Source organism: Arachis hypogaea, chromosome 10, assembly GCF_003086295.3.
Source record: "Arachis hypogaea cultivar Tifrunner chromosome 10, arahy.Tifrunner.gnm2.J5K5, whole genome shotgun sequence".
NCBI classification, from domain to species: Eukaryota; Viridiplantae; Streptophyta; class Magnoliopsida; order Fabales; family Fabaceae; genus Arachis; species Arachis hypogaea.
In genome coordinates, this window is record NC_092045.1 from 4640842 (window position 1) to 4712930 (window position 72089).

General features: G+C 30.1%; 3 protein-coding genes and 1 long non-coding RNA gene across 9 annotated transcripts; 1 reads left to right on the forward strand and 3 right to left on the reverse strand.

Annotated features, from left to right (window-relative positions):
• Nucleotides 1–14802: 14802 nt before the first annotated feature.
• LOC112717212 (protein FAR1-RELATED SEQUENCE 5-like) lies at nucleotides 14803–16074 on the reverse strand. The gene is made up of 2 exons (XM_025769308.1): nucleotides 15786–16074; nucleotides 14803–15656 (listed from the first exon to the last, which is right to left on the reverse strand). Exons 1-2 carry the CDS (start codon nucleotides 16072–16074, stop codon nucleotides 14803–14805), a joined length of 1143 nt encoding a protein of 380 aa, XP_025625093.1.
• Nucleotides 16075–16109: 35 nt separating this feature from the next.
• Nucleotides 16110–16571, reverse strand: LOC140175546 (uncharacterized). The gene has a single exon (XM_072204051.1). The coding sequence runs from the start codon at nucleotides 16569–16571 to the stop codon at nucleotides 16110–16112; it is 462 nt and encodes a 153-aa protein (XP_072060152.1).
• A 23345-nt stretch (nucleotides 16572–39916) lies between these two features.
• Nucleotides 39917–51309, forward strand: LOC112714784 (uncharacterized). Of its 4 annotated transcripts, none has more exons than XR_011867040.1 (10): nucleotides 39917–40077; nucleotides 40213–40301; nucleotides 43347–43452; nucleotides 43606–43732; nucleotides 43930–43989; nucleotides 45274–45345; nucleotides 47261–49361; nucleotides 49465–49845; nucleotides 49945–50054; nucleotides 50952–51309. It is a non-coding gene; the product is annotated as an uncharacterized lncRNA (long non-coding RNA). The 4 variants fall into 4 exon arrangements; XR_011867041.1 differs by having other exon boundaries at nucleotides 50656–51000; XR_011867042.1 differs by lacking the exon at nucleotides 43930–43989 and having other exon boundaries at nucleotides 39933–40077.
• On the reverse strand, nucleotides 48879–58930 carry LOC112714782 (MADS-box transcription factor 23). 3 transcript variants are annotated; one of them, XM_072205670.1, is made up of 9 exons: nucleotides 58795–58930; nucleotides 58348–58585; nucleotides 52259–52337; nucleotides 50630–50691; nucleotides 49897–49996; nucleotides 49757–49798; nucleotides 49590–49670; nucleotides 49286–49440; nucleotides 48879–49196 (listed from the first exon to the last, which is right to left on the reverse strand). In XM_072205670.1, the coding sequence occupies exons 2-9, from the start codon at nucleotides 58527–58529 to the stop codon at nucleotides 49181–49183; spliced, it is 717 nt and encodes a 238-aa protein (XP_072061771.1). In that variant the 5' UTR covers nucleotides 58530–58585; nucleotides 58795–58930; the 3' UTR covers nucleotides 48879–49180. The 3 variants fall into 3 exon arrangements, with proteins under 3 accessions (XP_072061771.1, XP_072061770.1, XP_025622236.1); XM_072205669.1 differs by having other exon boundaries at nucleotides 48923–49440; nucleotides 50630–50682; XM_025766451.3 differs by having other exon boundaries at nucleotides 48923–49440.
• Between the last annotated feature and the right edge of the window lie 13159 nt (nucleotides 58931–72089).

Sequence of the window (72089 nt, forward strand, 5' to 3'; positions counted from 1 at the left end):
CGAACTTTAACCTACACGCTGATCAAGGCAAATGGTTAGAAGAGGGAGACGATTGTCGCAAGGAGCAGGATGCCGGAGCTTATGACGGATGGGACCATGTAATAGGCACAACGTAAAGCCAAACTAGGAACATGGGCGGAGTGGGTAACACCGTCGACTGGAATATAGAGGTAATCAACTTGTGGCTTGGTAATCTCACTTTCGATTGTTACTCGTATTCTGATTTTAAATTTGCATAGAACACGCTTTATGGCAGGGATTGTGTTTGGGAAGTTGTTGATGCTATTTCATGGTGCTGTTTGTATTAGGATTTTATTGTTATGAAACATGCAAATTAGCTCAATGTACTTGATTTTGTTATGGTCATTGTTCAATAGAAGTAGTTACTGTGTTTCATTTACCTTGGGTGAGTTTGGATTAATGTGAGGTTCTTCGTTATAGGTGTTGGAGATATTGCGGTTGTTACAAGATCGGTGCTAAAAGTATTAACCATACTGTGTTCTTTGTTGAAGGAAAATTTTTTATACGTTACCAAGGTTATTAGGGTCACAAATTTCCTTGGTTTGTATTCTGTTAATCCGGCTGATGCCCGGAATCGTATGCAGCTACATCCAAGTTAGCATGGAAAGTAAATTTTCTCGTTGTTATACCTCCATATATTGGATTAAATAGTTTTCCAGTTGAGGGTAGATTCAAGGACAGCAGCAGACCTATTTGTTATCCATGCATTTTATAAATGTATTTCCATTTACTTGTTCCCACTTTTGATTGCATTTTAACGATAAAGAAATATCAGATGATATAGGATCTCTCGGGTCTATGAATTTGTATCTCCAGGAAATGCATTGCAACTTAACGCGTTGAGAGAAATAAAAGCTTTCCGGATTTGTTAGGAACCACGAACACACAAGCACTGATTTTGACATCTCACACTTGGAATATTATAATTTCCTTTCATATCTTTATCCTTTCTTCTTGTACTAGTAAACATATCTCGACTATAAGTTCGTTTCATTTTTAATATTCACAGCTTCAACCGCCTGGTAATTGTGCTTATGCCTTCAGGCTGATTGAAATTTCTATAACATGTACTGTGTTAATTTTGGTTTATAGGGTCATTCCATTTTTTACATATCTCGACTATAAGTTCTTTCCATTATTTACGTGTGTTTTTTAATTATGGTTTACATGATATTTTTAATTATATAGCAAGATCTTTGTATAGATTAAAAATGTTATAGATAATTCAATTTTTTTTATTAAGTAAAAAATATCGACAATTAAAAATTTTAAATTTTTTAGTTACATATTGTCTAGAAAGGGAATTGGTTAAGTTTAATAGTTCTAATATGTAACATATATAACTAAAAGTTTAAGGATAATACAAAACTAATAAATTTATAAAGACTAACAACATAATTAAAGCTTAACTAAATTAGATATCGTGGCTAGACTTCAAGGGGTTTAGTGCAAAAGGTTTCATTGATGTTAGATAAAGCAGGTAACTTAAAATCCAATACAATTTACGAACCCTTCTAACGGGTTCAGCCCATGACTCTAGCACGACGACCCATTTTAATTACCAACGGCGGTAACCCGAAATAAAAAGTGCTATACTGCATGCAACATAACAATACCAAAAGGTTGTAGGCAATGAGAGAAGGAATGTTTGGAATCACATTAACACGTCAGGACAACGAAGTTTGTCCTCACCAACGTGTGGGTTCAAAAAAATAAACATCATCTACTATGTTACTTAGATGGTCAGGCTTTGGCTGCTCATGCTGCCGGCTGTTGCATCCTCTAGCCCGCCATCCTTGGCGTCACACCCATCAGTGTCAAAGTAGCTCTTGACTGAGTTATCCCAGAAATAACCTGCCTTCTGACATACCTCCTCCCTCTTAGGGTTCGACTTTGACATAACCAGATCCACAGCCAATCTCATCCGACTTTCATCGTCAACCCTCTATAAACAGTAAAATTAGCAATTGAGTTACTTCTATACGGTTCATGGGTTTAGGGCTTTTCCAAAACATTTTGCATCAAACAATTACTCATAAGTCACAACATCACATACACATACGTAATAGAAACTAGAAAGCAACATGCGGTCGGGTTAGGGGAACACTTATGCATACCTCCAAGTCAAAGAATCCCCATAGATGTGACAGCTCCATCTATTGAGCAACCTAGATGCCATAATCATTGGATATTGGTGCTTGTTGACCTATCACAGGCTCTGAAAATTTGAAATTCGTGACTTGTGGTGGTTTGCTTTTTGGCCTGTCATAGAAAACTTTCCTTCTCGCAGCAATTGTTGGATGTACCTAGCCTGCAATGCCAACTAGACATGATACTCAGGTATAGTAAATTTAAAAAATGCCACCCATCATTATTAAGTAGAACACAAGGGATTGTCACGCGGTGAAACTACCACAAAATACATCTGGTTGATCTAGGCGTCACACATATTTTGAGACTTCAGAAAGTCCAGATAAATCAGGCATTCGTTCTGGATATCAAAGATCATTAGATACCAATGACGATTTAAGTGCATCGATACATGGATCTGCGGAAAAAAATAGTTTAACATTCGGTAGGGACATCTATAAATGAATCAAACAGCAAATCCATTGTCCTCTGGAATACAGAGGTGTACCTTTGTCAGATCATCAGCCTGGCCCATGTAGTGTTACCTGATGAAGGACAATGTCTCCTTGCAGAATGCGACAGGATTCAGAGCCACTTGCTGCATTATCAATATCATCCGTTAGTTTCTATTATGGCACTCGTGCTTACAATATACATAATAGAAGTTGGAGTAGTTATTAAACAGTTGCTAAAACACTGTTTAAACACTTAAACTAGTCTAGCATGGTGAAATTAAAATTAGTGGACAAATGACATTATTCGGGGTTTAGGCGACATACTACAAATGTCGTCGGAAGCCACCAGATGCGCCTATCTGCTCGCTCATCAGTCAGCATAGTAGCCAGCAGAGTCAACACCCACACAAAGCGTCACAGTCGACGTATTTCCAATTGTTAAAACAAAGCTTATCAATATAAACTATTAAACTAAGACAAGTAACAGTGAGCCGACTAAATGTTAGTTCAAACAACTTTACATCATCCATAACTTCCTCTCCCAGTCGCAACGTCCACAAAGCTTGCTTGTCTCCCTAGCAGTGTTCGTTAAGGATCAGCACCTCCTTGCAGGGTTCGACCAAGCAAAATTAGAAGTCGTTGAAAGAAAATTGTAGCAAAGAACAATTGGAAAAAATAGCAGCATAGTAAAGGCGAAGAAGTTGACTGGGACTTCAAGGCAAAACTAGCAATATATGAAATATGAGGAAGGAGTCATAATTAAACTAGCAGATGGGAAGATTGCGACAGATGTACGCAAAAAAGTGATTATTCCATACTTTATTCCTGGGCCGAAGCCCAACATGGCCAAAAAAGTTGAGAGGAAATTTAAAGGTCAAAGCATGGGACGTTTTGCAAAGTGTTTACTCTTTGTTTCATTAATATTTAACAACAATTCAACTATGTTATTATCATATATCAGCTAGGCTATGAGATTCAATTATATTTGAGAAATACATTACAAGAAATTGTTCATTGAAATTATTTATAATGCATGATTTTGCTATTAATTATATAGCTTACAGTTTTCCAAAGGACTTGATGAATCTTTTTATCTTTATGGACTTAGATATTTGAATGGAATGGATCACCCAACATCCTAATTTTTTTGGGATGCAGTAAATGCAGATCGAACCATGGGCCTAAGGCCCAAATTTAATGTTCCCGTTTCTTAACCAACTGGATTATTTGGTGGCCAAAAAATGCATGATTCTTTGACTTTGCCAAAAGCTAAAAAATAAATGGGGTTGGGGGAGCGGTTGTACTAAACTTTAGGGGATTGACCAAAAAACAAAAACTTTGGGGAAGAGCCATGCAGAAAATTAACGATGTTACCAACTAATAACTCCTTCAAGTAATGAGCTAATAAGAAATTCACAATGCTACATGAATGGCTTATTGTGATCCTTCATGAAAGAATCTGGTTAAAAATGTCCAATGAGAAATGAAAATACAAATTTAAGATGCATACGATGATGGAAGTTTCGGTTAAGCACCTTTACAAAACACCAGCACATGCAAGTAACTACTGAAAAAATCAAACTATTAAAGTAAATTGACGAATGAGGCCACGTACTTCATCGAGAGCCTCTGACCGAATACGTACGTAGCGACCGCTAACTCAACAGTCACAAAGTTGACACCGGCGGGGGAACGGAACACAACATCAATACACTGCACAGTTGTCTGGCATGATATTTTATTTCTCCAACTTATAAAGGTCATGTAAACTCCACAAAGGCAGGAACTAAGGAAGGTTATAGTACTTACGTGCGGGAGGTCTCCACCGTAAATGAAGCCCGGTGCACCCACTCGGTAAAAGAGAGGGACTCCCTTATCACCGTGGGCACGAATGGTGTATTGACTGGAATCATTGCCAAAAACAAACTCTAGCCGCCGCTATAAAAAATTTGTGAAATGTGTCCGGAAAACAAAGAAGCATTAGCTCATGATAAAAAAATCTATAGATGTAAAAAACCTTGAGTGGTTGTTGCTTAACAATGCTAGACTGTAATACAGGCCTTGTACCCGTTTTGTAGTCAGAATTTTTTGCATGGTCGAGGTTTATGTTTACAGCATTCATCCCAGCGCCGATCTTGGCTATAATAGCATCGACATCGTTAGTAACAGCCACCGCATCGACATCCTCACAGGCCAGCTTCGGCTTTCGGTGAGACTCCTTCTTTTGCTTCTTTGTGTCGTGCACAACAATACCTTTACTTGAACCATACCTCTCCTGGTGCGCTAGCGGCCTTTCTCGTCCTTTTGCATATTCTGAGCACAGTATCTCCAGTAGGGTTTCATGACCATCAACCGTACGCTTAAGCTTCTTAATCTCCTCTGCCTGAGTCTCAACAATAGATCTAGTTGCTCCATCAGATCCAAGCAAAATCTGGAAACCCAAAGAAAACAAGTTTCTTAAAAAATATAGACACACAGTTGAAAGATACCATCAACTAAAGAGATCCATTTGGAAATGATCGTTATGCAACCCACCTTATGCACTTTGTTGAACACGTCGACAATAGGATCATCCGATGTGGAAAATACCTCCTTAGTCACAGTCGGCATTTGCTTTGCCTCTTCCACACTGGAGTCATCTTTCGAAGTCATATGAGGACTCCCAACATTCAGCAGAGTAACCTTCCCCTTGTTTTTCATGTCTACCTCCAACGACACAGAGTAGAGAAGATTGTGCCAACGTAATTGGCACCAAGTTCACATGGGCCAAATAAAGAGATTGTGGGATGCAGTATGTTGGATATATGCCTTACCTTATATTGAAAAAGTTGAAGTCATGGGCTTATAGATGTAAGGCCCAAGTGTTGTAGGTTCATGAGAAGAAAGGCTTGGGAGTACTACAGAAAATTCACGGTCTCAAAGAAGTATACTTTCGGATTAGACAGCAAAAAGCACTAAAAGAAGTGCATTTTAGAGAGAGAAGGATTGAAATCTTGGATTTTTGCTTCGCACACATTCCGAGGTATTGATTATTTGTTGTTGCTTCCAAAACACCCTTTCCTGTTGAATCACTCTTTCTAACTACAGACTGATTAATTGGATGCAAAAGTCATCCATGAGACCCAACTTGCAGGGCCGACTGAAAACCTATATTTGCATCAGCTTGCCACTACATGTATTGCCATCCCATTATCAATTTTTGGTCCGTTAGTTTTTTTTTTTTGTAAATTAGTCAGCAGAACCACAACCTTATGGCACCGTGATTTTCACCCTCTGAAATTAAGTTTGCTAAATATGGAACGTCATTCTAGCTAAATTCATACACGGATCAAGTAGACATTAACATAATTTAGTTTCGTAAAAATGTTGGGGCTGAAGCAGCATATTAGAAAATACTTATTTCTTTTGAGCAAAAACTTTGAATTAGTGTACCACCATGAAACAGAGTTCCCTGGTTAACATGGAAGAAATTGTTATTAGGCAAAAATTAAGAGACTGCCTTGTGTTCCATTCATTTAGATATTACTTGTGCAACAAGTTGGATACTCGTGCAGTCTAGAAGCAACTTAAATTGTCATAATAACACCTGTATCTAACCCCAAAATAAAAAATGGCATAACATTAACGACTAGATTAAATTTAAGTCATTACACAAATCATGAGCAAAATAGCAGCAATAATATCAGTTTCAATCGGATATTTGCTAGCCACCCAAGTAGTCTAGCCCGAAAGGAAACATTAACAAATACAGCCATATTACTAGTTCTAAATTACACTAACATAGAAATCCCAAAGCCTGGCATACCTCCATCCGAAACATGCATTACATGATCCAGCATGCACCCTATTCCTCTAACATCTCCCCAAACATTTCAACTTGTCTAGAAAGTTCCTCATTTTCTTTTTCTGGTATACGAATTCGCTCAGTCAATCTACCTACTTTGTCAGCCTGATTCAAACGTTCTTTAAGCCGGCCCAAGATACAATAGTTGTAATCATGAATGGTATAACCAGTAGCCCCAAGAATTTTATCAAGCATTGTGAACAAAACTTTTTGACGAGCAACACGTTCCTCATAGCACAAAGGACTATGAGCCACAAGATCTATACCTCTGCTATTGTGAGACAGAACCACCGTGAATCTGAACAGCACACACTCATCATTCGTGTTGATTTCCTGAGGAACAAAAAGGGGAGAACCAATTTGAAAAGATGATCATTCCCGCATCAACATCAACTCCATGTCTTCCACATACACGAAACGATCGTTTGTTCCTGTATCCGTAACTGCACGAGCCAAACCAAGTTATTGTTTCAGAATAATGCACATCTACAACATCACTATTACTCTGCCTTTACAGGAGTGCTACAAGAAAAATACCTATTGAAGATTAAAAATAATATAAATGATGTTCGTGCTCACCACTCACTCCAGTAGGGTTGCTGCCACCACTGCCATCTCCAGAGTCCAAATTGTCAACTGCCATGAGGACGGAAGAAACTTTCTGACACGAAAAGAGTGAACAGAAAGCACCTTCTAACAATCTTGACAGTCTTCTTCTGACCGGTTGAGCATGTGGTGTTGGCCGACGAGCAGGAGGAGATGCGGCACTACGTAGCCAAGCCAAGGCTTCTGATAGATCATGGAAGCCACGATGTTCATTATTCCGGAACCCATTCACCTGATGCTTGCATTCCTCCCATGACCTGTAAATGCCTGGGACACGACCTCTTCGAACGGCATAGAAGGGAAAACGACCAGCTTCGGTCGTCATGACCATTAACATATGCAACTGTGGCTGTTTCTTCGAAGAATACGAGAAAACGAAGAGTGCTGACACCACTATGAAAGTATGGGGAAAGCATTTTATGATTCATGGATATATCCATTAACACCCCTCTCCCACCGGCCCAACCAAAATTCACATGAGTCTGATTCCACATTCACTCTAAACTAATTTTACTCACATAAAAGATGGTAAAAACAACTTTTTTTTAGTTGTTTATTTAGCCACAATTAAAAATATGTTCTACGAAACAAAAATTAGTAAAAAAGATATAAATTATAAATAGGATTGAATCAGCAAGTAAATTAAAATATAAAATTTTAAATTAAAAAAAGGGAAAAATTTTAAAATTTTTAAATAAAAACTCAGCTTGTAAAAATTTATTAAATTCTCAAAATAAAAAAGTATTAAAATGATAATGACATAAAAACAAAAACATAATATTATAAAATTTATAAAAAAATAATAAAAATAAAACAATAGAAACAAAAACAGATAGATAAGTGTTTTTATATTTGTATTGTTTAATTATAGTTAAATAACGAAAAGGTAATTAGAATTAAAAAAAATTAACCTAAAGTTGATCTGCCTATAGAGATCCAAATCATAACGAAACAAATCTCATTCTAAATAATAACAACGACAATATAATACATTGTTATCGTATCACAAAAAACAAATATGTGAAAATCTTTACTTTTACTTGCATTTCATTAAAAACGCGGCTTATTTTTTTAGAGTAATATATAACTATTTGCATTGATTTTTTGGCCTTTTCTGTTTTTCAATAAATATGACTTGTCTCTAATATTCTCAACCAATCACAGCATAAATGTTTGGCTATTATTTTATAATGTAAAGTCATACAATTTTTACCAATTTTTAATGCTTTTAAGTACATGATGCAACTACTACTCAATTGAATAGGAAAATAGGATATTTGCTTTTATTTCTCCCAAATTCTTTTTTTTCCTTAATAAAAAACCAATATAAATGAATCAAAAACTGATTCAAAGAGCATGATAACAAGATGTTACTTTTTTGACACAGTAACAAAAAAAAATTAAGAATCCTCAACTTTATTCATTAGCTAGGTAATCATTATATGTAGTAGATTACATTCCCAACACATTTCAATTTCAAAATAAATATATATATTGTTCACTGTAAACACTCAGGGCCACTGCTAACCTGTCCATATTTTAGTTTCACCATGATTTGTGCAAATAGAAAGCTCCTCAAGTCCTCATTGACTCTTCGGTAACCCACCCTAATCCCCTCTACTTGAACCCACAATATATGCTACATGCATCATTATGACAACACCAAACCTCCCACTAATAACAATAATAATAAGGCAAATTCTATGGTATAGATAGTAACTTAGTAGCTACATGTGTAGATAATCGGTGGCAAGCAGTGGTTATATCAGGTGGCATAAGAAGGAGACAAATTGTGGAGTGTGCCAGAGAGGTTGCAGGAAAAGTTTAATAGAATCACGTGAGGGGAGTCCTAATTAGATTGGATAATAAAATGTTATGATGAGTAATTAATTTTGGCTTATTAGAGGCTCAATCCTTGGCCCTTTTTTCGTTCTTGGACAAAATTGTTTTTTGTGTCATAGGCGTAAAAAAATATAGCATACATTAACATTATTTATACTCAATATTCAAGAAAGCCAAACATCTCTCCAACTATAATTACTCACAAAAAAAATAAAAAGGACCTCGCTGCCTCTACTATACCCCAAGTTTGAGCTTTCATCCAATTAGCATAATCCATGCGCAGAAATTTGATATTGAAACAAGTAATTATGCCACGTCCAAAAAAAAGTAATAATAATAATAATAATAATAATAATAATAATAATAATAATAATAATAATAATAATAATAATACAATTAGTTAGAAATAATTTTAAGCAACATTTAATTAAATATGCATCTCTTATATAAAATAGTTTATAGTTAATGTTTAGTAATATTAATTTAATGAATCATTTTAAATTAAAATAAGAATATACTATAATAGTGAATCAAATAATAAAGTTTGATTTGTTTTGTATTTATTTGGATATCTAAAAACACCAAAATATATAACATTTTCAAAAAAAATGATTCTTCTCTTATAGAATTGCAAATTATATATTTTATTAAATATTATATGAACACATTATTATGCACATAGTATAAGCAAAAGAAAAAAAAATACATAATGGTGAATACATGCTAAAATATTATGAAAATATACTGTTGTTAAGATATAATATATAAATAAAAAATTATGTATGTATGAAAAAAATACTAAATGTGTACGCTTGAACATTATCTTGATGAACTTGGTTACATAATTTAAATTATGAATATTAATTAATTTTTTATAAAAAATTAATTTATAAAAAAATTATTTAAAAATATCTATACACTATATCCAACCAAAAATTTAAAGACGAAGAAGTTATTAAAAAATTGTTATAAAAAAATATTTATTGCTACCAAGTGTCAACATAGACAAAAAATTATAATGATAGACTAATAATTACAGTATCTATGTTGGTAGCCTGAAATTGTTATTATAGCACATGCTCGAATGGAGAAGTTTGGATATAGAATAATAAAGAATCCTTTTAGGCATACCTAAAATTAAAAGGCATATTTATACAAAAAATTGATGATATATTTAATAGAAGATAATTTTGATGTGCATATAGTTGTTTTGCATGTGCGTTTAATTACGTAATGCTACAAGAGGAAAAAACTAATTTTTAAAGTGACCACGTGAATGTCATCTTAAAGAACGGATGTAATTGCATGACTGTATAAAATATTTTGCACTGTAGTTAGTTGAAAATTACACTGATGTTTAACAACAGAAATATACAAAAAATTAGAGATCACAGGCATTCCATTTTGGAAAACCACTCTAAAGAAAACAAAACCCAATGGGTTCATCATGAACTGGTCTGAGTGGCTGAGACTAAGAGCATGCTGATAAATCCGTAATTCTATGATGAATTTTTATCTGAGAAGAGGAAATTTTAACAACTTATGTTGCACTTATTCATTGAGATTGCATGCTTTTGTAAAGTTCCTTCTAATTGTGGTTACTTTTTAAAAAAAAAATACGTTTCATACTTAAAATTGCCAAATTTAATTCACTTTTATTCCATTCGATACATTGATATGTTTGTTTAAGTGATATAAGTTTTAGAAGGTTATGATGGCTTAGGAAGTTAGAGAAAAAACATGTAAATGTGGATGATTTATGACGAAATGAATACTGTAAATTTTCCAAGTCGTGTATACGCTTCATCCTCAATCCGTGCGTACGCATCATAGGCGCATACGCATGACCTCTGGCACATAACTCGCTTGAACGAACACGTTGTTGGCGATTTCACTCTCATTTTAGGTCCGATCAAAATCATTTGTGAAGTATTCGAAGCACGGATCAAGTGGGTTTTGATCCTGTTTTAGGGTTTTTGGGTGTGTTAATTTAACTTCCCTCTAATTTTAGTTTTTGATCCCGTTTTAGTTGAGTAATGTTTATATTATCAGCTCCTACCATCTGAGGTTACCCGGTTTTTATTGTTAGTCTATTGTTTTATTTTTTTACTATTTTTAGCTTAGGAACACGAGCTGAGTTTCTATTTTTCTTTAATACAATTTGAGGTTTTTTATGTTTATTGTTGTTCATTTTAGTTGTTATTATTGCTTTCTTATCTTAGTTAGTTGTAAATTTTATTTTTTCATTTTAGAAACTTGTGTTGGTTAGTTGTTGTTAGGTTTAGGGTCCGCTGTTGGCAAGTTGCAATATTTATATATTGATTCAACTGGGTCAAGGCAACTCTGACAACAGTCTGCATTCTATTGTTGTAGAAGGTCACTGAATGGGTTTCGTTAAAATCGGTAGCAGGCTCCGATAAGAAAATTCCCTCTTTCCATACCTTTTTCCACTTGCCCAGAAGAGATAACACAATTACATGTTCTAAGGCCTGAGACCGTACACAAGATGTTGCTGCAGCAGCCAGCTATTGTTTGCTATTGTGGATTATAGATCCCACTAAAGAGGAAATTACAGATGAAGCGCCGATGAAAATGATAAGCGGTCTTTTGGACAAACGTGTTTGAGAAGATTAAAGTGCGAAACAGTGTCTGGAATGTTGTTTTATATGTGTTCGGTAATTAATTCTGTTGAGCCATGATTTTTTATCCTAATCTCTCTGTTGTGACACTTTTATTGTGATTCTCTATCCTAAACGTGCATTCTTTTAAAGCAAGAAGTATTTAGCAATCGTTTGCTTTCACCTAAATTTTCTTAGGTTTGTCGTTGACCTTATTGTTAACATCCTTGCAAGTGTTAATACATGTAAATATCTTTCATAAAATAGTTTACTTCTATCTAGTTCGTTTTAATTTTAGTTTTGAAGTCACTCATTCTTAGATTAAGCTTATTTTTATAAAGGTGATAATTATAACCTTAGCTAGTTTTTCTTTTCTTAATTGTACAATATCTTTTATGATTGCTTTTGACAAAATAGTTGTAGTATATAGTAGTATAATAAATATAAACTACTTAATAAATTATTAAAAAATGAAAATAGTAGTTATTTTAATATTAGAAGGAAACAAAGGCAAACATGATACAATGAGATTAACAAAATACTTATTCTTCGTGAACTATTTAATTTTAGTAGAGTTAGAAATTTTTAAAAAATTAATTAAAATATGTATTTTAAATATTAATTATAAATGTTTGAATAGTTTTTTATTTTTATCTATATATGAACGGATGAACTGGTTCAATCATTGACATGGTGGTTGGACTAGAGACTCAGTAACCTAGTAACCCATCTAGTTCGAACAGCAGTTCAGTTTTGAAACTATTGTTATTATTAATTTATTGAAAAAATATTAACTTGATATTATAACAGTGAATAATAATTCTGCTTAAATAGAGTGCTAAACAAAATACTATATAAAAATTGTAAAAAAAGTTATAAAAAAGAATAAATATATTTTTGCTAACCTCACATTATTATTTAATAACATATTTTTTATCAAGTTATCCACAAAGACGTGAAGATATTAAACATTTGATATTCTTATTACAAATTTTTAAAACATAAAATTTAAATGAATTATATAAAACGATTTTACTTCTAAAAATAATCTAAAATAAACAGTAATTTATAAATATAAATTAATTAAAATAATAAACTGTATATTTTATGGTGAAATTGTTAGAATGTCAATTATTTATTATTATTATTATTATTATTATTATTATTATTATTATTAGTGGAAGGTTTGGTGTTGTCAATAATGATGCATGTAGCATATATTGTGGGTTTAATTAGAGGGAATTAGGGTGGGTTATCGAAGAGTCAATGAGGAGCTTTCTAATTACACGAATCACGATGAAACTAAAGAATGGACGGGTTAGCAGTAATGATGTGTGTTTACAGTGAACAGTATATATATTTATTTTGAGATTGAAATGTGTTGGGAATGTAATTTACTACATATAATAATTACCTAGCTAATGAATAAAGTTGAGATTTCTTAATTTTTTTGGTTATCGTGTCAAAAAAGTAACATCTTGTTATCATGCCCTTTGAATCAGTTTTTGATTCATTTATATTGGTTTTTTATTAAGAAAAAAAAATTTGGGAGAAATGAAAACAAATATCCTATTTTCCTCTTCAATTGAGTAATAGTTGTATCATGTATCCAAAAGACATTAAAAATTACATGAGGTGTTCACTGTCTAGTATTTTTTGTATGACTTTACATCATAAAATAATAGTCAAACATTTACACTGTGATTGGTTGAGAATATTAGAAACAAGTCACATTTATTGAAAAACAGGAAAGACAAAAAAATCAATGCAAATAGTTATATATTACTCTAAAAAAAATGAGCCGCATTTTTAATGAAATGCAAATAAAAATAAAGACTTTCACATATTTGTAATTTGTGACACGATAACAATGTATTATACTGTAGTTGTTATTATTTGGAATGAGATTTATTTTGTTATGATTTGGATCTCTATAGTCAGATTAACTTTAGATTTTTTTTTAATTCTGATTACCTTTTCGTTATTTAACTATAATTAAACTATACAAACATAAAAACACTTATTTATTTGTTTTTGTTTCTATTATCCCAACCTTATTTACTTATCTATTTTTTATCTCATCTATTGAATAGATTATATATTAAACTTTGAGTCATGACATAGATTAAAAATTAAAAGTGACATCTTTATAAAAAATGTTATATTATTAAAGTTATTATTTTGCGTCTTATGTCAATATTTTAAATTGCTTAAAATTTAAGTTTTTAACAAAAAAATTATTAGAGAATTATTTTATTTTTATTTTTTTATAAATTTTATAATATTATGTTTTTGTTTTTATGTCATTATCATTTTAATACTTTCTTTTTGAGAATTTAATAAATTTTTACGAGTTGAGTTTTTCTGTAAAATTTTTAAAATTTTCCCTTTTTTAATTTAAAAATTTATATTTTAATTTACTTGCTGATTTAATCCTATTTATAATTTATATTATTTTACTAATTTATATTTCGTAGAATATATTTTAAAATATGGCTAAATAAACAACTAAAAAAAGTTATTATTACCATCTTTATGTGAGTAAATTAGTTTAGGGTGAATGTGGAATTAGACTCATGTGGATTTTGGTTGGGCCGGTGGGAGGGGGTGTTAATGGATATATCCATGAATCATGAAATGCTTTCCTCATATTTTTCATAGTGGTGTCAGCCCTCTTCATTTCCTCTGTGTTCTTCGAAGATACAGCCACACTTGCATGTGTTAATGGTCATGACGATCGAAGCTGGTTGTTTTCCCTTCTATGCCGTTCGAAGAGGTCGTGTCCCAGGCATTTACAGGTCATGGGAAGAATGCGAGCATCAGGTGAACGGGTTCCGGAATAATGAACACTGTGGCTTCCATGATCTGTCGGAAGCCTTGGCATGGCTGCGTAATGCAGCATCTCCTCCCGCTCGTCGGCCAACACCACATGCTCAACCGGTGAGAAGAAGACCGTCAAGATTATTAGATGCTTTCTGTTCATTCCCTTCGTGTCAGAAAGTTTCTTCTGTCCTCATGGCAGCTGACAATTTGGACTTTGGAGATGGCAGTGGTGGCAGCAACCCTACTGGAGTGATTGGTGAGCACGAACATCATTTATATTATTTTTAATCTTCAATAGGTATTTTTATTGTAGCACTCCTATAAAGGCAGAGTAATGGTGATGTTGTAGATGTGCATTATTCTGAAATAATAACTTGGTTTGGCTCGTGCAGTTACAGATCCAGGGACAGACGGTCGTTTCGTGTATGTGGAAGGCATGGAGCTGATGTTGATGTGGGCATACTCATTTTTTCAAATTGGTTCTCCCCTTTTTGTTTCTCAGGAAATTAACACGAACGATGAGCCTGTGCTGTTCGGATTCCCGGTGGTTCTGCCTCACAATAGCAGAAGTATAGATCTTGTGGCTCATGGTCCTTTGTGCTATGAGGAACGGGTTGATCGTCAAGAAGTTAACGACCGAGATAAAATCAATCTCCTTCTTGACTTGTGTGAATATGACCTTCGTGTACACCGATGCCGCAAACTGTTCCATGGGATCAAGACATGTCGTCATAATACCGTACATTGAACTGAACTGTGCAACCAACTCATTGTTCCGGTACTCCCGTACTAGTAGCTCCAGATTCTGCACAAGCTCTAGAATAGTGTGCCTAGACGACAAAAAATTTTTTAGATGGGAATTGATGCCCTCACGTCGAGACGTCATGCAAATCCCAGCACAAAACTTGCGACGCAAGTACGCATTTGCCCACATCTTCCTATTTTCATACAGTTGTAATGCCCAATACTTATTGAGCAACCCATACTGTTCAGCAACCTGTGCCCATTTACCCTCAAACTCTTCGACCTCCATGCCGGCATATAACCACTTGGCAAATACATCACGGAACATCTGCTCGTTGGTGTTCGATGTCACATTCTTCTGCAGATGCCATGCACATAACCTATGGGTTGCCCAGGGAAACACTTTCCTAACTTCAGCAATCATTGATTCATCCCCGTCGGTCACGACAATAGAGGGCATATTCCCACACATGACTTCTAACAAGTTCTCCAACATCCACTTGTATGAACTGATTGTCTCATCTAAAACCAAACCAAAACCAAAAATCGTTGTTTGCTTGTGGTTGTTTGAACCTGAGAATATGACAAGGGGTCTGTTGTACTTGTTCTTCTTATACGTCGAATCGAATGCAACGATGTCTTCAAAGTGTTAAAAATCAACCCTGCTAGGACCATCTGCCCAAAATATGTTTGTCAACATACCTTCTTCAGTCAAATTATACCGGGCCATAGACATGGGATCAGCAGCTACCTTGCCTTCCAGGTAGACTATAGCAGCGTTCATGTCTCCATCAACCACCTTTGCACGCTTCGACCGATCAATATAGTTGTATGTGTTTTTCTTGGTAAAACCCAAACAAGAATAACCACCCACAATCCCAGCCATGTACCCCAGTATCTTAGACGTTGGAAACCCATACGCATGCATGCCATCCATGTGGGCCTTTGCGAAACTCGATATCGCCCAGAAACTTCGGATCATGTGAACCATTCCCCTTGGTATCAATTCGTGGTTATGCTCGAGGATTACTTTCCGACCTTCCAAACCGAGCTACCCTTATCAAGGTATACAGACATCAGGGCCTGGCAATTCGTGCGTGTCTCAGGCCTATGGCATATCTTCCTGTCTACTCTGTTGTAGTGTTTTCCATCCCTTAGGCTAGCCCTATTACAGAAGAACCTCCTTCTCACTACAGTCCCATCTTCATCATTTGCATAGTCTCCCTTACGGACCCCAAACCCATTGCATTTTCCTACCCTACAATAAAATTCATATGCACGCTCTTCACTTCGAAACACCTTTTTCATTATATCCTCTGCACTCAACCCAGTCACGTCTTCATATTCACGACCATCTTCATCCGACAACAACTCAACCTTTCTTAACTCATCCTCGTCGACAATGTTGTTGTTTGAAAGGCCTAACTCATTTTCACTTTTATCTGGAGACAAACCGTTTGACTTGCCCATCCCAGCATAGCACTCCATCTATTAAGGTGTAGAAGTTGGTTTTCAAAATAATAACTAATTCTGCTATAAAATTACACACTTTTACCTCTAGCAAGTTCCATGCCATCAACCATATTAAACCAAATCAAAGGCTACTAAGGGCTAGATCTCATTACATGACATCACAATTACCAAAAAATGCATTCAAACTATTTCAAACCCAGACATAATAAAACTTTTGACCACACGGACAAGTTATGCATGGAAACAAGAACAATTTAAACAAAAGAAGACCTTCATTCAACAACTCAGCAACCCAAAAATAGCCTATCTCAATCTCAAATATCACAACAACAACAAAATACCAAATTACCAAAGTAATAATTTGACAACAATAGGTACACACAACAACACCCTAACAAATAAACAACCACAAGACCTGAATAGAAAATTCAGCAATTAGCAAACTGCAACAACCGTAAAAATTTAACAACTTAAAATGGCAGCGGCCAACAAACTTACGAAACTATCAACTTAACAAATTCAAGACCAGAAAATTAATAACCAAATCATCATTCATTCGAAAATTCAAAACACAACATTCCAATGATCATTATTGAATAATTATTGAACAGGTATAATAGAAAATAAGTGTATAATTTTTCCTCCAAACATAGAAACTGAGAATGTATAGTCAAAGATAGCATTCAAAGATCAACCAAAAACAAGAAAACAAGACCATAATACAGCTACATTCAAATTTCAATCTGAGTAGGGTTAGCAGAATCTGAATAGTGCTAGCAGGTTCTAGACCGTCAACCATATATAAACCAAATCAAAGGCTGCTTTGGGCCACATCTCATCAAAAGACATCATAATTACCAAAAAACATCAAAGCTATCTCAAACCCAAACCTAATAAAACTGTAGACCACAAGGACAAGTTATGCATGGAAACAAGAACAATTTAACAAGAATAAGACCTTCATAGAAAAACTCAGCAACCCAGTAATAGCCAACCATAATCTCAAATATCACGATAACAATAATTTACCAATTTAGCAAATTAGTAATTTAAGAAGAAAATGGCAACTCACTTATTTCAAACACAATAATAGGTACACACAACAACAATTTAACAAATAAACAACCACAACACTTGAATAGAGCATCCGGCAATTGAAATTGTAAAACCCTAAAAAATTTTGCAACTTAAAACGGCATTAGCAAACCGATTTAACACACTATCAACTTAACAAATTCATGCAAAGGAAATTAGTAACCAAATCATCATTCAATCAAAAATTTTAACCACAACATTCGAATAATAATTAATCAGATACTTATTGAATAGGTATAATAGAAAGTATGTATATTTTTTCCTCCAAATCCAGAAACTGAGAATGCTTAGTCAAAGATAGCACTCAAATATCAACCGAAAACAAGAAAACAAGACCATAATACAACTATATTCAAATTTCAATCTGAGTAGTGTTAGCAGAATCTAAAAACAAGATGTTCTGAGTGAAGAATGAAAAACACAGAGCGATAATTACAAAAAAGCCCATTACCTACTCTCTGAGCAGTTTTAGCAAAGGGGCAGAAGCACGATCGAGTGGGAGACCATGCAACGAGCAGGACAACGGACCGTAGAAGTGCGGCTGGGTAAGATTAATTCATCCACTAGCAGTGAGCATTAACCTTCGAAGGAATACTGCAACCAGACGACGTCGCCGGTATAGGGCCAAGAAGGAGACCCAACTGGGTGTGGTTCTTCCGGGAACGCCGACGGGATGGAGAGGCAAGTTCCTGACTGCAACGAATGGCTGCGTCAGCTTACTACTTGCGGCAGTACCTCTAAGGTTTTCGTTTTAATTTTGGGGGAAGGAAGGAGATAACAAAAAATGGAGATGGGTACCTAGGGTTAGGAGGGGAGGCTTCTGTGTTTCATGCCTGCCCGTGACTGCGATGGGCGGGTGCGGTGGGTTGCGCCGGTTAGTCTACGGTTACCGTTTCTTTTGACAGAAAGATATGGGAGAACTGAGGAAGGTTGGGACCTGGAAGGAGATGCATTCTGTGTATTCTTCGTGCTTTCTTTCTTTTTCTTTTAGCAGCAAAGTGTTGTCATTTCATGAGAACCATGCTTCCTGGGGTAAGCAATATTTGGGAACTGGGAATGGGTTTGACTCACTAAAATGGCGGATCAACTATTTTTTCTATGGGTCGGGTTTATTTTTTCTTTGCCATAGTGGTTTCAGTGATGTTATTCTCCTTGTTGTATTTTGGTTACCATAGTTGCAGTGATTTCTGAATTTTTGGGTATTTACTGTAAAGGTCTTTGACATAAAAAAACGTTTTTGTCCAAGAACGAAAAAAGGGCTAAGGATTGGCCCCTAATCAGCCAAAATTAATTACTCATCATAACATTTTATTATCCAACCTAATTAGAACTCTCCTCACATGATTCTATTAAACTTTTCCTGTAACCTCTCTGACACACTGCACAATTTGTCTCCTTCTTATACCACATGTCATAACCACAGCTGGCCACCGATTATCTACACATGTAGATACTAAGTTATTATCTATACCATAGAACTTGCCTAATAATAATAATAATAATAATAATAATAATAATAATAATAATAAATAAATAATATTCTTACAATTTTACCATAAAATATATAGTTTATTATTTAAATTAATTTATATTTATAAATTACTATTTATTTTAGATCACTTTTACAAGTAAAATCATTTTATATAATTTATTTAAATTTTATGTTTTTAAAAATTTGTAATAAGAATACCAAATGTTTAATATCTTCACGTCTTCGTGGATAACTCGTTAAAAAATGTTATTAAATAATAATGTGAGGTTATCAAAAATATATTTATTCTTTTTTATACTTTTTTTATAATTTTTATATAGTATTTTGTTTAGTACTCTATTTAAGCAGAATTATTATTCACTGTTATAACATTAAGTTAATATTTTTTCAATTAATTAATAATAACCATAGTTTTAGAACTGAACTGCTGTTTGAACTACTTGGATTACTAGGTTACTGAGTTTTTAGTCCAACCACCAAGTCAATGATTGAACTAGTTCACCCGTTCATATATAGATAAAAAATAAAAAAATACTCAAACATTTATAACTAATATTAAAAATAAATATTTTAATTAATTTTTTAAAATTTCTAAATCTACTAAAATTAAAAAGTACACGAAGAATAAGTATTTTGTTAATTTCACTGTGTCATGTTTGGCTTTGTTTTCTTCTAATATTAAAATAACTACTGTTTTCATTTTTTAATAATTTATTAAGTAGTTTATATTCATTATACTACTATATACTACAACTATTTTGTCAAAAACAATCATAAAAGATATTGTACAATTAAGAAAAGAAAAACTAGCTAAGGTTATAATTATCACCTTTATAAAAATAAGCTTAATATAAGAATGAGTGACTTCAAAACTAAAATTAAAACGAACTAGATAGAAGTAAATTATTTTATGAAAGATATTTATATATATTAACACTTGCAAGGATGTTAACAACAAGGTCAACGACAAACCTAAGGAAATTTAGGTAAAAACAAACGATTGCTAAATACTTCTTGCTTTAGGAGAATGCATGTTTAGGATAGAGAATCACAATAAAAGTGTTACAACATAGAGATTAGGATAAAAAATCACGGCTCAACAGAATTAATTACCGAACACATATAAAACAACATTCCAGACACTATTTCGCACTTTAATCTTCTCAAACATGCTTGTCCAAAAGACTGCTTAGCATTTTCATCGGCATTTCATCAGTAATTCCGTTTTTAGTGGGATATATAATCCACAATAGCAAACAACAGCTGGCTGCTGCAGCAACATCTTACGTACGATCTAAAGCCTTAGAACATGTCATCGTGTTCTCTCCTCTAGGCAACTGAAAAAATAGTATGTAAAGAGAGAATTTCCTTATCAGAGCCTGCTACCAACTTTAACGAAACTCATTTGCTGACCTTCTATAACAATAGAATGCATACTGTTGTCAGAGTTGTCTTGACCCAGTTGACTCAATATATAAACATTGCAACTTACCAACAGTGGACCCTAAACCTAACAACAACTAACCAACACAAGTCTCTAAAATGAAAAAATAAAATTTACAACTAACCAAGATAAGAAATCAATAATAACAACTCAAATGAAGAACAATAAACATATAAAATTTCAAATTGTATTAAAGAAAAATAAAAACTCAACCCGTGTTCCTAAACTAAAAATAGTAAAAAAATAAAACAATAAACTAACAATAAAAATCGGGTAACCTCAGATGGAAGGAGCTGATAATATAAACAATACTCAACCAAAACGGGATCAAAAACTAAAATTATGGGAAAGTTAAATTAACACACCCGAAAACCCTAAATTAGGATAAAAACCCACTTGATCCATGCTTCGAATGCTTTAGAAATGATTTCGTTCGGACCTAAAATGAGATTGAAATCGCAAAAAGTGTTCGTTCAAGCGAGTCACGTGCCAGGGGTCATGCGTATGCACCTATGATGCGTACGCATGACTTGGAGAATTTACAGTATTTATTTCGTCATGAATCATCCGCATTTGCATGTTTTTTCTCTAACTTCCTAAGCCATCATAACCTTCTAAAACTTATATCACTTAAACAAACATATTAATGTATCGAATGGAATAAAAGTGAATTAAATTTGACAATTTTAAGCATGAAATGTATTTTCTTTTTAAAAAATTAGCCACAATTAGAAGGAAATTTACAAAAGCATGCAATCTCAATGAATAAGTGCAACATAATAAGTTGTTAAAATTTCCTCTTCTCAGATAAAAATTCATCATAGAATTACGGATTTATCAGCATGCTCTTAGTCTCAGCCACTCAGGCCAGTTCATGATGAACCAATTGGATTTTGTTTTCTTTAGAGTGGTTTTCCAAAATGAAATGCCCTTGATCTCTAATTTTTCGTATATTTCTGTTGTTAAATGTCAGTTTAATTTTCAACTAACTACAGTGTAAAATATTTTATACAGTCATGCAATCACATTCGTTCTTTTAAATGACATTCATGTGGTCACTTTAAAAAATTAGTTTTTCCTCCTGTAGCATTACGTAATTAATCGCACGTGCAAAACAACTATACGCACATCAAAATTAGCTTCCATTAAATATGTCATCAAAATTTTGTATGAATATGCCTTTTAATTTTAAAAATATTCTTTATTATTCTATATCCAAACTTCTCCATTCGAGCATGTGCTATAATAACAATTTCAAAATTCTTTATTATTCTATATCCAAACTTCTCCATTCAAACATGTACTATAATAACAATTTCAGGCTACAAACATAGATACTGTAATTATTAGTTGATCATTATAATTTTTTATCTACATTAACACTTGGTAGCAATAAATATTGTTTTATAACAATTTTTTAATAACTTCTTTATTTTTAAATTTTTGGTTGGGTACAGTGTATAGATATTAAAAAAAATTATAAATTAAATTTTTATAAAAAATAAATTAATATTCATAATTTAAATTATGTAACCAAATTCATCAAGATAATATTTAGGCGTACACATTTAGTATTTATTCATACATACATAATTTTTTATTTATATTATATCTCAACAACAGTATATTTTGATAATATTTTAGTATGTATTCATCATTATGTATTTTTTTTCTTTTGCTTATACTATATGCATAATAATGTGTTCATATAATATTTAATAAAATATATAATTTGCAATTCTATAAGAGAAGAATCATTTTTTTTTGGACGTGTTATATATTTTGGTGTTTTTAGATATTTAAATAAATACAAAACAAATCAAACTTTATTATTTGATTCAGTATTATAGTATTCTTATTTTAATTTAAAATGATTCATTAAATTAATATTACTAAACATTAACTATAAACTATTTTATATAATAGAGGCAGATTCAATTAAATGTTACTTAAAATTATTTTTAACTAACTGTATTATTATTATTATTATTATTATTATTATTATTATTATTATTATTATTATTATTATTATTATTATTATTATTATTATTATTATTATTATTATTATTATTATTATTATTATTATTATTATTATTAGGAATAAGTACTTTTTTCGTCCTCAAAGTCTGGGGTCAAAATCAAAATCGTCCCCGACTTTTTTTTTTTATTAAAATCATCCTCAACGTTTCAAAACGTTAAAAAATCGTCCTTTTCTATTTTTTTGGACCAAATTACCCTCATCATCATCATTCTCCTCTTCACCTTCACCACCACCACCACCACAAACACAAACACAAACACAAACACAAACACAAACACCACTCCTTCACCCCTCACCTCACCCTCACCCCTCACCCCTCACCCTTCACCCCTCACCTCACCCTCACCCCCTCACCCCTCACTCTCCACCCCTCACTGCCTCCCCCTCACCAACTCCCTCACCTCCTCACCGTAACCCCCCCTCACCCACTCCCTCATCCCTCACCTCACCCCCACCCTTCACTGCCTCCTCCTCACCCCCCACCCCTCACTGCCTCCCCCTCACCCTCACCGTACCCCCTCACCGTAACTCTCCCCCTCACCCCACTCCTTCACCGTAACCCCCCTCCCACCCCTCACCCCACTCGGTCATCATCATCATCATCATCAACAGATTTCATCAATCTAATTTACAGAAGAAGAAGAAAAAGAATAAGAAGAAGCAGAAGGCAGAAAGCAAAAGCAGAAAAGTAGGGACGGCGGGCTGGACACAGAAGCGGCGGCGGGGGCTGGACGCAGGGGCGGCGGGGGCTGGACGCGGGGCGGCGGCGGGTTGGGGGTGATGGAGTGATGGAGTGAGGGTTTGGAGGTGAGTGTAGGAGGAAGGAAAATTTTGGGAGGGGGGGAGGGGAGAGAGATGAAGAAATGGGTGGGGGGAGAGACGAAGAAATGGGTGGGATTTTTTTAATATTATTTTTAATTTTTATTAATAGTTAAGGGTAATTTGGTCCAAAAAAATAAAAAAGGACGATTTTTTAACGTTTTAGAACGTTGAGGATGATTTTAATAAAAAAAAGGTCGGAGACGATTTTGATTTTGACCCCAGATCTTGGAGACGAAAAAAGTACTTATCCCTTATTATTATTATTATTATTATTATTATTATTATTATTATTATTATTATTTATTTATTTTTTTAGACGTGACATAATTACTTGTTTCAATATTAAATTTCTGCATATGGATTATGCTAATTGAATGAAACCCCAAACTTGGAAGGGGTTAGTAGATGCAGCGAGGTCCTTTTTTATTTTTTCTGTGAGTAATCATAATTGGAGTGATGTTTGAATTTCCTGGATATTAAATAAAAATAATGTTAATGTATGCTATATTTTTTGGCCTATGACACAAAAAACTGTTTTTGTCCAAGAATAAAAAAAGGGCCAAGGCTTGGGCCCTAATCAACTAAAATTAATTACTCATTATAACATTTTATTATCAAACTTAATTATGACTCTCCTCACGTGATTCTATTAAACTTTTTCTACAACTCTCTAAAATAGTGAATAACAAGTTTAATTATCCGTGCCATGCACGTGATAAGATTGAAATTATAATTTTAAATTATTTTTAAAATTAATTTAAATTATAATAATTTGATTAATAAAAAAATAATATGTTATGTATTGTTTGATTTTTTTTAATCTAGTGTTAATTAGATTAACTCTAAAATAGTTATTAATCGGTTTTAATAATCTACTTTTTTTCAATAAATCAGACATATATACTGAATGTGATCATAAATATAATATAGTAATAGTCAAATCCACCAACAAATATATTGGCTATTATCACAATATAAAACAAATTAAATATAAAAACTATTATCACTTATAAATCTATAAAATTGCACTGTCTTTGATTCGTGCAAGGGTTTACTTATCAAATAAACTTAAAATATGAACAAAAAATATTTATAAAATGGACCTAGCATTACTTGAAAGAATTATGGAAAATAATCAACTTACCTTATCATCCATGAGAATCATTTCTATGTAGGTCGTCTTGTTCTTGTCAAATTTGGATGGGACTTTCCATAACCTTATAATTCTTGCCTTTATTTTTCAAACGTTTTCATTACATAATCTACCATAGATAATATTGTTAATAGAATCATAGTTAGTAGCCCTTAGGTATGAGAAATAATAAATAAAAGAAGATCTATGTATGAGGTACGAATTTTCTAGATGATAAATAATTGTAATAATTCACTATTAATCCTTATTTATATATATATACACTAATTATACATGATAATAATTAACAAATATTTTCAATGGAGATACTTGCTATAATTAGATGAAATTTATGCCATTATATTTTATTAACCTTTATGATTAATTTAATAGAGATACTTACTCAATATATATATTATCGACATTAATTATATGCCAATATGTTTAGGAAAGAGCCAAAAGAGGAGATATAAATATATATAATATTATTGCTATATAGGAAGCATACATAAATTACTACATTTTTTTATTATATTATACAACTTAAAATTATAGTATCATGTTATTATTAATTCTAGATACTTGCTATAATTATATCAAATTTAATTATGACTCTAAATAAATAAAATAGATAACATTTAATATTATTATTTTTTTTCTTTTTTACATTCAATATTTACTGTAATTATAAAAAATAAAATAATTAATAAAAAAATATGAGCAGAAAATAAAATATATTAATTAAAATTTAATTTGTTATCTAATTAATTTTGTGTCCATACAATATAACTTTACGAAAATGTTATGAATCACAACCTTTTTTATTCTATTAAAAAAATACTATATATAACCTTTAGTAGTACAAAAATAATAAGAATTAATTATTGATATTGATATTAATCATAATTGATTATTGATACCCTAATTTTTAAAAAAAATATATTTTACCTTTTTAAAATATAATGCATGTACCATGTAGACCTTATTATTATTATTATTGTTGTTGTTGTTGTTGTTGTTGTTGTTGTTGTTGTTGTTGTTGTTGTTGTTGTTGTTGTTGTTGTTGTTATCAAATTAAATGGGTCACGATTAATGTTTGCATTAACTATCTCCTAATAAAATTATTGCACTTGAATGAAAATTAGAACTATATCAATTGATATAATTAGAATGATTAAAAATATCGAAGATTGATAAGTAATTTAATTACGCATTAAATATTGATTTGATATAATTATAATGAAGATATTTTCTTAAATTAATATAATCATACATTACTCATGAGCTAATTGTAATATAATTAGAATAAATTTATTTGAGAGAAAAAAAGAATTCATGTGTAATTTTTAAAAATTATAATAAATTTTTTATTTATATATACGTATATATTAATTTTATTAAATAATTCTATATATATATATATATATATATATATATATATATATATATATATATTACAGTAGTTTTTCTTAATATATATACATATACATAAATAATTATATATATATATATACACAAATAAAAAAATATATAAATTATATTTTGTTAAATTCCATGTTATCGGTTATTAAAAATATTTAAATCACATATATTAATTATTTTTTGTTATAATTATTTTGTTTTATATATATAATTATTTTTTATTCAACAATTATGCAATAATTTTTTATTTTTTATATCCATATATATTCCTCAATCTCAATTCTATTATTTTTTTTCTAACAATGATGTTTTAATTTGTTGTTTTCTTTTTTTTCACGTATCTTTCCTTTTTCTTAAATAGTGACGTTTTAATATTTTTTTAATACAATTTTCTTAATAATTACATTACTAATCTAAAATATAAAATGAGAAAAAAAAGATGATACATATATCCAAAAAAGAAAATAAACTTAAAAATTAGAAAAAAATTATATTAAAAAATATAAAAATAATATATTCAAAAAGAATAGTCGTAATATATAAATTGAGTCAAAATTTTAAATTTCTCTAAAACTAATTTAATCAAATATCAATATTAGAAATAAATTACTTAAATAATATTTAATCTATTCTACTCCTTAGACACGTATAGATTAGAGTCATTCCCGTAACGATAACCAACTGAAACAATATCGTAAATTCAAACATTTAGAATTCGTGCAAATTCAAACAATTTCCTTGTTCTTTGAAAACCTTCTGTATCCCTCGTAGAGTTGAATCGCAATTCCTTTTATGGAAAAAAGAGTTATGGATGTGGCTTTGATGTGTTGGGGACCAAAATTCGAAAGTCACTATTTATATCTGAGTGTGACACCCATTAAACACAAAAGCCAAATAAAATAGTATCTCTGGTTTTATTCTCATATAATTCTAAATCAAAAGTAATAATGACTTATTTAATTAAGCATTTATGATAATTAATAAGATGACCATTATATAAGTCATTTAATATAAAATAGCTTAATTTACGATTATAATTAATATATATATTGCGCATGAATAGATTAAAAAATAATAATTTCATAACAAAATAATCATTCAATTTGAATTATAATTAATTGATTGATAGAAATTATAATAAATTGTATGATATTTAAATAATTAACCAAATTAATTAGTTGATATAATTAATTTATTATAATAAATTAAATTTAATGAGTTAAAAGAAACAAATCAAAATACCATCAGAAACATGCCACGACAATTTTATCATTAAGTGCAGAAATTTAATTTTTATATAATAAAATAGATAAAATAGATATTTACAGATTATTATATTAAACACAGACTAAAAAAAATACACTAAACAAAATAAAAGTATCAATGGTAAAATATAACCCAAAAAATCACTTAAATTAAAAAAGAACCTGTGATGAATTATAATAAATCTATATATGAGAAGTAAAAGTAAAATAAATAATTAAAAATAAAGTAAAAATAGCAATTAAAAAAAGTATAATTTTATCATATTATAATTTTAAGTCAACTTCTTAAACACATTATAACATAAACCATCTAAAAAGATATACCAAATTAACAAATATCACATGGATCACAATATACACTCTAAATTGTCACAATATTTCAAATAAAAAGAATATAAATACAAAGAAATCAATGAATATAACTAAAATAAAGAGTAACAAAGAGACACACACAAAAAAATAAAGAGAATCAATAAAGGCATTAACAAATAAATCACATACACGAACAATATATATATTAATTGTAGATCACAAAATATATATATATATATATATATATATATATATATATATATGAATTGAAGTATACATGACAAAATATAATATTACAAATAAAATTATAGTAAGATCATTTAAAAATAATGTAAAGATGACACATCTTTTTTGTTAATCAGAAGCTAAAAGAAAAAAAAGTATGCGCCTAATAAAAAGCAATTAAATAAATAAAAAATTTTAAAAAATAAAAAAAAATAAAATGTATAAATAAAGATAAAAAATAAAAATTAAATAAATTATAAAAATTGTACCTTAAACACGAAAGAAAGAGAAAGAGAGGAAGAGATGGAGGGAGTGAAAGAGAGAGAAAAGAGAGCGAATGAGTAAAAATTATTTGATCTTGTATAAATAGATGATATTGAGAAAAAAATAAACTAATTAAATTAATTCATATATTTCGTTATCACATTTATTATTTATTAAAAAATTTGATATTTACTCCGATCAAATCAAATAATTAATATAATTAACCAAATTAATTCATTGATATAATTAACTATAATTAATCAATTCATATAGATTATAATAAATGGTGAGATTTGAATGTCTAATCAAATTAATCAATTGATATAATTAATTAATTATAACTGATTTGTTTTAACGAATTAAATGAAATAAATAAGAAAACACACCAAGAGTATGCCACATCAATTTTATCATTAAGTGCAAAAATCTGATTTTTATATAATAGAATAAATAGATAATAAAGATATTTTCTTAAATTTGTATAATTATGCATTATTCATTAAATATTAATTACAATATTGTAATATAATTATAATAAAGATATTTTTTAAAATAAATTTATTTAGAGAAATATAAATTGGTTATTAATAACCGGTACTGTTATTATATAATTATCATATTATTATTATTATTATTATTATTATTATTATTATTATAATTAAAAATATTTTTGATTGATAATTGATAAGTAGTTTAATAATGAATTAAATATTAATTTTATATAACTATAATAAAGATATTTTTATAAAATAAACTTCGAAGAGAAAATAGTGCATTCATTTTAGAAAAAAAATGGATTCATGAGGAATCGACATCTCATTTTTATTAGTTGGAGAAAAATCCAGTTTTAGTGTATATAAATATGTATAATATTATTGCTATATATGAAGCAGGTTTATATTGCTATAATTATAGAGATTTACTATAATTATATCAATTTTAATTATGAATGTAAATAAATAAAATAGAAAATAATCAAAACAATTTTTTTTCTTTTCATAGTCAAAATTGACTGTAAATGTAAAAAATAAAATCACTAATGATTAAAAATTTGATTGAGAAATAAAACTCCATAATTTAAATTAAATTTGTTAACTAATTATTCTTATGTCCATATAATAATAATAATAATAATAATAATAATAATAATAATAATAATAATATTATTATTATTATTATTATTATTATTATTATTATTATTATTATTATTATTATTATTATTATTATATATTGATTACAATTGTGAATATATACTGATAAAATTATTACATATAAATGAGAATTAGAATTATATCAATTATATCAATTATATGAATTCGAAATTATTATTATTATTATTATTATTATTATTATTATTATTGCATAATAGGTTATTAGTCACGTGAATTACTACTATGAAGTTATTAATTATGCTTGAAATTGATATAATTGCTATAATTGCCATATACTCTCAATCATATCATATCGATTATATCAATTTAACTATATCAATTATATTCAAATTATTAGTCAATTATTTTAATAAAAGTTCTTGCTATAATTAGGTTATTGCTATATTATTATCTTGTATCAATTGTTATAATTAATTCAATAAAGATATTTACTCAGTATATATGTTATCTATATTAATTATATGCCAATATTTATAAGAATAAGTTAAAAAAAAGTGATATATAAATATATATAATATTATTGTTATATAAAAAATAAATATAAATGGATATAAACTGTATTAAAAAAAATAACGCCTATATATAGGAATAACGAAAAACTCAAGTAATTATTTATTAGTTTTTATGGTTTCTATTACGCTTAGTGAAAATTGAGTGATCTAAAAAATAAATATGGAGGTGACATGCATACATATATTAATATAGAAAGAATATATATTCAGAAGCATTTTTTTATTATATCACTTATTTACTCACAGCCTTAAAGTCTTTAAAAATATACAATTGTATTATCATTCAAAACACAAATTCATCTTTTATTTTCATTAAATATTTAGATTAATTCAGTTAGATGAGTGTTTTAATAAAAAGATAGACTATTATTATTATTATTAAAATAAAAATATCATTAATTGATAATTAGTTTAATAATATATTAAATATTAATTTGATATAATTATAATGAAAATATTTTCTCAAAATAATATAATCATACATTATTCATGAGCTATTTATTATGCAATTAAAGATATTATTATAACATAATATTTACTTACTATATTTCTATTACACTTTATATATATCATCAAAAAATGTATGTTTCATTATTTTTTCTAAATAAAATCTGTTTCTATCGGTAAAGAAATTGTGTTTAGGTCAATGATTTAATATATGTTTAGGTAGAGATTTTTTTCGAATATAATAAAAATACAATTAAAGAAATAAAGGATAAAAATAAACTTAAATATATCTGACACCACTTCATTTTATTAAAATATTTAAAAATAGCACATCCACGAAAAATACTCATAATATATAAATTGAGGCAATAATTTAAAATTCTATAATACTAATTTAATCAAATACTAATATTAAAACAAAATTACTTAAACAATGTTGAATCTATTCTAGTCCTTAGTGCAAATTCAGACCATCCTCGTGTTAAATAAGCTTCATCATCCGCTATCCATGCAATGCGGCAAGGTAATTACTTAAACCCCTCAATGGCATTACATGCATGTAAAAGAAAGCCGGTAATTTCTCAAAAAAATCACAATATGTTATAAAATTATTCTAATAACGAAAAACTTAAAATAAAAAAATTTAAATATATTACGAATCGTTGAAATTCGTGGAAACAATTCCTCAATAAAAAATCGAGCTCCTCCCAAGAAAGCTAACTTTAACCACATTCCATTAGATTGGTCATAATAGGTGAGTAGATCTAACCATCATTCGATAAAGTAGAGATTATTGCCCCTTCTTTGAACGCTTACATTCATGTAGTTGGAACCCGAATCAGTGAAGACAACTCGATGAGGTATTTCATGGATGTGATGCATTGTAAACGATTATGGCAAAAGACAATTGAACTGGAACATTAGACGATAACAATAACTTAGAGTAACAACAATAAATAAATTATCAAAAGAATAATATAATAGAATGAGTATATGAAAAACATTATAAAAAATTATAAATTGTACCTTAAAAGAATCAACTTCAATAAAAAACGAAGAATACATTCTTATTCTATAAAGTAGTAAAAAAATACTAAATATAAAATTATGAGCTGACTCTCAAATTTAGATTCATGTACGACAGGAAAATACTATTTATAGACTTTAGTAAAACAAATATAAATATGTAAATTAATTACTATTAAGGCAATTTTTTATTATATACAGCAATTACGCATTATAATTGATAAGTAGTTTAATAGTGCATTAAATATTGATTTGATATAATTATAATGAAGATATGTTCTTAAATTAGTATAATTATATATTATTCATTAAATATTAAATATAATACAATAATAATATAATTATAATAAATAATTTAGAATAGATGAAAATTTTCATTCATTTTGGAGGGAAAACGAACTCACGAGAGAGCGACACGTCACCCTTATTAGTTGGGGAAAAATCCAGTTTTAGTATATTAAGTAGATTTATCCCTTACTTATATCACTTGTCATAACCACAACTTGCCACCATTTATCTACACATGTAGTCATGTAGATACTAAATTACTATCTTTATCATAGAATTTACCTTATTGTTAACATAGTTATTTAATGTCAAACTTGAAGTATTGAGTTACAATTTAAATTTAATTAAATTTTTTTATGTAATGACAATTTAATCATTTTTATTTTTTGGGTAACCATGTTAACGTTTTTTTCGTGAACAGAACGGGGCTTAAAGCCCAGGAAACAAACACCAGAAATTACAAAATAACTACTAAGCGGGATAAAATAACATCCGACAAAAAAAAAACCCGAGTAGGGGGGGATAAAATAACTCCCTTCGTATATCAGCAAATTGCATGACCAAAAAAATATATCAGCAAATTGGTGTATTATATGTAATAATTGATGAAGATTATCGAAATGAGTGGGAAGAAAAGTCTCGACGAGGAAGAAGAAATATGGAGCAGTGAAAAGCAGCATATGATTCGTGTTCAACGCGCAAAGATTAATTAATTATGGTCCCATGCAACAAGTTGCCCACTTGCAAATTGCAATGACATCGTTGCATAAACACAGTATAAGCAACAGGGTAAAAAAGGTAATATATAGTATTCTGAATCTGTCCTTTGTCACATTATAGCTGATTTTGTGTAATTTCTCCCACACCCAGTCATTTACACGAGAGCCATTCAAATAAAGGTATTTAAAATATTTTTTATTTTTAAATATTTTTTATTATAATTAAAATTTTATATATATAATTAATTAAATTATATTATTTTTATTATAATTAGATCAAAGAAACTGATTCAATCAAAAAATTAATGAATCAAATTTTAAACTTATTTAAATTAATATTTTTTATAAAAAATAATTATAATATTTTTATTATAAAAAATAATTAAAATATTCTTATTATATATATAAAATAAAAATATTTTAATTATTTTTATAATAAAAATATTGTAGTCATTTTCTATAAAAAAATATTAATTTAAATCGGTTTAAAATTTAGTTTATTAATTTTTTAGTCAAATCAATTTATCTAATCTAATTTTAATAAAAATAATACAATTTAATTAATTATATATATTAAATTTTAATTATTAAATTTTTTTTAAAAAGATATTTTAAACATTTTTATCTTACTGGCTCCCATTAAAAACTACTATGTTAATATAAAAAAATGCCAAACCATGAACATATTAATAATTATTTGCGTACTGTTTCAACTATAGAAGCCATTACGAATAAATAATTGCACAAATTTCAACCATTAATAATAATAATAATAATAATAATAATAATAATAATAATAATAATAATAATAATAATAATAATAATAATAATGATGATAATGATATTTGAGAAATAATAAAAAATTAATTTAAATTTATTTTATTTAATATTTATTAATTATTGTTAAAATAATTGTATAATTTTATATATATTTAATTATAGATATTACATTATATGTATGAAATTATAAATATTACATTATGTAAAATAATTTTAAATATTATCTTCCTAATATTGTTGTAATAATACTAAATTATAATTGGTATGTATTTTGCTATACTTTGGGTAAAAATATAATAATTTTATAAATAATTTAAAATTATAAGATGAATTAATGTCTAATTTTCTTTTTTTTAATATTTTTTGTTATATATAATTCATCAAAAGTTTCTTTACTATTTCTAAGACTTGAGCTTAACTTTTTGATTAAATTTAAGCCACTCAAACGATTCACTTTTCATAATTTTATACATATTTAATAAATAAAAAAGTGAATTAATAAACACTAAATACCTATTGATATACTATTATTTTATAATGTTAGTTTACTTTACACCTTTTTATTTTAATATAGAAAGGAGTTTGGTGTAATACTGCGTTATGGAGAATATAGATGTTTTACCTGCATGTGGTGTCAGAGATACTGAAATTAGACGAAAAAATTTGGTGGTAGAAACTCAGATGATCCGATTAGAAGGTACAATTCAGACTGTCCGATTTGTGCGATTTCAGCCACGTGTCGCGCGTTCATTGCCCTCCAGAGCGGTGCCCCCTTATACCAACATGCTTCCTGAAATCTCAACTCATTTTCTCCCAGTCATTCTCATAGAACCACTGAACCCCACCAGCAAACCCTTTCCTCAGCTCTCTTCTTCTTCAGCCTCCAGAATCCCTTGTTTTTCATGCAAACTTAAAGAAAAAATTCATAATGTCAAAAAAACAAAAATATAAAGATGTTAATCGTCCTAAACTTTATATTATACATTATCTCAGTCACCCTGATTATATAAGTTTAGTTTTTAAATTTTTTTATATTTCAGATTTATTATTATTATTGTTAGAAATTTAGAAATATATATATATATATATTTAAATGAAGTAAATATTATATGTTATAAAATTATTATTATTATTATTATTATTATTATTATTATTATTATTATTATTATTATTATTAGAAAGTGAATTTAGGAACATATAGATTAAGAAATATAGATTAAGAAATTGTGATTATTGTTAAAACTTAGGAATTTATTGTTTTATATATATATATTTCTTAATTAGTAATGTGATAGATTAGTAAAAATATATGTTTAGAATTTTTTCTAATAATTTTAGAAATTATAATTAATTATTACGTTTAAGTCATCTAATTTTTGGAAATGGTTTGGAAAATTTTGAGTAAATTAGGTAGAATTTTTTATAATAATTTTTTGTTTGTTGCTAGATTTTTAATTGACATAAATATGTTAGTGTAGTTGAGGGTTTCATGAAGTGAAATTTTATTAGTTAAACAAGAATTGGATTTATTTATTAGTTATTATTAGTAGTAAGGTAGTTTGTTGTTAGTGAATAAATAAATAAATAATTATGTAATTCAATGCTCAGTTGAGAACACAATGAGTAAAATATGTATAATAATAATATCATAATTTTTTATATTTTAAAAATCATTCGAAATAATTTATAGGGTTGCTAATTAAATTTAGCAGTTAAGTTAATTACTCGGGGCTTTAGTAAATTTGATTAGGTAAAATCATTTGTTTGAATTGGATTTAGTAAAATTATATATCATAGCTTTATGATTTCAATTATTATGTCTTGTTTAGTTAATTGTAGAAATTATTTAATAATGATAGTTAATTAATTGGGAGGTTAGGTTAGTCATACATGGTAATTACTAAATTAGCTCATTAACAAAAAATTTAGCATGAGTTTAATAAATTACTTGGCCTAGTTAGATAATTATTATCTTTTAGTAGTAAATTAGTAATAGTTAATGATTTGACTAATAATTTGATATGTTTTTGTAGAGTTCACGGTATTTGACATGTGATCACTCACTTCCTTCAAATCGGTATAATGATAGGGTTGAAGAGCATTTACGGTTTAACGATTTCTTGCATGTTTCCCAAATTAGAGTAGTTTAATGTTAGAAAGCACTGGTAAATGCTCTAGTCGAAAGGTGGCGTCCAGATACACATATCTTTCTCCTTCCTGTTGGTGAATGTGTTGTGACACTGGAAGATGTTACTGTTATTCTTGGTCTTCCAATAGACGATCTTTCAGTCACAAGAATGACTATGAGTAGTTTTAAAACCTTAGAGGCGGAGTGTTTGCAGCAATTTGGGGTTGCATCGAGAAAGTTAGACTGTAGAGCAAACTGCATAAAACTGACGTGGCTTCGAGATCTAAAAGAACGATTACAGTTGGTTGAAGAAACCAGCATGCAGAGGTACGTGAAGTGCCACATTATGTTATTATTTGGTACAGTCTTATTTGGTGACAAGTCTGGAGCATCTGTGCACTGGAAGTTCCTGCCTTTGCTTCGTGATTTTGACAATATCAGACAATACAGTTGGAGATCTGCATGCCTGGCACACCTGTACAGGTCATTATGCAGGGCATCTCATTTTGAATACAAGAAAATCGATGGTCCGCTAACACTTCTGCTAACCTGGGCTTGGATCCGTCTCCCATATCTAGCGTCGGTTCCTCGGGAACCCCGCAATTTTTTCGCTTGCAAACAGGTAACATTATCTTACACTTACATCTCATCTTCATATTTAGAATCCAATTGTGTTAATGAATTAAGTCATATTAGGTGGCGTAACTGGGAGCGTGGAGACCGATGCTTTAGGTATCTTACGTTTGAACACTTTAAGAAGGTGTTGAATGATCTCCAAGAAGGCCCAGTGTGTTGTCATTAAAGAAGTATTTGATTCGGGTTTAGTGTTAATGTTATTTGGGTTGTAATCATCTGTTTTCTTTATTTTTCATAGTTTGTGTGGCTTGCTTATGCTGTTGATTGCATTGATCCGGATATAATTCCTGCAGACATCTACATGCATTCGGTTGTGTGGAGTGCTACGGTGCCGTTAGTGTCTTTTGAAATCATTAAGTGATGTAACCGATAGGTTTAGGCGACAGTTTGGTTTTGTTTAGGAAGTTCCTCATCAGTAACGGAATCTAGACAAGGCACACGGAATGGTCCCGACTGGTCCTAAAAATTTTGACTGAGCCACGGCCACGACTCATTCATTTTGGGTGATGTAGTGGATAAACAGGTATAATCACGTTCTTACTGAGCTTCTCGTGCCTCCACAGCATCCCTTGGATATTTACATGTACTGGTACCGTGCAAGATATGACAACCACTTGAACTTGTCGAATCGTGTGGGTCAAGAGAATGATAAGGGTAATCAAGTTATGGATGATGACAATGAAGAACATGAGCCACAGTCACCGCCACCTCCACCTCCACCTACACAAGACAAGAACAATCGTAATCCTCAAACTCATATGTACCTCAAACACAGTTTATCACATCATATCCAATACATCAGCAGTATTGGGGTACTCCACAGCTTGACTCAGGAGATGGAGCATCTTTTAGCCAGTTCCTTGGGTTCATGGCTACAGAAGTAGGCCAATCACAGTATGGCCATCAGCCTGATATCATGGCTGGTAGGTATTTCTTGGACATGACCAAGCTCTGTTACTACGGGCCACAGCTACATTGATGGATTTGTGTCGGTCAGAGATTAGTCTCACACCATCCCGAGTCACTACATGTTGTCGCAGGTTACTCAGAAAAAAGTGCCACGCATCAGAAGTCTCTCCCTCCACAATAGCAAATGCAATTGAGACGATATTGTTGTTACCATCCTGTGAAACTGCAACCAACAGACAACCTTTATACTTTCCATACAAGTGAGTCCCATTTACTTGGACAACTGGTTTATAATGTCTGAATGCTCTAATACAGGGGTAATAACTCCAGAAGACTCGATGCAACACCCGGATATCAGTAACCAATGTTATCGCATTGAAATGCAGGCATAGTCTCAAAATGGACAACTGTTGATGGCTCCTTATGACACATGGCCTCAATCTATATAGGCAAAGCTTCGTACGATACTTCCCAACCTCCAAATATTTTTTTCACTAACTTTTCCTTAGCCAACCATGCTTTCCGATAGCTGATGGTGTAATTGAATTTTAACTGCACTTCCGTAATAACTGATTTCACCTTTATCGAGGGGTCAGCCTCAACCAACGACTTTATTACTTCTGCAATTGTGTTCGAATTCAGCTTCGAATGATCCTGAGAAATGGTTGCTTTATTGCAAGTGTGACTACCATTATACCTCCTTATAACCCAACGGTACTTTCTGCTGATCATGCTAACCCTGATAACCAATCACAACCTGACCCATACTGCGTACACTTGGCATAAAATGCCAGCGGCTCCAACTCATACACCTGATAATCTACACCTCTTCGGATAGTATAATCTTTCATCGCCTTAATAACAGCTTACCGGGAACTGAATTCCATTCCCACAACAAATTCACCATCTGCGACAACAGAAATTTCTGCCACAATGACAGTCGTAGCATAAATATTTATTACACAAATATTTAATAAGTGCAATTAAAAGTAAATCAATACTCACTACATCAAACTTAATATAATTAATAATATTAAAAATATAAGCACATAAATAAATACTAATTAATAAACACTAATTAATATTTAACTTAATCAATAACTAACTACAAATAATATTATTAACTAAACAAACACACAAATAAATGCTAATTACGTATATTATCACATGTCACGTAACTATTTGGTCACATCGATCAATATAAATTATTATAAAATTCTAATCCTTCGTGTATATATATAGGCAATTACATACGTGCATTCGTATACTCTGAAAATTCCGGAGCATGCATGGCTTTCAAGTCCAAAACTCTCATGAAAGACGGCTCCTCAAACAGATGTTCGTTTGCGAGTGCATTTGCCACGTCAGTCACATTTGGTGTCATAGTGCCGTCACCTTGGTCTTCGTCTTCGTCTGGAACAACAACTTCGTAATTGCTTTCAAACTCTTCCTCACCGTCATTGTTGTAATCTTCCTGTTCAATATTTCGGTCGGCTTTAGACTGTTCGAATTCAACATACACCTCAATGAATGATATCTGAGCGCGACTTTCAATGTACATTGAAAACATCTCTTGTATGCTCGCTTTATCAGTTACATATTTCGTTTGAAATTGAATGAATCCACCAAATACTGGTATGAGACCTGTATAAAATACATGATATTCTCCTAGACAACCCAGATTCTATCTTCTCACAAATCAGACCTTTTAGTTTCTCGAATGAGATTGTGAATGGAATAACAATATCTAACGGATTTTCACAAATAAATTTCACTCCTTCAACTGTTTGTAACAAAATCTGACCGAAATAATATACTTTGAGTAAGACTCTATCATCTATTTTTCTCACTCACATGAATAAACTTCACACTCAAATTATTTTCCTTCGTTCGAAAGAACAGAAAAAAATAGATAGAGGTGCTGAGGGAAGAAGACGATGAATTGAACTGCTCTAATCAGTCCAATACGAGCTACCCACACTTATATAATGTTTAAAAAATATATTATAATCAACTCGGACCCAACAATTATCTTTAACGTATTCAAAAAAATATTTATTAACCAAATTCGGACGGTCTGATTTGATTTTAGAAAAAAAAACTAATCGGACGGTTCGATTAGTCATTCCTAAAATTCAAAATTTTCTTCCCTTATAACTCAGAGCATCCGATTTAATTATCCAATTTTTTTTTACATAAAATTCAGATGGTCCAATTTCTTTTACCAGATGTTAGCAAAAATGGTCCCACATCTATTTATAGCACTCCATATTTTATATCAATGCATAACACACATATGGCTGATATCTAAAATAATGAGGCCCTTATCTTATCCATTTAATAAAAGCCTCTTGTGGATCAAAATATCCAGTGACAAACTTTTATTAAAAAAAAATATAGATAGGGTGCACAAAAAAATTACACTAACTTTTGTATATAATTTTAATCTTAATGTAGCATCACACATAATAATAAAATAATAGAAAAAACTAACATACCACATTATTTTTAATTCCAAAATTAGTGCTTATGAAATATGACTATCTGAAGACTAAAATTAATATAAGACATGATATAATGATCGATGTAAGATGTCCTACCTTTTTCAAATATTAAAATATAATATAAACGAATAAATAATGCATATAATAATGAAAATAATATATCTTAAAATTATTAGTAAAATAAATTAAAAATATGTAAATGGTATCATTTTATTTCATTTCATGATATGATGAGAAGGATGGAATAGCAAAGTGAACATTTTGACTAGTTATAAATACATTTGTTAAGGATATTTAAGATAGAAAATTTTAAAGTTTGTAAGATGATAATTTGGGATTAAATTGTTTGAAAAATTTTAAACCATTTAAAAAAAACAATAACATTGAGTTATATAATTATATATTTTTCTCTTTCTTCTTGTGAAAAAAAAAAGTTATGTTAAATTATTTTATGAAAAAATGTTAGGTGAACAAATTAAACTAATAAAGTCTAATAATTTTTTTTCTTTTTGCATACCTTTTTAACTAATCTTTATTAAAATAACAAATTATTGAATTAACTTAATTAAATTTAATTATCAAAATAATTTAATCATATAACATGATGGTGATTTTATTAAGAAAAATACAATGTATGGTGAGTGCGAATCCAGAACCGACAGCTGTCCAGGGACAAGTTATTCCCTCCGCTTCCTATTTGCTAATAATTTAATGCATTCTAACTTAGATATTTTTTTCTCTCTCTACCACGTTGCCGCTTCCTTACATTCTATTATTGCAATTTGCAACCCCCCTCATCATACCTTTCTTCACACCACACCAAAATTAACGCTGTGCAGCAATTCAATCAATATAATGCTCAACACACACATGAATATTTAACAAAGTAATTAACCATTTATTTCTTGCTTTGTTTCTCTCCTACTTCAACTACACACTCTATCAAGTATCGACCTTCCTAATTTCTTTCTTTTTCTTCTGTCCTCTAAGCTTACGGTTTCATTTGCTTATTCTGAAACAGGTTCATGTAGATGCTGGTATTATATTATACGGAGATCAACGAAGAAAATACTACATACATGGAAAATGATCTCGTTTTTCTTTTCATTAGTAAGTAATAGTCATGATAATTAGTAATTACTCTATATTTACATGTCTCGTTTTTCTTGATAGGGTTTGCTATTGTATGTGTACTGTATGTCCAGGTCTTTCTTTAATTGGCTTCATTTATTATTCTTATATTAATTGATTTTTTTAATTTATTTAGATCGTAGTATCTTAAGAGTAAATCCATATGTTGAGGTCAATATATTTCTATAAATTAAACACTACTATATTTTTAATAACGTTGTTGTGTATTAAGATATAAATGCTTAGAGAGTGTAGCTACTAGCTAGGATCCTCTTCAATTGGGTTTGTTTGGGATCCTCGTCGTTCATTTTAGATATTGTTAGTATTAGTATAGTCACTTAACTAAGCTTCGGTTGTGGGTTTTTGGTTTGCGTTTTCAGTTAAACATACATAAAAGGAAGAGTAACGATAAAGAACCATTGAAAATTATTATTTTTAGTGATTAATTAATTATTATTATTTAAAAATATGAGTTAAAATATATTGTTAGATTACTAAACTAAAAAGAATTGAATTAATGATTAAAAATGATAAATTTGGATCTTTTAAATTTTAAATTTTATTTTAAAGAGTAAAGTTTGACCTCTTACATTTGAATTGTTTTTTCCTCATATTTTCTCTTGGTTCCACTTATAAAATAAATAGTGAGAGATCAAATTTTATTTTTTAAAATGAAATTCAAAATTTAGAGGATTTAAATCAAAAAATGATGCCATTATAAAAAAAGAAGGAAATTTGCTTGTAATTAAAACTAGACGATTTAGTTAAAGAAATAAGCTGTCCAAGTTCATCGTACTTTAGAGGCGATCTAAGCCTGGATCTTGTCGGGTAAAGTACAGGTTTATTTTGTTGACGGACAAAAAAAATTGAGACATGTACTTTTTAATTTTCCCTTTTCTTGGATATATATAGTTATTGATGAATAGTTGTTTATCAACGTTATTAAGGTTGTGTTTCTATTCTCTTCATTCTTAGATATAGAAGTAAAATACATATTGTACAAAAACATTTAGTTATTATCATTATTAAATAAATTAAACCACATAAGTTTTGAGATGTATTATATAAGTAATTTAAAGTAATCCAACAATATATAATAACAAAAGAATTTAAAGTTTAACACATACAATAAAAAGAGAATTGTCCAACAACTAACTTTTACATATTGTACTTCTCTTAAGTTTTACACTTGCGGTTTTGCAAGTTTTTGTCTTATATATTAGAATTTAATTTTTATGTATTTATAATATAAAATAATTTTATACATATATTTAATTATGTATTGTTGTATTAATAAAATAACTATATTTTATACTTAATCACATAAATAATTATTTAAAAAAAAATATATAATTAAATAATTATTGTATAAAATATTTTACATTATTAGTATATCAAAATTAAACTCATATATTTTAAATCACTTAATTATAAAGTTACAATAACACTATACTCTATATACTATACAATGTAGTTATTTTAACATAAAAATAAATTTTAATTTTAGTATACATGCCGTTATTTAATCAAATTTATGTGTATAAATAATTTTTTAAATAATGTTTTATATTGTTTTATTAATGTAGTAATATACTAATATACATGATTAATTCTCTGTATAAAATATTTTTATATTGACAATTGTAGGAAAAAATATAAATATTAAATCAATAAAAATATTAGATTATTTTTCCTTACCTTGATTTTTAAGTTTTACCTTTTTATTTAGCAGATGATGATTTTTAGATTCATTATTTGGTTATATAAGTTAATAAGTTAATTACCTACTACTATATACATAAATATACAACGATTGACATTTTTCACAAAATCTTTATTTACAGATCAAAGGACGATTTTATGATAATTAATACTAATATCCTTAGCACACATATGTCTACATAATTGAGAGTTTAACTAATGATCTCTTATTTGATCTAAATCATCTCTAGCTTGTTAACAGTTTAACTAATGATTTCTCTATTGTTCTATTAATTAGCACATCTTAAAAACAAACTATTTCTAATAAGAAACAAGTTTAATTTTTTTGGTGATTAAACAAGTTTAATTTGATATGCTTGAAATGATTGTATTATATATTTTTTTTCCTTTTATTAAATTGACATTTAGATATTTTATTTGTGTTGATGAAGTCGAACTTGCTAGGTATATTTCTAAAGTACTTGCAAAAGGTTTTCGATGTCAAAAATTAGTAAATATTTAAGAGATATAATAATCACATAAATATAAAATATTAGAGAATAATTTATAAGATATACAAAATTAATAGTAATAATTAACACTTCATTTTATTATTTTACAAACTTTTTCATTTAAAAGATCTAAATTCATATAAAAATATTAGATATTATAAAATTTATAAAACTTGTCATATGACCTCTCTTATTTAGATGTAAAAAATGCTTACTTTTTATAGATATAAGATTAAAAATGACATTAATATTATAATTATTTAGTTATTAAATCAATAATAATAGTAATTAACTTCATCAATTATAAATTTTAAATACGAAATAATTAAAGTCAAATTATAATCATCTTGAATAATAGATGAAGAGGCCATCTTTCCTTTCCAATTTATCCTGTGTCCATATGTTTTTCTTTGGTTTAATTAGTGTGTTGGTTTCTGTATTCGTACTAAATTTTTAATTAAATTTTTATATTTTTTAATTTTATAATTAAGTTATTTATAGTATAAAAAATATTAAAATTAATTGAATATTTTTTTGTAAATTAAAAATATTTATAATTAAAAACTTAATTAAATATTTAACTATATATATTTTAAAAGAAATATTTTATTAGTCTTAATCTTTTTTATATGAAAAAGATATAACTATAAAATTAAAATAATATAAAAATTTAATTAAAAAATATATAAAATAAATTATAAAAATTAATATAGTAAATAAATCTTTTTCTTTTAGTTCAAGCTTAAAAATAATTAAAAAACTTCCAAGTGTACCAAAAAGTAATTGTTAGATGCGTGCCAACCACGTGCAGAAAGTGTTGAGACTTGAGAGCAATGGGGCGATTGGGCGGTGCCCGTCTGGTAGCGCTTGATGAATTGACAAAATTACCCTCTTCATGCGCTCTGATTGGCTAAGAAGTAAGAACCCCTTCCTTCGTCTTAAAAGATATATATTTGGTGCGAGAGTGACGTGGCAAGTTGTGCGCTGCCGGCTGTGGGTGCGTCACTGCTTACTACTCTCTCCTCTTTCCTCCCAAAGCCTAACAAACTACTCCTCTTCACGTTTTCCAGCACGCGAGCGGTTCTCTCTTGACTCTTCACTTCTTCTTCCTCCTCCAGCGTAGCTCCACCTCTCGCTCGTTTTTCACCAGATCGTGGTGATGTTTATCTCAACTTTTCTCATCGCCGCGATCTCTACGTAAGCTATTATTCTTCTTGCCTAACATGCATTGATTCTCGCTAGGTTTTGATTATTTTATTCTTTATCCGCTGGTTGCACTTCGTTTCTGTTTTTATTCATATGAATTCTATGCGGTTTTGCTTTTTTCAATCAACATTTTATGTGAAGCCGCTCATCGAATCGGTAATCTGACTTTAGGTGCCGTTGTTTTGTAGTGATTTGATCTCTCGCTCGCTCTTCCTCGTTTTTCAGATTTTAATTTTCGCTCCTTGAAGGTGATCCAGCTTGATGATGTTATTTTGTAATAATTTTGCCTGCGTGTGTGTCGTGGTGGCATGATTGTCTTTTTCGGCGATATAAATTGTGTTTGTTGAGTTGTTGCTTGAAGTACTGAATTTGAGGTGCTTAGGTTAATGAACACGGTTGGAATAATAAGCAGATGCCGAATCAAATTCGGTAGTTACTTGTTAGAGTGCATGGCTTCGTGAATTTGGTTGGCTTCTGAGCTTTATTCATATGGATTGTGGATTATTTAATTGAATCAGTAGATTTTCATCATGAGCAAAGTCACACAACCCTAAGAGCAGCTGTTCTTTGGTGTATGCATTGCTATTACGAGTTGTAGTCTTTAAGTTTGAATTAATTGATCATTTTGTTAAGTGGTTTTTCAATAATGATATAGAGCATAAGTAAAGTGCAATATCATAACAGTGCAATAGTGCAATTATATAGTTGAGCCATACTCTTGACTCTTGATTATATGCTACTGCTAGTTTAGTTGGTTAAAATCTTAAAATTTATATTCATGTATCCATTTAGTGCATTTTGAGAATTGTTAGGGGAGAGAGGAAAGAAAGAAAAGAGGACCGAGGTTTGAATCACTTATACCTCTAGTACTTCAAACTTTTATTTGATCTTTACTTGTCTAAAAATAGGATCTTCGTCAAACTGCTTACAGCTGTTACTGTCAATCACATTAAAGACTTTATTGCATAGTGGGAAATCTTGATATGTATGGGAAGAAACTTATTCCATTTCTTTATAAATAATCCTTCCACATCCTCAAAATTATGATTTATTGTCTGTAGGGGAAAAAATGAAGGGTGAAAAGGAATCATATTTCCACTCTATTGCATATACGTGTTGGATTTTTTTGGCAAGTATCACCCTTAACGTGCGATAGGATCAATATCCTGTCCTATGGTGCCTTAACTAGGTGCAATGTTACCTTTTATGCCGAATGTGAATATCAAAACTTTAAACAAATTTAGTTGAACCCTTGCTATGAAATATAGCTTCCGTCTAGTGCTTAAGTGATTGCTTTCTGATTCCGATTTTCTTAAGGCTCTGATCTAACTGTAATAGTTCTTTTTATTGCAAAAGAGAAAGTACATTCTAGGGTCTGATTTTTTCTATGCTCATCTACTAGCTCGTGCATCTTTTCATATCTATAATTTTAATATTTAGTTATATTATAATCATTGATAAGAAATTATGATCCCCCTTCTTTTTATTCTACTGCAGAAAAGATTCATTATGAGTTGCATTGTTGTCTTCAGGTTGGCTGGCTGTATGATCACAACAATGGTGAGGATCTTACCTTCACATGTCAGTGGTTTCGTCTATTAATGGTATGACAGTTCTAAACTTTATATAGCAAGAAAGACTGCGTGATCACAACATGGTGAGGATCTTACCTTCACATGCCAGCAGTTTTGTCTATTAATGGCATGACAGTTTCTAAAACTTTATCTATATAGCAAGAAAGGAAGGTTGATGAACCACCATTTGTGATAAGCTCTTGACCAGTTAAACTAAATTGAATTATCTATGTATCAAGAATTAACAAATAGATTATTTGTGGTTTCCAGTCTTAAATGGCTGAAGCTTATAATTGGTAAATTAAATGGATATAAAATGCATATTTTCAGGGTTTTAGATATATTATATTTCATATATACAATTGCATTTGGCGGAAGCATCATTAAAGCTTAAGGGTATGATCGGGAAGGAGTGCCTTAGAGAGATTTGGGATAGCCCCTATCGTAGATAAGATGGTGGAATATCATCTTAGGTAGTTCAGACACATGTAGCAAGAAGACTTGTAGAGGCCTGGTAAGGAAATCAGATCAAATGTATATTCATGGAGTCTTGGAGAATAGGTCTTTGTTTAACCATAAGGTAACTTTATGACCTGGAGGTCAGAGGTTCAAATCTTGGAAATATCCTCTATTTGTGAGAATAAGGCTATCTACATTTTCCCTTTTCAGACTATATGAAGTGGAAGTCTCGTGCACTTGGCTGCCATCTTTCAGTTTGGGATTAAAAGTAAATATGCTTCCAAATGTTGGGTAGATTGCCTGTGTCTCTGGCTATGTAAATTTGTGGTCCAGGGTCAAGATGTAGTTTTCTATCAATGCAACTAAATCCATTTAGAGTATTTAGAGTGATAGGCTTCTCTAATGAAGCTTGTTAGTGTTGGGCAAGAGAATCTGTTCATGCATAGCCTAGCATAGTTTCTTGACCGTTGGCAAAGTCTTTGTGGAGTTGACAATGATTGGGCAGCAAGACTTTCTAGGTACACTGAACTGTTCAATCATGCTCACACTCCAAATTATGTGATGCATCTGTAGACTTGCACAATTCTTTTGCATTTCGTATGTCCTTATAATTTTTGTTGGACAAATTTCACTATTTGAGGAAATCATTACGTTTGATGGCGAGGCACATTCTCATTCTTGCATTTTTGGCTTTCTCAAAATAGCAAATCTTTATCCTCTCCAAAGTAACAAATATCATGAAGTGGATGGAGTAGTATTACTATATGTGGAAAATAGCATATAAATATATATATTTACCTTTCTCAAAACAGAAAATCTTTGCCCTCTACATGTATTTTCTTTTAATTACATTATCTTCTTTTTTTTCTTTCTTTTTCCTTTTGTGCATATTTTATTCTGTCTGATCCTCGAACCGGTACCTATACAACTTAATATTGTACTTTTCCACTTAAGTGTATAAATAAATGTAGTCTTTATGAGAAAGGTGTTTGTAGGATTTGTATCTTGATATACATGCTTTTGGTTGCCTTATTCTATATATAGCCTCAGATCAGCTGTTTATAATTACAATTTTCGCTACAACATTGTCCTTTATAAACATAATAGTGGAGATGGTAGGCAGGAAGTATTGAGGAAAAACAAACTGGTTTTTGAAAACTGTGCTTTATTTAAAGGAAAAACCTGCTGTGTATTGATCAAGTTTCAATGTTTTCCCTGCTCACATTAGCATAACATATAAAGTTCGCTTTATATTGCCTGTCCCCTGTTCACAAGTCCCCAATCTTGAATTTTTCATAAAGTTAGAATTCCATTTACTCTTGGACTTCTGCTTTTTCCTAAATTCTAATGAGGACTTGAAGTTAACTATCCTTTTTCGGTCCCATTGATTAATATCATTTTAAAATGTGTAATCTTAATAGCTTAATGCTGTGAGGGATACTTTCTGTGTTTACTTCCAAAGCTCATACTGTTCTACAATCATCAGGAGGCATAGGAATAATGTGAATATTTGTGTCTACTGTTGAGAGTTTGGCACTGACAAATCAATAATTTGTTTCTGCTCCGTGCGTGAAATGTCAATTGAGGTAATACAAGTAATTATATTAGGAGTTTTTGTAATTGAGGGTTATCGGTTGACAATCTCGGTTGGCGTAACAGGTACGCACAAAATTGTGGGTTGCTCATATTATAAGTTCCTTTTTGGGAATTCTTCTTACATGGTGCCTTATCTTGAGTGTTCCTGCTTGAAGTTTGCTTTTTTGTGGAATAGAGCTTTATAGCTTATCCAGGGTTGATGCATATCATCTTTCCATATTGCTTCTTGCACTCCTGATTCATCTGCAAGAAGAAGTTTTAGGTTATTGATGGCAATTGCATTCAATTTGTGTTGCGAATAATTCATAAACCATGTGGATCCAGTAATTTGTCTTGCCACTTCTCTTCTTAGTTCCGATATGGTTGTATTTAGCCCTTGATTTGATACTCTTGATTCTAAGTGCTAAACCTTTTGAAAAACTTTGATGGAGAACCTCATATGTTGCATGCCTGTGATGCTAAGTGATAAACCTTTAGAAGACATTTCTAATTTTCTGTCTTGTTATAATTTATACTCACTCTGGTGGGAGTTTCCGCACTTGATATGTAGCTATAACATTAGAAGTCAAATAAATTAGGAAGTCTGCAAAACTTTACACAGAAGCTCATATGATGCATGCTTGTAGAATGCCAAATATTTTCTGACTTAAGGTTAAGAAAATTCATTGTGTGCCATGATCCACTGTGTGCATGCACAGTTGTCACCCTTCCCCCACGGTCACAAAAAAAAAAAAAGGAGTAAAAATAAAATAAAAAATAAAATAAAAAATAAAAAGAAAGAAAGAATAACAGAGAAAGATTATGATTATCTTTGTTGCTATCATGATAGTAGTGATTCACCATATGGCTAGTTTGCTTTGCCTCCTGTAATGCAAATGTTCTGGATGAATGTCAGAAATGACAGCTTCTCTGCGACCCACAGCATCATGTGTGGATTGGTGAATTGTTTTTCATCCCTTATTTCTACTTTAGAATCTGCAGCAGAGTAGGTATGTAGTTGTGGCAACTGTTCCTTCTCTTTTTGTAACATCAGTTATCTTGCATCTATATGAGAAATTGTTGATACTCTTCGGTCATGTGTTTTATGCTTGCCCCAGCAAAGGTATATACCTTGCTTTTAAAAGGTGCCTAAAATCTATTTAAATTTGTTTAGAATCAATGGTAAAAAGTCTTCGATAAAAAATGTGAATATATGTTTTTATGTGCTTCTGTCTGAGAGATTTTCCTACTATCTTTTAGACAACTGTGCTGAGTTGATGTTTGTAGTTGAGTCCTTTATTTCTTCAGGAATTCTATTTTTGCATTATGTAATGGGGTTGGTTTATACAAGATTATTGTGTTTGATTCAGGATATTGGCTCCCTCTTTGTAGTTACCAGTACTGCTAAAAATTTGTTCTGAAAAGACATGATTCATACTTATTACTTGATGCGAAAACAAAAACAACTATGGCCTACATAGTTTCTGTTAATGTTTTATATTGCTGATTGAAGGTATAGGCACAGGTGGTGGTGTTTGGAATTCCATTCCATTGATTTTAACAAATGTAGAAATTATATAAAACATTACCAGGCACAGTGGTTGATATCTTTATTGCATAAAATTTACATAGGTAGTCATTGTCTGATCCTTGAAGGCAATGCAAGCTTCTAGATAGATAATTGCATACCAATGTGCTTTGTATTGTTGCATCAAATAAATGTGATTGTTGAAGTACAAGATCTCACTGATAAAAGCTTCATTATAAGTAGTACAAGTTGTTGACAGCAGCTCAGAAATGGTAATCATCCACGATTCTTGAACAGTTTTTGTTATTGCAGCTGCAGTCTGATGCAGAAATTTGGTTTCTAATTTTAACGAAATTATAAAGTAAATGTATAGAAAAGAACTGTGTTATTATTGGTGTGAGGAAATACCCCAGTTTCATTGCTTTGGCAGGTGGTTCAGTGTATTGAGTCTCTGGCTGGCTTAGTTGGAGACTGATAGGTGCAAGTAAGTCATATCCATTTCCGATAGTGTATGGAGGATTGGATGCTGCATTTTCTCCATTTGTACTCCTTGCTTCATAAACCTGACATGAAAATCTTCTTTTTAGGTTTAGCTATAGTGAAGCTGAAGGCGTTAACTTAAAGATAAATAGTACGCCTAAGAAATGCCTGGAATCTGTTTTGGATGAACAACAGATTCATAAATTATGAACAGAGTTTCTTCGTCAGTTACCTTTTTTAGCTCTGCATTTTCTTTTTGCAAGAATTCCATCTTTTTATAGAGTTCTACATTTTCTTGATGAATGAGATTTCCCTACAATGGTGTTAATGGAAGTTTGTCATATTTGGGAAAGCCTAAGTCAAGGCATGTAAAGAGAAAAAATCGGAAATATCTGAAACCTTTTGGTGTAGTTCTTTAATCTCATCTGTGAAAATTTGATCCTACAGGGAAATAATGATGTAAGGTCTTGAACATGCAGTCAAAAAAGGTGAAATTTTAAACTAATTGAAGAGATATTATTTGCACCAACTCATGATACCTTTTTCATGCGAACACCCTTTAAACTCATCTCCAGTTGATTTTCAAGATTTTGTAGTTCTTGAACGCCCAGTCCAGAAAGCTCTTCGCCCATCAGTTTCCTGCTTTTACGAAGAAATATATGAAATGCCTTATCTCGTTTTTGGAAAATTTCATAAGGTTTGGACTCTTGCTAGCTAGAGTTATTGAATTTACTAAGTTTTTGGATTAGCAGTACACATTTCAATATAGTGGTTTTGTTGACAAAGTTTCATAAGATTTTATCTGTTGTGATCGTGCTATTGATTAACATTTTGTTCAAAAGAGTGTTAGAATCTCATCATAGCTAAGAAACAATGTGGAATATTATACTACTTAGTTATTATCAATATGATATTCTTTCAAAATTGCTTCTAATTTATTGTATTTTCCTTAGGGACTAATTGAACCTCCTCCAAATTATTGATTTGTGTGGTTGCTGAGGTATTTGACTTACTAATTAAAAGACTACTAGGGATACTTTCTAATAGGTGCAAAGTTTATGCATGGGGATGCATGGGAGGGAGTAGCGGATAGGAAGCAAGGATGGATATTGTTTTTAATTTTTGTTGAGGTTTAGGAAGGGGTGGGGAAAGGCCGATGATATCAGTAATTGTGTCAATGTTCTAGTGAAGTTTTTATTTGCGGGAGAATGTGGTATAACCTAGATTTTTTCTTGCTTTAAGTGTTATCTATATTATTTAACTGTTTGTTACCTGTGGCATTCTTGCAAGTGCTGCAGTTGTTGCCTCAAGCTTGCAGCTTCTCTCTGCCAAAACTAGCAAGTAGAAATACAGATGTCAAACGTATATTGTACTATTATTACAAAAATGGAATATTTTGAATGCGAGAATTGTTAGGTAGTAAATGTGAGGACTAAAATATGGAGAAGTAACAAAAAGGAGTGCTCTTCAGGCAAAACTAATCTAAGCCTGGGTTGCATGTTGGTCTCTTTTTAGTAGAAATGCAATCTATGGTTTGCTTACTTTGTAATGTAAGTGAATTCTAACTTCCCAAGTATTGGTGTTCACCTTGTAGGAGATTCATTATTGGCTCAATCAGAGTAAAATCTATGATCTACGCTTCTTATGTGTTTTGTCAAGTGGATTCTCTGAACTTGTAACCCCAACCGAGATGTTCTTGTATGGTTATAAGTCTAACACCTCATGGTTAGGCATACAATAAAAGTGAATATTATCAGCTTAATACACTTGCTTGTTTATCGATTCCACCAACTTAATTGTGTGCCTATATAAGGAGTCAAAATGTGTCCATTCATGGATTTCTCATGTAATATATCAAGTCAGTTAACTATGTATTACAATTCAGAAAGTATGTAATTTTCTATGGTAATTACATAAAAACCTACGTGCAGTAATGGTGGTTGGATGCCTAACAGGAGGGTCTCAAAAGTTGTGTTGTGTTTCTTGACCAATCAAAAGAGAACCTGCATTTTCCTTATTGCTGTCATGAGCCATGCTATGAGTACACTATCTGTGTGCGGAGGCTGAGGTTTTGACAGGACTTCGTGTGTGAGGGTTTGTAATACTCACTATATAACCGGGGAGGGCTATTTGTTTGCAAATACAGTAATGCTTGATTTGTGCAGCTAATCATATCTGTTGAGAGGTTCATGCAGGTGGATAAGATAATCCTTGGCATACTAAAGCTCAGACTGAGCATATGCATGTGAGGTGCTACTATCAAATGGCACTAGTATTTAGCTTTATCAAGATAGCAGTGTCATATCAGGTATAGCCGTTTAGGGTCTCTGAAACACTTCCATATGTGGGCATGAGACATGATAATGACTGTCATTCTATTGGGGGACATCAAGGCGATGAATCCATGGTATAACTTAAATGCATGCTGTACTACCTAAGTCATATTTCTACGGTTTAATGTTACCCCCTGCCAATTTGTCATAAAGCTTGTGAGGTTTAGGGTTAAGGAGAGTTTTGCCAAAGGTGGTGGTATGTGGGCATTATTAGTCTCTTTGGTAGCTTTTTGTATCTTCTCCTGCAAAATAACAGTGATATTGCTGTTCGCAAAGTACCTAGGATTTGAGCAAGAATATGTGTGCCAAGAAGTAAACAACTGATATTATTATTTAGTTCAGCTGGTAATTCCTTTTCTTTTCTTTTGTTAAAACAACTCCTTTTCTTTAGCCTCTTCTTTTCCTTCCAATATATGGAATGCGTCTTGAGTTGCCTATTATGTGAAACTTGGAAAGTATTTCAAGTCTAACATATCTAATAAGGAAACAAAGAAGGAAATTAAGTATAGTGAGGAGCAAAAGTTTGAACTGCTGAATGCTACTGGAAGAGAGGTGCGTGTGCCATTACCTTGACTTCCGAAGCTGGATTCATCAGCTGATTATGTTCTTCCTTAAGCTTGTTGTAGCGTTCAATAATTGATTTCATGCTGTCATACACGCGAAGTTCAGTACAAGAGCATATTTGCAACTTTTAAGTGAAAAGGAGAATTTTCAGCAAATATAATCCACACTGAAACAGCAAAGATTATAGTGCAAAATGAACAAAAAGATCACTTATTCACTCGTATAATTGTGTTGACAGTAGTAGTAATTTCACACGCAGTTCTTGTGTTTGTCATACCACTAATGAAGGGAATTGAACAGACATATGACGGTGCCTGTTTAGATATCCATTGTACGGTGAGTTGGTAATGTATTCTTCCTGAACATGACACCCTAATCTAGGCGGAGCAAAATAATTTATATGCTACTGATTCAGTCTAACAAGACTTGGAAGTTCATTGTATTCAAGAATTAATTTACTGGCTTATTATGGGATGCATATATAACATTTAGGATGCCTGATGAATTATTCATGATTTTTCAAGGGATTATTCTATCATAATTTCCTGTTTGCTTTACGGTATTTTTCTCTCTTAAAATTTTGTGAAAGTTGCTAGAAAAGTGATAGCAAAACGATTTTGTTTCTTATTTGTATTATATTTTTCAAAAACCGCTCTTCTCACTGGATGCATTCTTATGTATCAAATGATAATAAGAATAATATATTCTTGACAAATACCACAAGACTAAATATAACCGAGCAAATACACTAAATGTTACGAAGAGAACAAAGATTTGGGACTTGGGCGACCAGACAGATCATATAAAATATCTACAAATAATGGGGCATAGTAGCATATGTATACTACAAGAAAGAGGTTGAGTTCAGAGAAAATATCAGTCGAAAGATCAACCTAACTATCTTTAAAGGCGATTATAACTGGATTAGCAATTTTATCTCGTCTCTAGTAGCATATAAGGGGTACGGGATACTTTCAGAATTCCGAATATATAGATGTTGCTCACGATCGAGCTCTAAGGTTGGAAATATTCGACTCAGTTTAATAAACATGCTTAACTCTCTGGTCTAATTGTCAACTTGAGCTTATCTATTTAGCTTATTCGGCTACTGATTTGTTCGATTAAGAGTAGTTTACTGGTTAGTTTGACTCACTCTTAACCCCTGTTTGCCACACCACGAAGTCAAAAGTTAAACTTCAAACTATATATAGTAGCTCATAAGTTGCGGAATCTTAACAAATGTCAGTGAAAAAATGCTTCATAAACCAAAAAAAAAGTTATTTGTATATATTTATACATATTTTATATATTTTTCTGACTCAAATAATTTACCGTCAAAATAATCCAATCCTTTCATGAACATCACCTATGTATTTTAGTTTACATAGTGACTTACTAGTGATTGATTTATTGTATCCATATAGCATAATTGAATTTGAGTTAGGTGGACAAAATTTTTTAGGGTTGATAAATTAGGATTTTCATAATTGTTTCAACAAGTTATATAGCTCATATAAGTTAATGTTGGTTTGATAAAATTTTTATTTTTAATGAATAGTTTACCAAAGTTAACTTAAAAAAATAATTTTCTAATAGTTATAATAGCTGTGTTTGATAAACCGAACTAAAATTGGTTTTAAATTAAACACAAATAATAATAATTGTATTTGATAAAATAATTTCTAAAATTTAAAATAATCATAATAAATAATTTTTAAAAAATTTTGATCGTAATGGAATTTGACATCAATAATTTAATTAAGGATAAATTTAAATATTTATTTATAAACAAGGTTATATTAGAATTTTAATTTTAAAAATAACAAGCAAATTTTGAAAAGTACCCGCAATTTATTAAAATTACAAATACAAATACATATATTTTTTTTATCAACTACAAACACCTCTTCAAAAAATACAATATAATAAAGTGTTTGGGTTTGATTAGTTCAGATGCACACTCCAATTTTTAGCATAACTTCAAATTGATGTCTTTGTGAGATTAATGTGGAAATTAACCGAGTAAAAAATAGTTTTTGAAGGTACATTTTTTTTGTGTGTCTAAACATGGAAAGAAACAAAGCCTTTGAAAATACATTTACTTATCCAGAATCCTATCTATTCACCATTTCACACAAAGAAAAAATATAATTTTATATAATTTTAAATAAACAAGTTGAGTATTATTACTTTTTAAAGCAACTAATAACTTTCTTGAATTGCTATTTTTATAACTAATTTAATATCCTATTTGGTTTTCATAATATTTGTATCAAATTATATATGAATTCATTTTCTTAATTGACTGTATCATTTATGTTGGTCCAATTCAAAATTGATCTAACTCACTGTCTACTTCTTACTACTATATTGGTACAAGCAATGGTATTTGAATATCAACATGTTGGTTTCAATTTATATATAACATATCCTTGACTGTTGATCTTGTGTGACAATTATGTTTATGGGCTCCATAACGCAAGATCAATGGTTAAAGATACAATATATATAACTTTGAACAGAGAGCTTTAAGTATCACCATTGTTGAACCTAAGCCATCAACATAGCGACTCAACATTCATAGCAACAAGCATTCGGCAAGAAAATCAGAGACAAACAAAACACGATCAGTCCATAAAAGCATCCAAACAAATTGTCGAATGTAAATGCATTAAATAATGTTTCCCTTTAACAGAGGGAAAACAGGAACCTTGTTTTCATTCTAACATTTAACTCTTACTCAAACTTTTAATTTAACCTGTTACAGACTTACAGTGGCCTCTTTAGCCCTAATTATACATATTATTAAAACAAAGGAGGAAATATAAAATTAAAGCGAACTTGATGAGGCAGCATAATCCACCAGATTGTTGACTCAATTCACCACCATACCATATTCTTTCACTGCTTAAGATATGAAAGAATAATGACTTGCATTGCATGCATTAATAATATTTTTTAAGTGCTTATTATTATTTTCTGAATTATGCAAATTGATATCATCAACAATTATGTCGTCTATATCAACACTGGCTAATGAGAAGGTTGGTGACGAATGCAACAACATCCAACAACAACAATAACATGCAACATTAGATGATGGTACCAGTAATTATATGAATTATTAGAGAGTGTCATTATCATATTTCACCTTAAAACCTGTTTAAAGGCGTGTCATGTAATATCGCCAATTCGCCATTAATATTTCTTTTTTCCTTTATCCTTTGATCTCAATAGAATATCTTGTATCTAAACTTTATATTATCATCGATTCAAATAATTCAATTCCACTTAATACAAAAGCTTGCCACAAAAAGTAAGATTAAAAATTTCTTATTAGACAAAAAAAACTTACTACCTTGACATAAATTAGGTGTATCTAGCTCTCTTCTCTTCCTTTTTCCTTTTTTGTTGGGAAAAAAATGATTATTGCAAAAAATGTTTAAATTACTCTGTCAATCTCCATGATTTTACTAAATTTGTAATTAAGTCTCTATAGTTTAAATTTTTTTATTGGATTCTTACACTGTTTTAAATTTTGTAATTAGGCCTGTCATATGCCAAACATTTGACTTAACAAAATATTCTAAAAATGAGAGGACATTTAGGTTTAGGAATTCAGTGCTTTAAGTGTAGGTATTTTCAATTTAAAAAAGAATACTCCCTTAAATTACAAATTTAATACAGTGCTTTAGGATTAGGAATTCAGTGCTTTAATTCTAATATTTTTAGTACAACAAAAATATAATTACGGCATTGAAAATTTTTAAATTATAAAGACTTAATTACAAATTTAATAAAATTATAAGAACATAGAATAATTTACAAATTTTTGAGAATGAGAAAAATAAATTTTCTAAGATGTTTAGATACCAATAAAATTAGTTAATAGAATTTTTCTAAAGAAAAACAATCTAAAAAATTATTATATTCAATCAAACAAAGCTAACTTAACAGATTAAGATCTTTTAAAATGAAAAAATTGATAAAACAATAAAATGAAAAGTTAATCATTATTAAATTAAAATAATAGAATATATATTTTATAAAAGTTACAAATTAAATTTAATAGTAATTAATTCATCACTTTATCGTTTTATTAATTTTCTCACTTTAAAAAATTAAATTCTTTAAGTTTGGTGCTCATTAACTAAGCTATGAATGTTGAGACACTAGCTAATATGTTTTTATCACTCCATTCGAACTAAATATATAAAATCATCTCCAATTCTCATCAACATAAGCCCAATTGATTTCTATTTTTATTTTACTTTTATTTTTAATATCTTCTGTTTTGAAAGTTAAAAAAAATACTAAAAACTAAATCCTAATAAAAAAAATAAAAACAAAAACCAGTCAGACTCTAAATTTTTTATTGTGATTTTATTTCACTAATGTCACTTGTAAAATTTGATATTTAACGTTTTGGTTTATGGTGTATGTAATAGCATGCACCTTTTAGAAAACTATTTAAAAAAAAAAAATACAAGCTTGTTAAAAACTACAACTTTTAAACTATTAGTAAATGTTTGATCCAAACTAATGGTATTAAGTCTTGGGTTTGAATCTCTTGGCTATCCCGGGAGGAAATGATTTTGGATTTGATCAAGAGATATTACCATTAAAATTTGATAAACTTAATATGGATCTTATAAATCCAGGAATCTATGGATCTTATTTGTCTCAATTGTTGATTATTTAGACACATTTACTACTTATTAAGGTAAACATTATATACAGACATAGTTGAGAAAAAAAAAAAAGGACTTCAATTTCTTTTGGTTTCTCACTCTTGAATCCATCACCATGCATTTAAGAGTCTCTATCTTTCTCCTGTTTTTCATATCTGAGATATTTCTTTCTATTTCTACTATGACTGCAAGATAACGAACAATGCAATTATGATTTATTTTTCAGTAAGATTTACATGGTTAGTGAAAATCAATATTAACACTACACCATTTATTAACTCTATAAAATTTAAGTATTTTATTCAAATTGTTGAATTATAATTATCTGTATAAATATTATTTGTACTGATTTTATTTCTAATTTGATATGATCAGTAAGTATATGTGGTCAAACAATTTCTTATTTTTATAAATCTGAACATAGGTGTATTATGTTAATTAAGATGTACATTAACAGTATATCAATGATTTTAGATTAATCTAAAGTTTTATGAAATCATCTACAAAACATGACCTTCTAATCTTATAGATTTTGTTAATAAACATTACACCAAAGCCTATAAAATTGCAATATATGCTAAGATTGCACTCATTATTTACTTATATATGATGATAAAATTGCTATTCTATTATTCAAATTGATTGTTTTAACATCCTATCCAAACAATTATTACCTTCTTTTTTTTGGTATATTAATTGCACTCTTGTTTACAATTTTCAAAAACACCTCATCATCATGGTGTAATTAACTTACTTGAAAGGTTAATTAATTAACCTTAAAGAGTAGTACCAAGAAGGAAGAAAAAGGAGAACATTTCCCAGCATTTTGGAAATTACTATCCTAGATTCCTAGCTTATAAAATAACTCCCTAAGAATCGGTGAGAAGGAAGGTGAAGATGATAATAATAATAATCATCATGTAGAGTTGCACCATGCAAACGCGCATGCATGATTATTATATAATATTAATATTAAGCTGAGATAATTATTATATCAACCTTAGCACTACTATCAAAGAAGAGTCCAGATAAAGGCAAATATGAAAGCAATTAAATTAAACTCATCACAGATACTGAGATACATATTCCTAAATGCAAGTGGCAATATATAAAAATGTTTCATACAGCTAGCACAACTGACTCCCAACCATTAAGTGCAAATATATCTTTAAAACACAATCAATGTGTTCATGTTTAATTAATTATTCACTTTAATTAAAAATAGATATTTTCGCTCAGCAAAAAAATAAAGAAGAAAAGAAAATAAAAAAGAAGAAAAAATTGATAAACTGTAAAATAATTAAGCACACTCAATCACAAATCAAAGAGAAAAAAAAAAGAGACTAAGCAATTATGAATAGTTAATTAATAGTTTTTAATTAATTAATTAATTAATTATTACCTGGTGCTTGCATATTCATAAAGCTTGCTAGTGCTGGAGAACACAATCAATCCAACTTCAGCATCACACAGAATGGACAATTCCTTAGCTTTCTTCAGCAATCCATTTCTTCTTTTCGAAAACGTTACTTGCCGGCTCGTTGAATTGTCGATCCTTCGAATCGCGATCTTTCCTCGCCCCATCGCAATCAATTTTAGGGTTCCTACCTCTTCAAATTAAACACCTCCTTTGATTTGACCTGCTACATCGTGAGTCAACAAATTCATTAACATCTATGAGCTATTTAACTCTCACGGAACTAAGTGGATTAAATCTTTTCGAGATTTTGACGAAAAAAATAATAATCGAATTACATAATACTCCAATTCGCGGAAAAAAGAAAAGGAAAAGTGAATAAACAGCAATAAAATAGTGAACAGTAGTTGAATAAGAACAAAAGTGACTTACTTGAAAATTATAGGAGTGCAGTAATTATTAGTCGCAATAACAAGAAAACGAAGCAAGGAGCTAAAGAAGAAAGAAGACGACTTTTTTTTTCTTCTTTTTTTTGGTGTAAAATGTTCCTCTTAAGAGGAACTATGTGATGCAATTTAATTATGCTTTATATGGAAAGAAAGAAGTAGTTTATTTGGACAGATGTGACACCAATAATCCTCTTATTAGGGAGAAACACAGTGGTTTTGTGAGGGGATTAGTGGTTTTGAAGGTTTAGGTATTCCTTTCCAAGCCCACTCGCCAATTTCCTCACGCGCTACGAAGGTGGCTCAAGGAGCAGAGATGATTGCAAGGGACACGCGTCGAAAGAATAGAGCGCGTGGGGAAGTGTGAAAGGTGGTTAGAGTGTTTCCTAGGACTATAGAAGGGTCCAGGAATCGTGGGGGCCATGTAATGCTGAATAAATGTGTATTCGTGTGACGTATCAGATGGTGCCACGTATTCTATCCAAAACCGAGGGCGCTCTAACTTTTCCTGCTTTTAGGTTTGGCGAAAAGTGTCAAAATGGCACTTCACTCTATTCCCTTTCTATAATTGACAATTCTATCCGTTGAGAGTAACAACACACTATTTTTTCTTGAGTAAATGATCAATAGAATTCCAATTTTTTTTTTATCTCAAATAAGTTTTTAATTAATTAAAAATATAAAAAATATTTTTTATTTTTTAAAATATGAGATATTTAAAATTTGATTTGGTAAAATTTTTTAAAGAGGTGTTTGCATTTTTTAAAAGTTCAAGTTTTTTATTTTGTGTTTGATAAATTAAGAAGATTATGTGCTTGTACTTGCAATTTTTAAAAGATCGAGATACTTTTAAAAGCATTTAAAATATAATTTTTTAAAGTTAACTTATACTTTTTAAAATTTAAAAATCTAATATAACCTCATATGTTAACTAATTTTTAAATTTAATACTTACATTTATGTCTATCATATTATTTTTAAATTTTAAAAGCTATTTTACCAAAGCAATTATTGTTGCTTGTGTTTATTAGAAGTTATTTTTAACTTCATTTACCAAACATAAATATTATCATTTTTAAAAAATTATCTTTTAAAAATTAACTTTTATAAGCTATTTTTAAAAACTAAGCTTTATCAAATTAAGCCTAAATCTTTTTGAAAAATCAATTCGTTTTATATATTTTTGATAGAAAAACTTAAATATCTCCTATTTTAAAAAATCAATAACATTTTTATATTTTTAATTAATTAAAAATTTATGTGTATTTGAATTAAATTTTAAACTCAAATACACTATATCAAGAGATACTAAAATTATCATTAAACAAAAATTTCAGCGGTGATAAGATACTGCTATTTAAATAAGGTTGGAGATCGAAGAATTAGAATAAGGCACAAAAACAAAACATGAATAAAAAAAAGGGGTGAGGGACCAAATGGATTATGGATGTTGCATTTCTTATTTCGTCTGCTTTTTCAAAATGGAAATCCATACTCATTTTTTGAGTAGTGCTTGTTGTTAAAGTAAGTTGATAGTAGGTAAGGATGACATACTTTAACTACAAAATTTTAGGTTTAACCTTTTTTTTATAAATTATATATGATTGATGAAAATTATTTTTTTTAAATAATATGCACTAAACATTTTTTTATATTTTTATTTTATGCAGTAGATATTGATATTAGATTACGAGTTGTGACATAATCTATTTTATATATATAGAAAAAGCTTTCGTTGAATTTTAAATTTCTCGGGAAATAGCTGGATAACAAAGCTACATCTTTAATCGATTTAATTATACCATATGCAGCAATACCATTTTGTGGGTGTCAAAAATATCATGGTTGAAATAATTGATAAGAAACGAATTTGAATCTCATAAAATAAAATTCGATTCTTAGCTTAATGTTGACATAAGAGTTAGTTTGGTTATATAGTAGTGTCTTAATAGGTATAATATATCTATTAAGGTGAAAACTCAGATGTAGTTAACTTCATGCGAAGTTGATAGTTGAGAGCTGTTAGATGATTTGAATAAATTTTCATCTAACGACATGAAGTCGACTGCACGTTTTTACCATCTACTAATCTATTATCTATTTTTTACTTATTAAACATTTATAATATTAATAGATATGTTCAAATAACAAAACATCTGTTTTATGAATATACATAATAAAGAATATTTTAGACAAAAAATTTATGCATTAATTAAATTCAATGACAAATCTAAAAAATTTTAACAATAAAGACAAAATATATATAACATTAACAATAAAATAGCTTTTATAATAATTTAATAACATAATAATAAATTATTATTATTATTATTATTATTATTATTATTATTATTATTATTATTATTATTATTATTATTATTATTATTATTCATGAATTTTTTAAATTTTAGTGGGAAGACTTGGCTTCACGCGTAAACCTTAAACTTTACACCTAAACTTTGATTATATGAATATATGAAGATAAAACATTTTTTGAGAGTTCAAAAAATTAGATTTAGTGAAAGATTGTCAACGAATTTGTAAGAAGTGTAAAAAGATGCCTTTTGAAACTAGCTAATTACGACTGAAAAACTAAAATAGAACGTATCATCAATTCATCATCATATTAAAGGATAATTTTAAAAGAAAGGAAAAAGTAAAAGGCCTTTTCTTACACCCTTATTGATAGTTTTGATTTACATCTTCCAAAAGTTGAAGAAGGTGTAATATACACATGATTCAAAGTTCAAGAGATAAATTGCATTTTTCTTCAAATGAATATATATCTTGACTATGAAAATGTTGCAATTATTGTAATTGCAATTTTAGTCTCTAAAAAAATTCTCCATAAAACATTTTCAGATCATAATTGATATTTCAGTATATATAAGTCCTTATTATGTAATTTGATTTTGGTCAATGCATTGAAATAATGTTTTATTTTAGTTTTTCAGTCGTAATGATAGTGTGATTTAATTAAATCCTTCACAATAAAAATTTAATCTTCTTGAAACTAAATTATTATACTAATTTAGAGATTATTAAGACAAATGGTTTTAAAATATTTGGACCTACGCCAAAATAAACTTTGTATAAGAGCCAAAATCAAATAATTTTATAATTGACATAGAATAATAAATAAATAAATAATATGGAAGTTCAACTAATGAAAATGCTAAAGAAGCTGAAAATATATTAGGATATTTAATTTGCATGATTACTTTGAAGGGCAAACCCATTATTAATTATAAGCAACTAGAGAGTGTAGCAAGTTGCAGAAAATAAATTAAAGGATGTAGCAACAGCAATATGTAATCCAATAAAATGATGGAAAGAAAGAAAGAAAGAATCAAACATCGTACATGTGAAGGACTGGCTACTTCTTGTCTGCCGCTATCACTATATAACCCCAGATTGTATTAATTATTAATTTATTATTTATTCGTTCATATTTAGTAATGTTTCTAAAAAGGGGCAAAAACCTTCCCCAAACTCGCTTTTTAACCCATTACTTCATACTATAGTTAGTATTGCAAGCTGGAAATCGTTGATTGATTGGATCTAAGTTGTGACTTTATTCCATGTTTTCTGATTTAAAAAAATATTTTGAGCTAATAAAAAATTAGAATATTTGTCTAAAATTATCTTATTTTATATTTATTAGTTACTGTGAAATAATTGAGTAATATTAGATATAATAAATCTATAATTATAGTTTACAAAAAATTATAAATATTAAATAAGATCATTTTAAATTATTATTTCTCTAGAATTACTGTTCTCATTTTAGCATCAAAATGCTATATCCTTTAATTTTAGTTGTATTGAAGCAAACCCAAAAGCTAGTTCCAACAAAAAGAAAATAAACAAACAAATAAATAAAAACATAAGCTAATAGATTCAGAAGAGCTTGATATGGATTAAAAATGGTTGACAGATCAGAGAGAAAAGAGGAGAAGACCTCACCGAAGAGAAGAGAAAATAAAAAACAGACAATCATGGCTCACGAAAAATAAGAATAAAATGATTATTTTTTAAAATAAATATTGTCTGATTGATCCAATGCATAAAATGATTTGTTTTTTTAAAAAAGTTTAACTCAATTTTTATTTAGAAAAAAAATTAACCCCCTAATTTCATTATTGAAAAAGTAATTAAATATTAATGCGTAAAATATTTATTCATAACATATTATCTAATATTTAACTTTAAGAAATACTAAAAAGTTATAAAATTTATTATTTTTAGTTATCACTTTTAATTATTAATTTATTTTTTAGTCTAATAATTTAATAATATATTTTTAGTCTATATTTTTAAATATTAATAACTAACTGTCAATAAAAAATAATAAATTTTAACAATTTTTTATTTTTTTTTTATTTTATAATACGTTAACGACTTAAATATTCAACAGATATATGATTTATATTTGGCAATTTTTACTAAAATTTTTACTAAAATTAATTTTGATAAAATAAATATTGTTTGAATAATATTAGTTAAAATTATTTCTAAATAAATAATTAATTAATTACTAAAAAATATAATATTAAATTATAATATTATTTTTTAAATATATTTAATTTTTTTATATTTTTTTAGTATTTTTTGTATAGTATTTTTTTATAATATTCTATTTTAGTATATTAAAATTTTTTATTATTATAAAAAATTAATATTTATTTATTAAATTAAAAATAATATATAAAATAACATATTTTAATACTCTTTTTAACTACTCTTAATAATCTTATTTTTATTATTATTTATAATTAATTTTTTATTTAATTTATCATTTTTAATAGGAACAATAATACATATTATAAAAAATTAAAATAATAAATAGTGCATAAAAATTAGAATAATTGTTTTAATATTTTTAGTATTTTTTATTTAAAAAAATTATTAAAAAATTAATAATAACTGACAACAACCCTAAACGTATGTTGAGTAAACGTAGAAGTTATAATTTCTTACTTCTAGTGAGCGAGCTTTTGAGATGTAAAATCATGATCATTCAGAGAAAAAAAATTGCCAAACACCAAACAATAGCGTTCAAAACATCTAAACACATTTTTATCCTCTTTAACATATTTCACAAATACACCCGTACTCTATTCATGTTTAAAAAACAATTTAAATACTGATAATCAAGGATTATTTATTATTTATCTCTCTATTGCACTATGCACGCTCGTCATCTGTACGATTGTAACATTAAATATGCGAACACTACTATTATGGAATTGGAATAGGAGAATCCACAAATATGTACTCTCTCATCTCAAAAAAATTTGCACCTATAAGACTATATAAACTAAGATGGTAAAAATTGAATCGATCAAATAATTAATTTAATGATCTAATTAAAATTGAACTGATTTAATTAAATATATAATAAAAATATTAAAAATTTAATATATAATTTTAAATATATAAATTTAATATTTTTAAATTAATTTTAATTTAATTATATAATTTAAATATAAGACAAAATTTAATTATAAAATTTAATTACAAAATATAAAACAAAATTTTAAATATAATCATAACACAAAATAAAATTCAATTCAATTATAAATTCTTAATCAATTATATTTAAATTTTGGAATCTTAATCAATTAATCGGTAATATATTCTCATTTCAGAATTCAAACTAATATAAAACCACGTCAACAACAAAAAATAATTGAATCCAATTTTAAATTTAAAATTCATACTAAATTAAATTTGAATCACATCAACATTCAACAAATTAAATAAATAATCTAATTTCAAATTTAGAACAGAAGCTCACTTCAAAATCTTTAAAATTAATTAGAAAAAACATGAAACCAAAAAAATATTGGTTTAAGCAAAAAAATAACTATAACGAATGAGTTTGAAGAGGAACGTTGAGCTTGGACAAAGACACAAACATCGAGAGAGACCCACGATATATCTTATCGGCGGCCAAGAAAAAGAGATTAAAAATTGAGAAAGTGGTGATTAAAATTTCTGGTGAATATTTGTTCTAATACAATTTAATTGCGTTGGTGAAAAAAAGAAAGATTTTTGTCACACATAAATTAAAATTTTAATATATTTATAAAAATAAAAAATTAACAAGTTTTATTAATAATAAATTTAATAAAAAAAATTTAAATATATTAATATATCAATATTTCAATAAATTATAATCGTTAATTTTAGTTATATATATCATATATTTTTTATAATTAAAATAACTATTAAAAATTACTAAAATATCAATGTATTCACACATTTAAAAGTTTTTTTTTTTTTAAGACGTGTCTTTGAAACCCAAAATTTTATATAATTGGATTGATGATGAGAAAGAAAGACGAGAGCTTTTGGAGCTTCTCCTCGTTATTGGCCGGCGCCCACGTGATAAAGATTTGATGTCCAATGAGGATATTTTGTTTCCTTAAACAATCAATGAAACCTGTTATGTTCAGACTTTATTTAAGGAATCAAAATAAATAAAGCATTGGATATAACGTATCCAACTAAGAGCGCCAAGTGTCAATCATCAACAAATGATGGTATCATTAGTCAAACTAACTCATCACATATCCCAATTAATTAACTTATCGTCTTATAATTCTCACAATAAAAATTGCTTCTTTACATGATGGGTTTAGCTAAGCTTTGTTCTTCAAGTATACCATAAATTTATTATTAATAAAAGATTTTTATTTTTTTAATTTATAATATTAACTTATACTTTTAAAGACATATGATAAATAAACTATTACAGTAATGTCAGAGAGATAAAAAAAATCAAATTTATTTTATTTAATATTTATTAATTATTACAACAATTAATAAATATTAAATAAGACAAATTATAATTATTTTTTACTAATTTTTTTTAATTATCAAATATTTTCGAAATTCTTATATAATTAATAATATTGATCTCACATTAAAACTTGATATTGATATTGATGATTATTATATTTATTTTTTTGAAAATGTTTAGTAACCAAAAAATATTAGTAAAAAAAATCAGAATTTGCCTTATTTAGTATTCATTAATTGTTGCTGACAGAGTACTGAGCAACTCATCAAAAAGAGAGGCCAGCTTAAGTACGAAGCATGATAGAATATTAAGTAACTCTTCAAGTAAGATGCAGTTAGAAGATAATTAGATCTCAACCAGAACAGTATGCCAGCTGTGACTAGTCTTCCTATAAGTAGTGGGTTTTGTAACTGTTTTAGTTGAGCTAAGTTCAGTTCAATATTCACACCTCACAATAATAGAAACAACACAATTTCCCTCTTCTCTCTCTCTCTCTCTCTCTCTCTCTCTCTCTCTCTCTCTCTCTCTCTCTCTCTCTCTCTCTCTTGTTCTTGTTCTCTGGGTTCTGTTTCTCGAGTCTTCTGGACTCCCTCTCTTCTCTTAATTCAGCTTAGATTCTGATACCTTTCATGGTATCAGAGCCTTCAGATCCACAATCATGGCTGAGGAACAAGCTGCGCAACCTAATTTCTCTTCTTCCCCAATCTCAATGAAGCTTGATGAAGATAATTTTTTGCAGTGGAAAGATCAAGTCAAATCAACAATCGAAGGACACAACTTGTTGCATCACATCACTGGTGAAGGAATACCAATGAGATTCAAAGAAAACGGAGAAGCGAATCCTGAATTTGCAGTGTGAAAAAGGCAAGACACTTTACTGAAATCGTGGCTGCTGGCATCGATGATCAAACCGTTCACAACCAGAATGGTAGGGTGCATATATGCATATGAGGTATGGAAGAGGTTAGATGATCATTTTACTTCTCAAATCAAGGCAAAAATCATACAATTGAAGAACAAACTTAGCTGTATCAAGATCGGAAATTCGGTGAGTGAGTATGTTCTTGCCCTAAAAGGAACCATAGATGCACTGGCATCAGTTGGAGAACCAATGAGAGAAAGCGATCATGTGAACGCAATCTTAAATGGTTTAACAGAAGACTATGGGCCTCTAATCACTACAGTGGTTGCACGGCCAGGAGGCATCACAGTTGGTGAACTTGAAGCATTACTCTTGACACATGAGAGCATGTTAGAAAGATTCAGAAAACCAGAGGCATTTATCCAAGCTAACATGGCACAAAGCTTTAGAGGAAACTACAGAGGAGGTGACTTTCGAAATCGGGGCAGAAGATCAAGCAGAGGAAGGTTCTCATACAATGATGGTAACAGATCTCCAGGACAATTTCAGAACAATGAAGAATTTGATGGAAGAAACTACAACAATCAATACAATGGAGGGAGCTATCAAAATGGCTACTCAAGACCTGGCTACTACAACAATACAGCAAGAAATGATAATCAAAATTTTGGGCCAAGAAACTATGGCAACAATCCAAGCTACATGCAAAATGGTGAAGCTGGTAATAGAAGGGCAGCAAACAATGACAGACCTGTGTGCCAAGTCTGTGACAAGATTGGCCATATAGCCAAGAACTGCTGGTACAGGTATGATAGGAGCAACAATTTTGGGCCTGGATTTGGTTCACAGGCAGAGATGCAACATTCTCAAAACCTACAAAGCCAACAAACAGCTCAATCCTCCCAGGCACCCTGATGAGCGGATAATTTATACGCTTTTTGGCATTGTTTTTAGTATGTTTTAGTTAGTTTTTAGTATATTTCTATTAGTTTTTAGTTAAAATTCACTTTTCTTGACTTTACTATGAGTTTGTGTGTTTTTCTGTGATTTCAGGTATATTCTGGCTGAAATTGAGGGACCTGAGCAAAAATCTGATTCAGAGGCTGAAAAGGACTGCAGATGCTGTTGGATTCTGACCTCCCTGCACTCGAAGTGGATTTTCTGGAGCTACAGAAGCCTAATTGGCGCGATCTCAACGGCGTTGGAAAGTAGACATCCTGGGCTTTCCAGCAATGGATAATAGTCTATACTTTGCCCAAGATTTGATGGCCCAAACCGGCGTTCCAAATCAGCTCAAGAATGCCCGGCGTTAAATGTCGGAACTGGCACAAGAATGGGAGTTAAACGCCCAAACTGGCACAAAAGCTGGCGTTTAACTCCAAGAGAAGTCTCTACACGAAAATGCTTCAATGCTCAGCCCAAGCACACACCAAGTGGGCCCGGAAGTGAATTTTTATGTCATTTACTCATCCTTGTAAACCCTAGGCTACTAGTTCTCTACAAATAGGACCTTTTGCTATTGTATTTTCATCTTTAGATCTTTGAATCTTTTGATCACGTTTTGGGGGCTGGCCTCTCGGCCATGCCTAGACCTTGTTCTTATGTAATTTCAACGGTGGAGTTTCTACACACCATAGATTAAGGTGTGGAGCTCTGCTGTACCTCGAGTATTAATGCAATTACTATTGTTCTTCTATTCAATTCAGCTTGTTCTTATTCTAAGATATTCATTTGCACCCAAGAACATGATGAATGTGATGATTATGTGACACTCATCATCATTCTCACTTATGAACGAGTGCCTGACAACCACTTCTGTTCTACAAGCAAACAAGGCTTGAATGTTTATCTCTTGGATCCCTTGATCAGAATCTTCGTGGTATAAGCTAGAATTGATGGCGGCATTCAAGAGAATCCGGAAGGTCTAAACCTTGTCTGTGGTATTCTGAGTAGGATTCAATGATTGAATGATTGTGACGAGCTTCAAACTCCTGAAGGCTGGGCGTTAGTGACAAACGCAAAAGGATCAATGGATTCTATTCCAACCTGATTGAGAACCGACAGATGATTAGCCGTGCCGTGACAGGGTGCGTTGAACATTTTCACTGAGAGGATGGGAGGTAGCCACTGACAACAGTGAAACCCTACATACAGCTTGCCATGGAAAGGAGTAAGAAGGATTGGATGAAGACAGTAGGAAAGCAGAGAGACGGAAGGGACAAAGCATCTCCATACGCTTATCTGAAATTCTCACCAATGAATTACATAAGTATCTCTATCTTTATCTTTATGTTTTATTCATAAATCATCCATAACCATTTGAGTCTGCCTGACTGAGATTTACAAGATGACCATAGCTTGCTCCATACCAACAATCTCCGTGGGATCGACCCTTACTCGCGTAAGGTTTATTACTTGGATGACCCAGTGCACTTGCTGGTTAGTTGTGCGAAGTTGTGATAAAGAGTTGAGATTACAATTGTGCGTACCATGTTGATGGCGCCATTGATGATCACAATTTCGTGCACCAAGTTTTTGGCGCCGTTGCCGGGGATTGTTTGAGTTTGGACAACTGACGGTTCATCTTGTTGCTTAGATTAGGTATTTTTCAGAATTTTTAAGAATGAATTCTAGTGTTTCAAGGTGATTTTCTTATCATCAGCAAAGCTGATTGATCTTCATCAATTTAGCTCTTGAATGCAATGTCCTGCTGAAGCTTGGCTAGCCATGTCTAATTCCTTTAGACTGAAGCTTTAGACTAACATTGCATGATTCCTGGAATTCTTATTAAAAATTTTGAATCTTTTATTTTATTCTCCATATAATTTTCGAAAAAAAAACCAAAAAAATTACAAAATCATAAAAACCAAAAAGATTTCTTGTTTGAATCTAGTGTCTCATTTTAAGTTTGGTGTCAATTGCATGTTTCTGTTCTTCTTGCATTTTTCATGTGTCTTCAGTGATCTTCAAGTTGTTCTTGATGATTTACTTGCTCTGATCTTTAAATTCTCTTGTTTTGTATGTTTTGTTGTTTCTCATATGCATTCTCAACTTGTTAGTGTCAGTAGTATACAAACTTCTAAGTTTGGTGTCTTGCATGCATTGTTTATTTGATTTTAGTTGCATTTTGATTTTTCCTCATCATTAAAAATCCAAATTTTTTTTTAATTTGTGTCTTTTCAAGTCAATAATACAGAGAATTGAAGATTCAGAACATACTGCAGAGGAATTACACAGAAAAAGCTGGGCGTTAAAAACGCCCAGTGAAAAAGGAAAACTGGCGTTTAAACGCCAGCCAGGGTGCCTGGCTAGGCGTTTAACGCCCAAAAGGGGTGAGTTTTGGGCGTTAAACGCCAGAATGTGCACCATTCTGGGCGTTTAACGCCAGGATGGCACAAGAGGGAAGATTCTGTTTTTAATTCAAATTTTTTTCAGGTTTTCAAAATTTTTCAAAATCAAATCTTTTTCAGATCATATCTTTTCAATCATATGTTTTTAAAATCAATTTCTTTCTATTTTCAAAAATACTTGCTAACAATTAATGTTTTGATTCAACAATTCAAGTATGTTGCCTTTTCTGTTGAGAAAGGTTTAATGTTTGAATCATATCTTTTCTTGTTAGCCAAATCATTAATTTTTTAAAATCAAATATTTTTTTTAATTGTTTTTCAAATCATATCTTCTCAATCACATCTTTTTAAAACCATAACTTTTCAATCATATCTTCTTAATCATATCTTTTTCAAAATAGTTCTCAATCATATCTTTTTGATTTCTAATTTCAAAATCTTTTTCAAAAATCACTTGATTTCTTTTCCACTCCTGGTTTTCGAAAATCAATTAGTGTTTTTCAAAATGTTTTTAAAATCCTTTTAATTTATTTTCAAAAATTTCTTCCCCTCTTTTCACATCCTTCTATTTATGGACTAACACTCATCCTTAATGCACAATTCGAACTCCATCTTTCTTGATAAGTTCGAATTTTCTACCTCTTCATTCCATTTTTCTTTTCCTCTGACACCTCAAGAAATCTCTATACTGTGACATAGAGGATTCCATATTTTCTTGTTTTCTTCTCTTTCATATGAGCAGGAGCAAAGACAAAAGCATTCTTGTTGAGGCTGACCCTGAACCTGAAAGGACCTTGAAGCGAAAGCTAAGAGAAGCTAAGGCACAACTCTCTGTAGAGGACCTAACAGAAATCTTCAAAGAAGAAGAACCCATGGCAGCCGAAAACAACAACAATGCCAACAATGCAAGGAAGGTGCTGGGTGACTTTACTGCACCTACTCCCGACTTCTATGGGAGAAGCATCTCTATCCCTACCATTGGAGCAAACAACTTTGAGCTTAAGCCTCAATTAGTTTCTCTAATGCAACAGAATTGCAAGTTCCATGGACATCCATTGGAAGATCCTCATCAGTTCTTAGCTGAATTCTTGCAAATCTGTGACACTGTCAAGACTAATGGGGTTGACCCTGAGGTCTACAGACTTATGTTATTCCCTTTTGCTGTAAGAGACAGAGCTAGGATATGGTTGGACTCACAACCTAAAGAAAGCCTGAACTCTTGGGAAAAGCTAGTCAATGCCTTCTTGGCAAAGTTCTTTCCCACCTCAAAAATTGAGTAAGCTTAGAGTGGAAGTCCAAACCTTCAGACAGAAGGAAGGTGAATCCCTCTATGAAGCTTGGGAAAGATACAAACAATTGATCAGAAAGTGTCCCTCTGACATGCTTTTTGAATGGAGCATCATAGGTATCTTCTATGATGGTCTGTCTGAGCTATCCAAGATGTCATTAGATAGCTCTGCTGGAGGATCTCTTCATCTGAAGAAGACGCCTGCAGAAGCTTGAGAACTAATTGAAATGGTTGCAAATAACCAATTCATGTACACTTCTGAAAGGAATCCTGTGAACAATGGGACGAATCAGAAGAAAGGAGTTCTTGAGATTGATACTCTGAATGCCATATTGGCTCAGAACAAAAATATTGACTCAGCAAGTCAATTTGATTTTTCAAAGTCTGTCTAGAATGCAAAATGCACCAGGCAGTACTAAGGACGCTTCATCTGAAGAAGAAACTTATGATCCTGAGAACCCTTCAATGGAAGAGGTGAATTACATGGGAGAACCCTATGGAAACACCTATAATTCTTCATGGAGAAATCTTCCAAATCTCTCATGGAAGGATCAACAGAGACCCCAACAAGGTTTCAACAACAATAATGGTGGAAAAAATATGTTTAGCAATGGCAAGCCTTTTCCATCATCTTCTCAGCAACAGATAGAGAATTCTAAGCAGAGCCACTCTGACTTAGCAACCATGGTCTCTGATCTAATCAAAACCACTCAAAGTTTCATGATTGAAACAAGGTCCTCCATTAGAAACTTGGAGGCACAAGTGGGTCAGCTGAGTAAGAAAATTACTGAACTCCCTCCTAGCACTCTTCCAAGCAATACAGAAGAGAATCCAAAAGGAGAGTGTAAGGCCATTGACATGACCACATGCCTGGGAAGTTCTCAATACCTTGCGCCATAGGCACCATGACCTTCAAGAAGGCCTTGTGTGACCTAGGGTCAAGCATAAACCTCATGCCTCTCTCTGTAATGGA

Bases quoted from the DNA above. Each gene is read 5' to 3' on its own strand.
- LOC112717212 (XM_025769308.1), bottom strand. From the start codon at position 16,074: ATGGTTCACATGATCCGAAGTTTCTGGGCGATATCGAGTTTCGCAAAG. The intron at 15,657-15,785 runs GTATGTTGACAA...TCATATTCTCAG, and splicing joins GTATAATTTGACTGAAGAAG to GTTCAAACAACCACAAGCAA.
- LOC140175546 (XM_072204051.1), bottom strand. From the start codon at position 16,571: ATGGAGTGCTATGCTGGGATGGGCAAGTCAAACGGTTTGTCTCCAGAT.
- LOC112714782 (XM_025766451.3), bottom strand. From the start codon at position 58,529: ATGGGGCGAGGAAAGATCGCGATTCGAAGGATCGACAATTCAACGAGC. The intron at 50,692-52,258 runs GTAATGGCACAC...TCTACTTGCTAG, and splicing joins ATCCAGCTTCGGAAGTCAAG to TTTTGGCAGAGAGAAGCTGC. The intron at 49,997-50,629 runs GTAACAAACAGT...TCGTAAAAGCAG, and splicing joins CACTTGCAAGAATGCCACAG to GAAACTGATGGGCGAAGAGC.